Consider the following 72,089-nt stretch of genomic DNA (forward strand, 5'->3'; position numbering starts at 1 on the left):
AAATCCTCTGCACCCCAGGAGCGCCGCTTGGACCCCCGGGCTCGCTGCTGTGGTCCATATCTAGGTCGGGCCTCTCACGGAGACTTTCCCGCTAGTGTAATAAAGAGGAGAAAACGTCACAGCGGAAGGGCCTGACCCTGCTGCATCCACTAAGGAAACAGCTACGGGGATGGGACCCTGGAAGCTGCTGTGGGAGCCTCATCCACCACTTCTCTGACCCCACCCAGGCTGCTTCCCAGGCCTCAGGGTCTTAGTGTGGACCTCCCGGCCGTGATTAATGCAGGTCAGCAGGACCAGAGCGCCCCTTGGTCCCTCCCAACACATAAGGGTAGTTTGTGTGGTGAGGTCAGGGATAGTGTCTGCGCTTCTGCCCTGAATAGGGCTCCCTTGGAAAATACTTTAATATCTCTTTTTAAATACCCCCTTGGACCACTTTTAATAGTTTTCTGATAGAACTAAACAGTGATCATTCTCTTAATTCATGTTTCCATTAAGTTTTTCAGGTTAAGTACTGCACGACTACTCGCTTCTGAAACTGATAGACACTGCCTCAGCTCCGTGCAGGGCAGACGCACAAGAGCAGAATCTCCGTGGGACATCTCTCTGGAGCATCAATATTACTGCAGTATTTGGAAGAAACAAATTTAAATAAGTTCTAAGGTAAAGAATGGAACATTTAAGACAAGTCTGGAAAGTCATCTGCCTTTAATAATTGTCGTTTGTCCCTCACGTCAGACTTTCTCCAAGACAAATACTCTTAAGAACTTATTTCCATTCTTACAAATAGTAAAAATGATAAATCATATCAAGTCCATTGAAAGTCCTGCCTGCTACTTTCCTAAATCGCAATATGGCCTTGGTATGGTTTTATTTGTACTTTTGTGGGGGGTTTGTGGATCTTTAGATTAAAAAAAAAAAAACAGGTTTTTGAACAATTTTTGCAAGTTTGCAGCTGTTATTGATTTATTTTTGCAACCCATCTAATTCTTCTGTCTCTCTCCTCTCCTCAGACCCAATAATTCCATGGGTCTCTAAGGCTGTGTTTATTTTCTTTAAATTTTGTTGATTTACTTTTATACTCCATTTGATTTTTTCTATCTCTCACCTTTTCTCAGACTCAGTCATCCTACAGGTCTGTAAGGCTCTGTTCATTTTCTTTAAACTTCTTTTTTTTCTGTCCTCAGATTGGATAAATTATATTGCTATGTCTCTGTTTCTGAACTATAGAAAAGCTCAAAATTATTATTTTTATTTCCCATTTTTTATATGGCTATTTTTTCTCCGCTGATGTTTCACATCTATTCATTTATGAGAATATTTTCCTTTGCCCTCATGAGCGTGTTTATAATAGCTGCCTTCAAATTCTTGTCTGCTGTTTACATCTTGGACATCTTGGAGATGGCTACTGCCTGCTTTTTATCTTGTGTATTTATTACATTTTCACGTGTCTTCACGCATCTCTTGAATTGGAAATTGTGCCCTGGAGACTGTATACAAGACTGGATTAAAAAGACTGGATTCTGTTTTGTCCCTGTGAAGAGTGTTGTTTTTAAAAGAGGGTGTTAAATGGGCTGGATTCTATCTTCAATACTTATCTCTCCTATGGAAGGCATAGCCAAAATATGCATTCAGTTTTTATATACACATATTTCATGTATGTATTGTATATAGAAGTGTTTCTATAATGATATATAATAATTTACCCAGGATTCATCATTTTTCTGTGTGAGAGTGTTAGTTCAGTTAGCTACTTCATCATTAGTGGAAGCCAGAACCTCAGTTTTGATTTTTGAGTGTAATATAAAAAATTACACAGTATGGATACTTTTACATCAATTTTTTAATGCGATATTATATTTGTGATATTTATGCTGTTACAGATATCTACAGTTTGTTCATTTAAAAAAGTCCTTTTTTACATTGTGGTAAAATATACATAAAATTAACCATTTTAATAATTTTTAAAAGTGCAGGACAGAGGAATTAATCACACTCACATTGTTCTACAACCATGATCCACATTCATAGGGAAATTTGTTCATTTTGCAAAACTCAAACTCTGTTCCCGTTACCTTCCTTTTGGCCTCTAGGAACTACTCTTCTACTTTGAGTTTCTATGAATGGAACTACTGTAAGTACCTCATAAGAGTGGAATCATACAATGTAGTAAAGAAATCACGAGGAAGAATAATACACACTGTATAACATGCTTGTTAATTTAAATAAACACAGAGATCAGTAGTACATGGTGATTATAGAGAAAGACAGATAAAAAAGAAAAAGCAGTTAGAAGGGTGTGTAAAATTTATCACTATGGTGTCTCAAGTTTTAGAGCACTGAGGCCCCGGCCCCAGACACATTACTGGTCATGGTGAAGCTGGGAGCCCAGTGCAGTTGTCTGACTCCCAAAGCCAACACTCAGGCCAAATGTCACTGAGCCCTGAGGCACTCTGCCCCTGCCAGCCCAGGCACTCAATGGCCCTGAGATTCACCATGGCCTGTTCTTGGTCTTGAGGGTGTTGCTGGCCTGCTGGAATAGGGGCCCATCTGACAAAACAAGTAGGAGCTTCAGAAAATAGTGGCAGCTGTGAGGCTACCAGGAGCCACACCTCAGGCTTCCCACTGCCTGCCCAGGGGTCCCCATGCAGCAAGGCCTAATGTTGACCAGGGAGCTATGGCCCCAGGTTCTCTGAAGCTGGCCACAGGACAGAGTCTTCTCCTAGTCTTTGCTAATCTGCTAGGCCCTCATCTTTTATTCTGACTGTGCAGCTTCATGCACTGGAACCAAACCCCAAATTCCTCCTCAGTCAGAAGATGACAATTACCTCTTGTCACTGAAGCAGCTGCATTTCCTGGAGGACTTTGATCTGGAGACAGAAGGAAGGGCAGGATTCTGACAGGTCCTGGGTGGAAGATGACAAAGGGAACTTGTGGGGGTGTGAGAGGGTAGGGACAATTTCTAGGGCCTTTCTTTTAAGGGGTCCTACCCTCCCCTCCAATCCCATGTAGCCCCAACCTGTTCTCAGAGTTGGATATAAACAGTCCCTCCTCTAGGAGTTTATCATTGATTCTATTCCCCTAATCAAACCCTCCATTGGGATGGGTCTCCTGCTTCTCTGTGTATCAAACCTTCCCAATAAATCTAAGATGCAGAGGATGGAGCCAAGGAGTGTCTTCCTCAGGGTGGTGTCTGACTTTCACATCCCCACCCTCCCTTAAAGCGACAGTGCCAGCTGCTCACCTTCTTCCTTTATTAGTGTTGATTATATGTTCTTAGGAGGTAGACAGCCAAGATTCATGAGAAAGGCTTCCTGCCACAGGACTAGACCTCATCCCTTATACTTCCTATGCTGCACCACCACCAGGGCCACCAGGGTCAGAGCATGTGCATAAAACAGGACTTGGACCTGCATCAGGTTCTGGGCTCCACAGAAGGGACACTGAGGCTCAGTGACCTTTCTCCCTGATTCTCTGTGATGATAGACAGGGAGACAAAGGCCTTGGAAACAAAGAAGTTACTCAACAATTTAGGACCTGCCTGTCTTAGGAGGGGCCCAATTTCTCTCTTCAGCAATGGGTACCAGCTAAGGCAGAGACTGAGACTTAGCTCTGCAGCTTTACTACTCAAGGAACAGGAACTGGTGTCTTTGCTGGAGGCTCCGTCACTCATAGATAAGACGGAACTGACACTGCCATTTACAGGGGCATCTGGTAGGCTCTCAGGAAAGGGGTTTGCTGAGTGCTGCAGTCTCAGGATTCAGTCCAGGACTCTGTCCTGGCAAGCTTCAGGATCCTGGTCCCCACCCTGCCTGCCTGCCCCAGTCTCTCTCACATCTATATAATCCTCTATGGCAATTTCCAGCATCTGCAGGTTGTTGAGAAGTGTGCCCGGGGCGGGGGGTGGGGGGGAGGGGAGTGGGGGCACAGCAGCCTGTGTTATCAAGGTGGTAGCAGTGATGAGCATCAATTCTCAGCTAACTGCACAAGACCTCTCCTTTGAACTCTCACCAACCTATTTCTCCTTGACCCCCGTACCCAAGTCTCTCACTCAGAGCATCCAAGGACCTTTCACCTCCTTGCCCAAAATCTTTCCCTCCTCTTTCCACAGCTGACCTCCAAAGACGCTAAGCACTTCTTAGTTACCTCTATGGTGTGATTTTAATAAGTCACAAAGTCAGATCGTCCCCACCCTTACTCTTCGTCTAATCTACTCTGAGCCTAGCTCTCCCAGGCCCTTTCTCTAGTCTCTCTAATGAAGGCATTCCAAGCACTGTGGCACATGCAGGGCTGGAGGAGGAAGACACCCTGGTCTCTTGATGCGGAGAACTCCAGCTGGGAGGGAGGAGCCCTGTCCTTGACTCTCTGGAGCCCCTCCCTACCATAGGCCAATTCACCTGCTGCTGCAGCCCCATCTGGACTCTTTAAAAAGGTTCCTACCTAGTAGAGTCAGAAACAGGGTCAGTGAGACTGTGCCTGTCTCACAGTTACACTCCAGCCCCAGCGACCTCAGATCTTGGATAACTGCCTGAGTCAGCTGGTGTAATGCTCCCACCAGCTCCAGTGAGCCCTGATTCTAGATTTACTCCCAGCTTTAACACTCACTGTGTGTGTAACCTTGGGCATGCAGCCAGGCCTTCCTGAAACTGTTTTTTCATCTAGGAAGTGTGATGAGAACAACACCTTCCTCACAGTACCTCCTGAGGACTCAGTTGCATGTGGCTATCACCATTGTTCTCACCATCATCCCTCTCAGGAAGAGGTGGGCACAAGAATTCTGAAGTTTCCTTCATCCTTTGCCCCTTATCATGACCCTGTGAGGCCTGCACAACAGGCTTTCTGCATTTTCCAGTTGAGGAGACAGGCCCAAAGAGGGTGTTGACTTGCCCAGGAGCCCACAGGAGAGGCTGGCTTCTCCTCCCACCTGAAGAGTCTGCCCTACCTGGCTTCACACCACACACCAGCACCATCACTGACCAGGGTCCCATCCTCTGGACTCTGGGATAGATGTTCACATCCCAATCCAGGCCCAGCTGTGGTGGAAAGAAACCTGGTATCTTGGGAGGCCTGGTTGAGCAGTGCCAGCTTGTCCCAGCTTCACTGGAATTGCTATCCCACAAATTGGGTTTGAGGCTATGAAGAAGACTTCACCTCTCCGATGATCCACCGAGAGAGATTCCCACACAGAGCTCTCTCTTTATCCACTCCCTGCAGTTGGCCTGCCAGTGAAATCACACCTGTGCAGTAGTCAGGCCTCCTGGCCCACCCACCAGCTGCCAGCCTCCAGTGTCTCTGATACTCATGGGTAATCACGCCTTCCTTGGCAAGGCTGCTGAGATTCAGAAGGACCTAAACAGATCTTTGGCTCAGATGGGTTGCTTCAGCCTTGTGTCCTTGGCCATCTTCCCTTGCCTTCCGAAGGTCCCTGCCAGCCTCACTGTACCAAGCCCTGACCCTAGCGGTCTCTCCGTGGGGACCACATCTCACCCACCCTCCATTGCCAGGGCTCCTGCTCAGCTCTTCTCACTTTCCCAGGACAAGCCTGGCTTCACAGACACATCTAGATCCAGTGCTTTTCTCTTTGTGGTGTTCAAAGAAAGAGTATTATTTTTTCTCTAACTTGACCTATAACCTACTTATTTTGAAGATATCCAGGCTGCAGGAGATCTCTACCCATCTACCCAGAAGGCATCAGCCCTTGCTTCAGTACCTTCTCATTCCACTCTGTCACTAAATGTTTATGACCTCAAGAAAATTTGAAGAAGCATAAGCAAGTGCAATTCCATTGGTACCAGGGCTGTAAGGGTGGGGCCAGATGGGTGAACCTCGCTGGGAATAAATAGAAATTGTGTACAAATGGACATTTCAAGGTTGGTTTCAAGAAACACAGGGAAAACTAACTTTCATAGGTGACAGTATGCACAAGTTAAGCTTCCTAACAGCCACAAGTTCACAGGTTCTTCTATCTAAATGTGGCAATGTGTGACAATGTCTGAATGGCCATAATACACATACATAGAGTAATATATAGCATTCATTTTTGTATTAGAAATTGTGCATTTCAGCCACAAGTTTTTTATATATGATGGATAGTCCCACATTGCTTGAAGATTGGAAGAGAGAGCACTTTATGAAATGTCCTTTTGGACACATTTTCATTGATGTTTCTATGTCCCAAGAGGCAATGAGACAAGTCATGATAAACTGGCCTTGTCTTCTGGGGTTACACCTGAACTTCTTGGTGTCAGGACCGAGGAAATCAAGGACACAGATATGCCAAAGGTGAGGTTAGAGCAAAAGTTTAATGGGTGAGAAAAAGAGAACAGCTCTCTGCTGCAGAGAGGGATCCAGAAAAAAAGAGTTGCCATTCTGCAGTGAAATACAAGTGTTTTTATAGATGAGCTAGTGGGAGGGGGTATGTTATCCACATAGGGCATGAAAAACTGGTTAGGACCAGGTGTGTCATCTGCTTAGAGCATGAATCTCTGGCAGCTCACACCCCAACCTTTTATTATGCAGGCAGATTCTCAGCCGGAGCTACTCCAAGTTGCTTATCTCTTTTCTACTGTGCATATGCTACAAAGAGGGGTGGGGCCCCCCATGTTGGATATGTCTGGCCCAAGGTGGTCATTTCTACCCATGCAGCTGCAGGCATCCCTGCCCACACAAGCTTCCAGCTTCCTTTTGTATGATTGCAGCCCAATTTTCCAGGCTGCTCTTTGTTAAAGAGAAGTGAATTCCTGGGTTGCTTTCTGTTAGAAGGGACGTTCTGTTGAGAACTCTTTGCTCTATCTGCCTAGCTAGTTTCTTTCTACATCTGCTCTCAATGATAATTATTCAGATTTAATGGGGTTCTGGGGGTGGGAACAGATAAATTTGAGACCACAAAGTACCTTAGAATAAGAATTCACCCTTTAGTCAGCTTTAGTGTGAGTTGCACATCTATTAGAATATTGGCTTCATGCACTACTGAATATAACAAGAAGGGAAAATGTGTATCTTTTAAAAATCTAGATGACAAATGGACTTTCCACAGATTCTTTGTGTGTTCCTGATTTAGAACTTGTTCATTCCACTGTAGTTTGTTTTCATTGAAATCACCAACTGATGAGGAAGCCTAGGCTGGCAAGCAGGACACGGTGGATTATTTGCAGGAAAGGTGTTTTTGTGGGGACCCTAAAGGGGCAGGCACTGCAGCCCACAGGAAAGCCTCAGCCATGATTCTCTGTGGCGCTGCCCTGGTGGGGTAAGGCAGCCATGCAAAGCTCTGATTCCCTGTCCTGAAGGGTGACATTGGCCGGGCAAGCCGCAGCCTTCAGGAAAAAAGGACAGACGAGGGAGTGCTTCACGTTCCGGCCTTGTCATGAGCTCCACTGGCAGCCTGCAGTGGGGCACAGCTTCTAGGTACCTGGTCAGCTCTGGTCCTTCAGGAGGTGAAAATGACTTTTCTCCTGGAGTCTCTGCCCTGTTGGCTGGGCCTGGGAAGGACTCAAGGTCTGCATGGCAGTTTCTGAGTCTCCAGCACCCAGCTGTCTCATTGTGATGATGACAGGGAGAATGGCCAGAAGTACCGGGGTGGGGAAAATGAAGAGCCAGCAGGAGAAGGCGAGCTTCCAGAAAGCCCCACCACAAATGCTTAGTGCCTGGGTGGGCACAGGGATTGCTGGGTGTTGCCTGGGAGCAAGTCCATAGGCCCTGCTGGAGATTGCCAAGATAACCACCCCCTGCCAGAGGTCACCAGGGATTGCCTGAAAACCTTCGGAAATGATGCATGCCCCTATTGCTCAAAAACTGGAAGAAGCTGCAGCCTCAGCAGGTTATCCAGGCCACTGAGTGGGGCAGCGGGCCTACACTGAGTGGACTCCTGCATTGGCAGTAGGCAGCTCTCCTGACCCATCCACCAGCTGTCTGCCTCCAGTGAGCAAGATCTTCAAGGCTGATCAGACCTCCAGTTGGCAGGGCTGATGAGATTCAGTGCGACCTGGTCAGATCTTTGGCCCAGATGAGCCACTTGAGTTTCAGTGTCCTGGGCCAACTTTCCTGGCCTTCAGAGGGCCCCTGCCAGCCTGAGTGAGCCAGGCTTGGCTGCATCTTCCTGGGAGCCCCATCTCACCTGCCCTCCATCCCCAGGGCTCCTGCTCAGCACTTCTTACTTTCCCAGGACAAGCCTGGCTCCAACAGACATCTCTAGATGCTGTGTTTCTCTTTGTGGTGAGCAAAGAAACAGAATGAGTTCCATTTTTTAATTTTTTTCTAATTTTACCTATAACTTATTTATTGTAAAAAGGTTTGGGCTGCAGGAGACCTGACCCACCCACGCAGGAGGCCTCAGTAGCCTCCCAATCCACCCTGTTACTAAATATTTCCACTCCTAACAATATAGGGGGAAGCAGGAGCAAGGGCAGTTTCACTGCACCAGTGCTGTGAGGATGGGGCCAGAAGGGTCCTGCCCAGTAGGATTCAATAGGAATTATATAGAAATAAACATCTCAATGTTTGTTTGGACGGATTGACATGGAGAAATTTAATTTTGATAGGTTCTAGTACACAGAAGTTAAGCTTCCTAACAGCCATGAGTTTACAGCTTCCTCTTTCTGAATTTGGCAGTGTTTTTTGATGTCCAAATTGCCACGATGTCCACACGTATTTACAATAGTTTATATTATTCATTTTGTATTACTAATTGTGCACTTTGGCCAACAGTGTTTCATACGTCATGGTTGGTTTCCAACCTTGCTTGAAAATTGGAAGTGACAGCCCTTTATGGAATGTTGCTTTTGACACTCTTCCATTTAAGGCTCTGTGTCCCCACAGTGCTACGAAGACAAATAGTCATCACTCTTCCATTTTGAGGGGGCCAGGGTAAGCAGATGCAATTTGAGAATACAAAGTACCTTGGAAACAGAATCATCTTTCAATCAGTTTTAGTGTGAATTTCATTTACATTAGAATAGCCTGTTCATGCACTCTTAAGATTTCAGGGAGGGACAATTGTCACCTTTGAAGAATCAAAGTGACCAACGGGCTTCCCTCAGTATTTTGTTTATTTGTTTCTGGAACTTAGTCATGCCATTGTAGATCGTTTCTTTTGGAATCACTTGGTGATGAGAAACCCCAGGCTGGAGAGCTGGACACCGTGGAGTCCCTGTGGGAGAAGTGTTATTAGGGTGGCCTAACTTGGAAGGCACTACAGCCTGTGGGAAAGCAGCATCCAAGATTCTCTCTGGTGTGGCCGGGTGCTGGGTGAGGCAGCCAGCCCAACAGCTTATTCAGTGTCTGGAATGGTGACTCCCAGCCTGGGCATGGCTCCAGTTTCCAGGAAACAGGCACGGGCCAGGGAGCGCCTTACCTGTTTACTGCTGTGATGTGTGGGGCCTGTATCCGCCACTGGGCACCCCACCTCTTCAAGTGGGGTCCTGTGCCTTCCTTTTGGACGCTTCAAAAGACTTTCCTCTCTGACTCCCGGCGTCTTCACCTGGACACTGTAGGACCCCAGATCTGTGTGTTTTCCAAGTGTCTATAGCGCCAGGTGCCCCATTGTGACAGGGAAGATGACCAGATTAAGTGATTAGGGCCATTTGAAAAAAAAGCAGGAGAGATGCTGTATGGAGGAGGCCTGACATGCCTGCCTCTAGCCTGTGGCTGCTGGTGCCATACGCAGGCAGGACTGGTCTCTGCCAGGGTGATGTGATCCGCTGTGCTGAAGATTCTCACCATTTCCTTCCTTTCCCCATCGGGGACACCTGGGTAACCAGCTGAAGCAGTAGTTCCCCCTCCAGAACAAAGACTGCAGACGCTCGCATGGGCTCCAGCCTGTAGGACACAAGCGTGAGCCTTGGAGGACCCTACATACCCAGGTGGTTGTGGGCTAGACCTGTGGCCTTCGCTGGGTTCTTGACTCATTCCTGGAGTGCGAGGGTTTTGTTCTTTTTTAACTGGAGGTGGCAGATGACTGTCCTTCTGGACTTCCTATATGCTCACCTGACCCCTGCGGGACCTGAGATCACTGGGGTTCCCAGGTCTTTATGGTATCACGCCCCCATTGTGACAACAAGGAGGATGACCAAAAGTATGCCGGTGGTTGAGGAAGAGAAAAAAGAGGAGTGGAGTTGCAGGGAGGAGGCTCGACAGGATCGCCTCCAGCCTGGGGCAGCTGGATTGGCGAGTCAGGGGCTGGCTCCTGCCTGGGCAAGACAATAAGCCATGATGAACAATGCCATTATCCTCCTTTTCAGTTGGGGGTACCTGGGCATATCTGAAAACCTTGAAAAAGTGTTTGCATTTTCAGAGCTTAAGAAAAGGAAGAAGCAGCAGCTACAGTGGGTTTTTCATGCCTTCCAGTGGCATTGAAGAACCTGCACTGAATGCCACCTGGACCTGCACCTTTGGGCCGGGGCACCCATGGGAGCTCAGCCCTTGCCTCCTCAACCCTTTTTGGATTCTTTTCTCCCCAGACTGTCCCAGAGTTCAGGTCTTCTCGTCTTTTGTCTGCCCAGTGAAGGTACAAGGGTGGAAAGGTGAGGCTGTGGAGTCAGGAGCCTTGTTCCAGTTCTGGGCATAGTGAGAAGTCAAAAGAGAGTTTATGATCTCGTTGTGCTTGAAGGGGAGAGGCCAAAGCCTAAGACATTCTGCCTTTTTAGGGGAATTACCTTTCAAGGCTTATTTGGTCTTCACTAGCCTTTACATCTGAGGATGAAGGAGTTGAGGCTCTGTTACGTGGATATCTAAAGAGATCATAACTCTCACATTGAACGACACAGAGACTGATAGCTCTAGCACAGTACCTAGGTAATGTGACTCCCTTTTGCTACGTGTGCCCTTCCTACATAAGGAAATGTGACATACCACTGGGCCAAGCACCCAGGAAATGTGACTCTTCTGCCTGTGCCCTGCCTGTATTGGGCAATGTTGTGACACATCTCAGAGCTGAGCACCTAGGTGATGTAACTCCTTTTTTGGGAGCTGTCAATGGAAGGGATTGTGACATATGTTTGGCCAATCACCCAGATGATGTGACTCTCTTGCCTATAACTCAAATTGGGGAGAAATTACATCTTGACAATATTGAGATTTTATATTCATGCACATTAAATGTCTTTCTATTTATTAAGACCTTTTGTGATCTTTCATGGCTCTTTCATTAGAAATTTGTCGTTTTCATTGTATATAGATCTGTGTGTCACAAAGGTCTACATGACAAAACTGAGACAAAGACAAACTGATGGATTCTTCCAGTTTTTGTGGATGGCTCTGGGCTGGGGCGTTCCTTTAACACATATGCAGACTGTTGAAAACTTTGCTTCAGTCTTCACTTTCTGCTGAGCTGAGCCTGAAGGTCAGCCAGTGCTGAAAATGGGGGTCATCTTGGGTCTTTAAGAAAATGTGTTTTTCGTGGTTATGCACAGAGTGCTTTGTCAATTTGCCAGTATACCTGGGTGCTTTTTAATAGCCTAATTTGTAAAACAAAAAAAAAATCTCATGTTAGCTTTTTATTCTTGGCTTTATGTGACCTATTGTATGTGTCATCTGTAATCTGTTCTCCAGGGGGCTGCTGGCTTTTAGTTTCCTTAGAATACTCCCAAGTAACTCGTGCCAATTTTTTAAACTGATTTTTTTCTGACTTAGAGAAAAAAGAGAGCCTTGTTTCAGACCTTTGGATAGCCCTAATACGGATTTTAATGTAACAACACAATGCTTTGCAAGTAAGACCTCCTCTTTTCCCTCTGGAACCACTGAGCAGAGGCCCATACTGGCAACTCAGGATGTTGTTTTTAAGACTGCCATCAAGTAAGGGAAGGATTTGGGCAAGGACGTGTAAAAAGTCCACGAGGCTTTTCTCCTGTTCTTCATTGTTTTTCTTGATTTTGTATTTACATGGTTGCTGTACAACTCGATGGCTTTCAACAGGTTTTACAACATTGTTTCTGACACTTCTGCTTGTTTTTCCCTGTTTCTGTGGAGGAGCAGGTGTTTGGAGCTGTACATTCTTGCCATTTTGCTGATTTTACTCTCTCTGGGCTCTCAGTTGTATTTCATTGATCTAAATGACTTTCCTTGTGTCGTTACTACACCATCTTGATTAAGGTTGCTTTGAGGCAAATTTTGAAGTTGTAATTTGTGAGTCCTCTTATTTGGCATCTTTTTAAAGATTTTTAAAGATATTCTTAGTCCCTTTTAATTTTATATGAATTTCAGCATCAGTGCTTCAGTTTTTACATGGTAGTCATTTTGAATTCTAATTGTACTGAATCTAATTGTACTGGATGTAGACTGTTTGGGGAGTTATTGTCATCATAATGTATTAAACCTACTGATTCATAAACATGGAATGGTTTCTCATTTATTTAGATCTTCAACCTCTTTCGATAAGGTTTGTAGTTTTCAGATTACAAGTTTCACATTTTTAAAAATTTATTTCTATGTATTTATTATTTAATTGCTATTGTAAATGGATTTGTTTTTGCCTCAACTGCATTATTAGATATTTCATTGCAAGTGTATAGAAGTAGAAATGATTTTTGTATAATAATTTTGTACCTCTGACCTTGGTGAATACATGATCTTGGTTGCTTCCAAGTTTTGTGAAAACTACAATTAATATTGCTGTAAACTTTTTTGTGCAGGTTTTTGTGTGGACTTACATTTTCAATTCATTTGAGTAAGCTAACCTTTAGGAATTTGTTTGGAGTTCAGAAGACACCACCCTGCCACATAGGATCGAGTTAAGAAAAACTCATTTTGTGCAAATCAAGTTTATGTGGGCCTATGATGAGGTTCATGGAAAAGCACTGTGTATAGTTGTGTGAATTTGAGCCCAGTGATTTATTATGTATTAATCTTGCCCTGTGTAGCAGATGTTCTAGGAGGTTCTGCAATGACTAAAACAAAACAAATAATTCTGCCCACTTGAAGCTGATATTCTAGGAAAGAATAAATATATAATACAAGTAAAATAAACAATGTGTAAGATAGTGGTTACTGCTAATGTGGGAGGAGAGTGTGGTAAAGAGAGCAGAGGTCTAAACTGGGTGTCTCTCTGAGCATTTATTTGTGTGTTTCAGCTGCTAACTCTGACAGTTAGCAAGCTTGTGTGTCTTTGTCTGCGTGTATCCACCTTTATGTGCAGTGAAAAGTCTGCTTTTGTATTTATGCCTGGGTGCTATGTGTGTATTTGCTTTAAAATCACTAATACTTTTATGTTCTTGCCTAATTTCCTAGCTAACAGCTTTTTATTACCATGTTGAATAGATGTCGTGAGAACAGACATCTTTGTTTTATTTCTGATCTTAGGTAGAAAGCATTTTGTCTTTTAACATCAAGTATGATGTTAGCTGTGGGGTTTTTATAGATGTCTTACAATATCTTTTCTATTTCCAGTTTATTTAATGTTTTTATCATGAAGAGTGTTGAAGATTTTCAAACCTTTTTACTTTGTATTTTCCCTATATTAATACCTTGCCAGATGTATTATTAGAGTATTGTTATGGAGTATGTTCTATTATTCAGAGTTGTCCTGTTACTCTATTCATAGTGTCCTCTGAGAGACAAATTCACTATTGATGAAGTCATGTATCTATTTTGTTGTTGACTGAGCTTGCGTCATATGCAAGAAATTATTCCCATATCTAATGGTATGAATATTTTGCCCTATCTTTTTTTTAATAGTTGTTCAGGTTTAAGTTTTTCTTTTAGGTTTTCAATGCATTTCGATTTCATTTTGTATGCAGTGTAAGGTATAAGTCCAATTTTATACTTCATTATGTGAATATCTAGTTTTCCAAGCAAATTTTTTTTTCTGAAGACTTTCTTTTCCCACTGAATAACCCTGGCAACTTGTTAAACTATTTTATCATATATGTGAGGATACCTTTCTGGGATCTATTTTATTTCATTTGTTTGTAGTCTCTATCCCAGTACCACACTGTTTTGAGTAACATGACTGTGAGTAACTTTTGATGTTAGGAAATTTCTCATTATGAAATTAGAGCTTTGAACATTTTTATCTCTTTTTTTGTGATCGTTTTGACTATTCTTGGTTCCTTGAGATTTCACTTGAATTTCAGAATGTTTGTTTCTGTTTCCACTTAAAAAAAGTTATTGGGCTTTTGATTGGGATTGCACTGCATTTATAGATAATTTTAGGAGAAATTGCCACATTAGTACTTTTAAGAGAGTTTCCAAGACGGCTTGCTGGATGCAGCCAGGAAGTGTTGCTCCCAAAGAGAAAGACCACAATTTTGACTACATCAACATAGTTTGAATAGATATTTGGAGAGAAAATGCATAGTGTGGATGGAGAAAAGGTGCATTTTCTAAGACTGAGGAGCAAGAAAGCTGGGGTGCCCTTATGGGGTGCCTGAACGCTATGACTGCTTTTTGGCCCTGAGTGGCACCTGGGGAAGAAGTGAGTAAAGGGATGGGGAGACTGCTCACTCTCGCTGCAGACCACTGGGATCCTGGCTGCAGGAAGCTCCACACCCCCATGGACATGTGAGTTGGCAAGGAGATCTCCCTGGAGAGTAGATGGAGATGGAGCTGTAGCAGGCACAGAGCCAGGACTTTTTAGCATGGGTCAGGTCTGGTGGAGCTCAACCATAAAGTCCCACCTCTGGGGCTGCCTATCTCTCTCAGAGGCTTTGGCCCCAGCTAAACTGCAGGGAGAAAGCAAGGCCTGCTTACCCGCAGGACTGGGACATGTCTATCCTGTAGGCATTCCTGTCCACCAGCCTCTTACATGGCCCCTGCCTGGCTTCCTGGGAGAAGCATGTATACATTGTAGTTTCTGCTACCCAACCTGGATGCTTTGCTCCACCTGAATGCATTCTGGCAGCCCAGAAATCCCTCAGATCCCTCACCACACTTGGAACCTGGCCCTAAGCATCAGGAAGAGGGAGTCATGAGCAAGTCGTGGCACTCCAGTGCTGTGGCCTGTGGTTCAGGAGTGCCAAGCTGGGATCTGTGCTGGGCAGTTGAATGGGGGAGGAACCCACACTCTTCAGAAACTGAGAGGCCAGATTCACACAGGTTCACAGGCTGGCGTGGGCCCTAGGCACACCTCCTTCTGCAGGGCTGTTATGGTAAAGATGCAGGGTATTTTTCTAGAAGACATCTCCCTGAGGAAGCCCCACAGCTTGAAACACCTAACAACAATGACAATAATGATAATGATAGTAATAATAATGGGCATAGTGCCAGTGATTGGAAGTGAGTCTCTCAAGACTCATGAACAGACCTGTACCACAGAACATAGTTGCAAATAAAGAAGATACACAAAGGAACTGCATGGTAAAGAACCTATCTACATCCCACTGCTCTCAAGTGCTATCTACTGGATCGCAGTAGAGATTACACCACCAAAAATCACTTTACTAATTCTTCCCCTGTGAAACCAAGAGCAAGAATTCAACAACAAAGACACTGTACAGAGTCCTAGTCCTCTGAAAACCTTCAAAAAAGAAAGCCAATAGACTATACTCAATTTATACCCCAATTAGAGGTATACCAGTTCTCTCAGATGAGAAAGAATTGGCTCAAAATCTCTGGCAATGCAAAAAGCCAGAGTGTCTCCTTCAAGAGAGCCCACTAGTGCCCCAGTGATGGTTTTTAACAGTCTGAATTGTCTAAAATGACAGACATGGAAAAAAGAGCAGGGAAACTCATTTAGATTGAGAAGAAAGTTGAAACTTAACCCAAGGAGGCCAAGCAATCCGGTTAAATGATTCAAAACCTGAAAGATAAAATACCAATCTTAAGAAATATCTAAACTAAAAAATTCTTGAGCTGAAAGATTTACTGTGATGATTTTATAATAAAATCAGAAGTATTTCCAGCAGAAAAGACTAAACTGAGAAAAGAATCTCAGAGCTCACTTTTTTATTGAATCAACATAGTCAGACAAAAATAAAGATAAAAGAATTAAGAAAAATCAACATCCCCATTGAGAAATATGAGATTACTTAGAGAACAAATCTACAATTTATCAACATTTCTGAGAGAGAAGAAAAGAGAACAGGCAAGTTGGAAAATATGTATGAAGATATAGTTCATGAAAGTACCTCTAATCTCACTAGCGAGGTTGCCATTCAAATCCAAGAGAACCCCAGTCAGCCCCTAGTCAGATACAATAATATATGACAGTCTGTATTAGTCAGTTCTCGCATTGCTATAAAGAAATACTTGACACTGGGTAATTTATAATGAAGAGAAGTTTGGTTGGCTCACAATTCTGCAGGCTGCAGCGGAAGCATGGCAGCATCAGCTTGGCTTATGGGGAGCCCTCAGGAAACTAACAACCATGGCAGAAGGAAGAGGGGGAGCAAGGCATCTTACATGGAAGAACAGGAGCAACACAGACAGCGGGGAGGTGCTACCCATTCTTAAATAGCCAGATCTCATGAGAACGTTATCGCGAGACAGCACAAGGGGCTGGTGTTAAACCATTCACAAGGATCTATCCCCATTATCCAATCACCTCTCAGCAGACCCCACCTCCAACATTGAAGATTACAGTTCCACATGTGATTGGGGCAGAATCACAGCTCCAAACCATATTGCTATTTCCATGTCACATAGTCATCAGCTTCACCAAAGTCAGTGCAAAAAAAAATTTAAGATCAGTTAGAGAGAAAGGGCAGGTTACTCACAGAGTGAATTCCATCAGACTAGCAGCAGACCTCTCAGCAGACACCTTGCAACCAGAAGAGGTTAGGGGCCTACCTGCAGAGTTTTTAAAGGAAAAAAAAATTAACCAATAATTTTATATCCCTCTAAACTAAGCTTCATAGGTGAAAGAGGAAAAAAAAATTTCCTTTGACAAGCAAATGCTGATGTGATACATTTAAACTAGACCAGCCTTACAAGAGGTCTTTAAGGTAGTGCTGAACATGGATTCAAGTGAATGATATCTGCTACCAAAAAAGCTCACTTAAGCACATAGCCCACAGGCACTATAAAGCAATAATGCAATCAACTCTACATAACAACCAGCTAACAACATGATGGTGAATTCAAAATCACACATATCAATACTCACCTAACATGTAAGTAAGCTAAACACCACAGTTAAAAGACACAAAGTGGCATCCTGGATAAAAAGACAGTACCCATCCATCTGTTGCTTTCAAGACACACCCTTTGCCTCAGAGTAAAAGGGTGGAGCATATTCTACCATGCAAACGAAACAAAAACAAGTAGCAGTCACTATTCTTATATTAGATAAAACAAATTTAAACAACAACAACAACAACAAAAACTAAGAGGGACAAGAAGAGCATTTTGATAAAGGGTGCAATCTAACAAGAAGCCTTAACTATCTTAAATATATATGTGATTACCACTGGAGCATCCAAATTCATAAAATGACTTCTTCTTTGCCTACCAATGAAAAGAAGAATGACAAGGGCATATTGATAAAGGGCAAAATCCTGTGAGAAGCCTTAAATATCTTAAATATATATACACTTAATATTGGAGCACCCAGATTTACAAAATGACTTTTTCTTTGCCCACAAAAAGGCTTAGACAACATCACAATAGTAGTAAGAGACTTCAACACCCTACTTACAGCATTAGACATATCACTGAGGCCAAAAAAAAAAAAAAAACAAAACACTAACAGGAAAACTCTGGAGTTAAACTCAACACTTGACCAATTGGACCTAATAGACATCTATTGAAAACTCCATCGAACAACCACAGAATGTACAATTTTCTCATCCGCACAAAAAAAATTCTAAGATCAACCACATGCTCAGTGATAAATAAAGCCTCAATAGATTAAGGAAAAATGAAATCTCACCAAGCACACTGTTGGAGCACAGTACAATAAAAAATACAAATGAATACGAAGATCTCTCAAAACTACAGAAATACATGAAAATTACACAACTTACTCCTGAATAAATCCTTTGTAAACATCAAAGTAAGGCAGAAATATAAAAATTACTTGAAATTGATAGAAATAGGAACACAACTTACCAAAATTTCTAAGATGCAGCCAAAGCAGTGTTAAGAGGAAACTTTATAGCCCCAAATGCCTTTATCAAGAAGTTAGAAATGTCTCAAATTAACGATGTAACTTTGCACCTAAAGGAACTTGAAAAAAAGAACAAACCAACCCCAAAGCTAGCATGAGAGAAGACATAACAGCAATTAGAGAAGAATTTAATGAAGTTGAGATGCAAAAATGTATACAACAGTCCAAGAAAACAAAAAATTGGTTCTTCAAAAAATATTGATAAGCTCCTAGCCAAATTAACAAATATAAAAAAGAAAGAGAAGATCCAAATAAGCACAATAAAAATGACAGGTTATATTAGAATGGATCAGATAGAGATACAAAAGATCCTCAGGGAGTACTATGAACAGCTCTGCACGCAAATTAGAAAATCTGGAGAAAATGAATAAATTCCAGGAAGCACACAGTCTCCCAAGATGGAATCAGAAAGAGATCAAAACTGTAAGTAGACTAATATCAACTTCTGACAATGAATCAGTACTAAAGAACCTACCACCACCACCACCAACAGCAACAAAATGGCCTGAAATAGGTAGATTGGCTGCTGAGTTTTACCAGACATACTAAGAAGAAATGATATCAATCCTACTAAAATTATTTCAAAATATCGAGGCGGTGGGGCTCCTTCCTAACTCATTCTTTGAAACCAGCAGTAGCATGATACGAAAATCTGGCAGACACTGTGAAAAAACAAAACTTCAGACCAAGATCCCTCATGAACAGAAAATGTAAAAATCCTCAACAAAATACTAGCAAACCAAATTGAGCACCACATCAGAAAGGTAATACACCATGGTCAAGTAGGCTTTATTCCTGGGATGCAAGCTGGTTCAACATATGCAAACCAATAAATGTGATTCACCAGCTAAATAGAATCAAAAGTAAAAACCATATGATTTTCTAAACAGATACACAAAGGTCTTCTTAATAAAATCCAACACTACTTCATGGTAAAAATCCTCAATAGACTAGGCATCCAAGGAACATACCTTAAAATAATAAGAGTCATCTATGGGAAACCCACAGTCAACATCATACTCAATAGGTTAAAAACTTAAAACTATTTCTATGAGAACTGAAACAAGACAAGGATGCTCACTCACAGCACTCCTATTCAGCTTAGTACTGGAAGTCCTATGCAGAGCAATCAGGCAAGAGAAAGAAAAAGTAACCAAACAGGAAAAGAAGTCAAACTATCTCTCTTCGCTGAAAATATGATCCTATGCCTAGAAAATCCTAGAGATTCTGCCAGAAGGCTCCTAGAATTAATAACTTTAGTATAGTCTCAGGATACAAAATCAGTGTAAACAGTACTGATTATGGTGAAATAAGTAGCATTTCCATACACCAACAATGTCCAGGCCAAGAGTGAAATCAAGAACACAATTCCACTTAAAATAGCCACAAAAAAGAGAAATACCTAGGAATACAGATAACCAAGGAAATGAAAGATCTCTTCAAGGAGAACTACAAAACACTGCTGAAAGTCACACACCTACAACCATATGATATTTGACAAGGCTGGCAAGAACAAGCAATGGGGAAAGGACTCCCTAGTCAATACATTCTGGGATAACTAGCTTGCCATATGCAGAAGATTGAACCTAGACCTTTACCTTGCAACATGCCCAAAAATTAAATTTAAATGGATTAAAAATTTAAGTGTAAGACCTCAAACTATAAAAATTCTGGAAGGTAACCTAGGAAATAGTTTTTTGACATCAGCCTTGGCAAGTCGTTTTTGGCTAAGTCCCCAAAAGCAATTACAACCAAAACAAAAATAGACAAGTAGGACTTAATTTGACTAAATAGCTTCTGCACAGCAAAATAAACTATCAACAGGGGAAAGAGGCATCCTCCAGAATGGGAGGAGATATTCACAAACTATGAATCTAACAAAAGCCTAATATCCAGACTCTATAGGGAACTCAAATCAACAAGCCAAAAAAAAAAAACCATTAAAAAATAAAAAAGGGGCAAATGAGATGAACAGATATGCCTGAACAGAAGATATACAAGTGGCCAACAAACATGAAAAATTGCTCAGCATCAGTAATTATCAGATAAATGCAAATCAGAACCACAATGAGATACCATCTCATGTTAGTCAGAATGGCTATTACTAAAAAGTCAATAAATAACATGTTGGCAAGGCTGTGCAGAAAAGGAAACACTTTACATCATTGGCAGGATTGTAAATTAGTTCAGCAATCATGGAGAGCAGTCTCAAGATTTCTGAAAGAACTTAAAACAGAACCACCAATTTACCCAGCAATCCTACAACTGGGTATATACCCAAAAGAAAATAAGTCATTCAACCAAAAAGACATATGCACTTGAATGCATCACTGTGCTATTCACAATAGCAAAGATGTGGGATCAATCCAGATGCCCATCAATGGTATATTGGATAAAGAAAACCTGGTATGTATACACCATGGAATACTACACAGCTGTGAAATATAATGAAATCATGTCCTTGGTATCAACATAGGTGGAACCAGAGGCCATAATTTCAAGCAAATTAATGCAGAAACAGAAAGCCAAATACTGCATGTTCTTACTTATAAGAGCTAAACATTGAGCATATATGGACATAAATATGGGAACAGTAAACACGGTGGACTACTAAAGTGTGCAGAGGGGAGGGCAAGTTAATATACTACATATTGGTTGCTGTGCTCACTACCTATGTGCTCCAAACCTTAGCATTATACAATATTCCCACATAACAAATCTGTGCCTGTAACCCCTGAATCTAAAATAAAAGTTGAAATTTTAAAAAAAGTCTCTTCACCTATGAACACAAGACACTGTTCCATTTATTTGTATCTTTAATTTCTTACAGCAGCATTTTGTAAGTTTTTATTGTACAAATAGTTTGTCATCCTGGTTAAATTGATTCCAGAGCATTTTGTTCTTTTTAATACTGTTGTTCATGGTATTGTTTTCTTAATTTCCTTTTCAGATTAATCATTATTGGTGTGCATCAATGCAACTGAGTTTTGTAAGTTCATTTTGTATCTTGCAACATTACTTAATTTGTTTATTCTAAACTGTTTTGAGGTGTTTTTCTGTTTGTACAATCTTCAGAATTGTGTGCATATATGATTACTGTGAACAGAGATATTTCTATTTTATTCTTTTTAACATATGCATTTTTGTCTTTATTTTATTTTTGTTATTGCTTAAGCTAAAATTTTATATACTCTGTTGAGTGGAAGTGGTAAAAAAGAGGAACTATTTTTAGTTCCTGATATTAAGGGAAAACATTTTTTGTATTTCACTGTTGATTATGTTGTGTGTTTGTACCATGAATGAGTAATATCTTGTAGAATGCTTTTTCTGTGTAAATTGAGATATTGTGGTGTTTAACAGTACTAATGAGGTATATTATGATTATTTGTTTATTTATTATTTATTTATTTATTTTTAGAGACAGGATATTATGGTGTTGTTTAGACTGCTCTTGAACTCCTGGACTGAAGTGAACCTATCACCTTAGCATCCTGGGTAACTGGGATTACAGGCACAAGCCACTGTGCCTGGCTACACTTATTGATATTTATATGTTAAAACATCTTTGCACTTCAGTAATAACTCTCAATTAGTCTTGGTAGATAACCCTCTTATTATTCTGCCAAATATATTTTGCTAATATTTATTTTATAGTTTTTATATTATTTATAAAGAACATTTTTCTTCAACTTTCTTTTCTTGTAGTGCTTTTGTTCATTTTTTATGTCACTGTAATTTTGGCCTACCTCATAGAATAAATTTGGAAGTGTTTCTGCATCTTCAGGTTTTTGCAAGAGTTTGAGGATAATTGATAATTAATTCTTAAAATGTTTGATAGATTCAGCAGCATAACAGTTTTGTACTTTTCTTTTCTGGAGGGGTGATTTTTGCATCAATCTGCAACTATAGGTCTGTTCAGATTTTCTATTTGTTCATGACTCAGTGTCAGTACATTGTGTATTTCTACATATACATGTGTCCACTTTATCAACATTATTCAATTTCCTTGTGGTCTCTTAGAGACTTATTTAACAAGATCTGAGGCATACAGTTCTTTTAGTTGTATTCTGCTACCATGTATTTATTCTGCTGTTGATGTAGTGGTAATGTGAGAGCTTAGGCAAAGCACTCTATTGACTTATGCATTAGCCTCATTAAAACAAAACAAAACAAAACGGTGTATCCCTAGGCTGTGAATTTCATGAGGACTTCTCACTCTTTACCTCTCTTAACTGGATCAAGAAGGTTAGAGGGGGATGGAATTGGGCATTTCTCTTACTCCAGGAAGTCTGGCTCTGGTAAAATCTCAGTTGGTTAGGCTTTTGATACATAGTTTATATTGAAGATAGGAATGTTAAAAAGAAAATTTTCTGGGAATAGTTAAAAATGGCTACATTTCCCTTCCTCCTACTGGAATCAAGAAGCATTTTTTCTATCATCTTCCCTGTAAAAGCCATGTCATGTTTCTGAAAGTAAAGTTCATAAATTTGTATACCCTGAAAATGTTAATTCTCAAACTTTTAGCCATTCATCAATAATGGTTTGTTTTCTTACACCTGTATTTGTTCCCATAGGGGTTTCTTGTGGTTTACTAATCAAGTAAGTTATAATTCTCTGGATGTGTGTGTCCTTCTGTCCAATTTGGGATGGTGATTTGCCCTGTGAACTTATTTTTCTGATAGATGTTAGGAGAATTGCTGGCCTATGTTTCCCTTTTTACTTTCGCTGATGCGAATGTCACCTTCTACGTCCTTACTTGCCAGGCTGACCAAAAGGAACTATCTTCATTTTTTGATGGTCGTCTTTGACTATTTTTAATCCTAAACCGTGTGTGTGTGTGTGTGTGTGTGTGTGTGTGTGTGTGTATAAAATAATACAGTAAGAGGAAACCTGGGTGGTCCCTTTTCTGGTACCAGCAGCAGATTGAAACCATTCAAACCCCTGTCCATGGGAATAAATTCTCACCCTAGCATGCCACCTACCCTCAATAAAAATCCAGGCCTGGCTCCTTTTCTTGCACATTCAAGCCATGTCAGATCACCTTGAAAGGCCTTCCTACTTACCTCACAAATGTAATTTATGTGAGTAGTAATTTCTTACCCTCTTAAAGCCACATCTTTGCAAGTGACTAACAATTGGTGCCATGAGCAGACTGTTCAGACATTGCCCACCAACCTGAGGATCTGTCTTCTCTTGCTAAGTTGCTCTGCTGCTTAATGTCTGGCATGTACTTTGACCTGCTGCTTCCGGAGGAGTTAGTGCTTTGAGCTGTGCCGCTCTGTTTATTGTTCTGCCAAATTTGTGAACTAAAAACAGACTTCCACATTCCAGGGGGAAATGACACAAATCGTGGGGTTTGATTCAAACATAATAAATCTTTAAATTTTTATCATGCAATATAGTCACAAACGAACGAATAAAACATTTATCAAAGTTTTAGTGATAATGAAAACATTCTTAGAATCATCAAGATTTATATATAATTATAATATATAATTTATATATAATATATAAATATATTTCATTATATATAATATATTTATATATTATATATTCATAATATATAATATATTTATATATTATATATTCATAATATATAATATATATATTTATAATATTTTATATATATATATTTTTTGCCCCCGCCGCCGCGGCTTTTTGCCCCCGACGCCGCGGCTTTTTGCCCCCGACGCCGAGGCTTTTTGCGGCTTTTTGCCCCCGCCGCCGCCCCTTTTTGCCGCCGCAGTTTTTTGCTCCCGCCACCGCGGCTTCTTGCCCCCGCCGCCGCGGCTTTTTGCCCCTGCGGCATTTTGCCCCCGCCGCCGCCGGTTTTTGCCGCCGTGGCTTTTTGCCCCTGCCACCGAGGCTTTTTGTCCCCGCCGCCCCAGCTTTTTGCCCCTGCCGCCGCCGCTTTTTGTTACCACCGCCGCGGCTCTGAGGGCGGGAGCGGCACACTCGGCTGCCGGCTCTACGGGCGTCCTTGTTCTGGCGGCGCCGAGGGGCGCTCCTGGTCCAGGTCTCCCGGCTCGGGGGTTCCTTGCCTAGGCGCCCGCGCCCCGGGCTCCCCGCCTTGGCCGCTGCGGCCTGCATAGAGCGGCGCTGCGCGTAGCGGCCAGGGGAGACACGAAGGAGGGCGGTGGAGGGGGTGATGCGGCGGCCTCTGTGGGAGGCGCAGGGGCCGCAGCCAGCCAGACGCTGCAGCAGTGTGGGCAGCTCCAGAAGCGTGTGGGCAGCTCCAGAAGCTTGTGGGCAGCTCCAGAAGCTTATCGGCATCTCCATCGGCAGCCTGTGACGGTTGCGCAACAAGTGCGCTGTGTCCAAGGACCTCACCCAGCAGGAGATACGGACCCTGGAGGTAAGGGGGTCGTGGAGCCCGGCTGGGCTCGAGGAGCGGCCCAGACACCTCCCTCCGTGCCCGAGTTCACTCCTGGCCCAGTTGCATCCTTGAGCCTGAGTCGCCCCATTGGAGGCTTCCCTTCCCTCCTGCACTCGCTGATGCGGCAGCGGGAGGAGCCGGGACCAGCCCTCACCTTGGGCAGGATGTGTGGGGCGGGTGCGTGGTGGGAACTGGCATGGAGGCTTGAGGGGCCCGTGGGCGAGGTGGGCTGCGAGCGGACATCCCCTTACCCCCCGAATTTCCATCTGGTCCAGCCCTCTCATCTTGTGGGTGAGGAAACCGAAGGCCTGAGGGAGAACTGACTTGCCTGGAACCCCTGTTAAGGAGAATTAACAAAGTGTGCTTATTAAAGGAGCACTGAGTTGGGAGTGAGACCTGGAGGCCCACACCCTTGGTTAAGACATAATACCACCTTGAGTCTGGCCTGTTGACTGAGGGTGAGCCACTCCATCCTCATCTGATTGTGGGGTCTTGACCTCAAGGGGTTGCCTGAAGGAAGAAGCACATGGGTTTGCTTTCCTAGCTCTGTCCAGTACCTTAGGGACCCTGAGGACTGGAGAGATTCTTGGAGACTCATCTGGTGTATATCATGGGTGGGCCTTTTTTGAAGGTCAGTCTGTCCAGTGGGCTGGCTCAGCCCCAATGAACTGTCTTGAATCTTTGGAGTTGTCTGGGTACTTTTAAGGGCTTCTCATCCTTGCACCAAAAGATCCCCTGGAAATTAGGTGGGAAAACCTTAACTTTTGTGGGGCCTTGTGTTTGTCTTAAAAGTTCATGCACATGGCCAGATGTGGTGGCTCACACCTGTTATCCTGTCCTGGATCCCTTGAGTCAAGGAGTTTGAGACTAACCTGGACAATATAGTGAGACCCTGTCTCTACAAAAAATAAAATATTAGCCAGGGGTGGTTGTGCACATCTGTAGTCCCAGCTACTACTGTGGCTGAGGTGGGAGGAGCACTTGAGCTTGCACTGAGCTGAGATCTCACCAGTGTACTCCAGCCTGGGCCACAGAGCAAGACCCTGACTCAAAAAAAAAAAAACCAACAAGAGAAATACTTGAAGATTTTTGCATTCTGTCCCACTATCCATTGGTTTTCATGTGAAGATAATGTCAGAAATTCTTTACAATTGCTTCCAGAAGGAGTAGCCTTTTGATCTAGTGCACAGGTGTCTTTTGGCTTCTCAGGGTCACATTGGAAGAAGAATGCTCCTGGGCCACACATAAAATACACTAATGCTAACGATAGCTGATGAGCTTTAAAAAAAAAGTTAGTGCATAATTTTCATGATACCCACCACCACAGATAGGCGGAAAAGTCCTTGTAGTCAAAGGGTTGGACGCGGCTGACCTAGTGTCTTGTCATCCGTTTTGGCTTTCTCCCTGATTCCAGAATGCAGGTAGAGATGTAGAGACGTGCTCTCAGGACAGCTGTTGAGATAAAAAAATTCTTTGTCATTTATTCCCAAGCACAGCTGTTTGTCATTTGCATTGAAAAAGTCTCCATTCAAACTTCTGTCACATATAAAATCTATTTATATAAGTCTGTATTTTTCTGTTGTCTTGGCCTTTTGGGCAGTAGTGTGTTTTAACCGAGCAAACTGTCCTTCCAAATAATGAAGCCGTAGTCAGCCTACCTGCTTGCCATTTTTCTTCCCCTTCCATGTTTCTAACTTCAGGATAATTGTAAGAATGAATTAAACTTTGTGTTTAAGGCTGGGCACAGTGTCTCAGGCCTGTAATCCCAGCACTTTGGGAGGCGGAGAGGGATGTATGACTTGAGCTCAGGAGTTGAAGACCAGCCTGGGCAACATACTGAGACTCTGTCTTGTATAATTAAATTAAAATTTTTAAAAAGAAGAGAAAAAGACCTGTGTTTAAATTTTAAAAAAGGGGAAATTGTAATGCAAAATGTGGACTATGCCAGCTATGATTGGGAAAAATAATTTTTCTACAGCATTATCTGTAGACTTGTATTAGCAGCATACTGGTCATAAGCGTTTTGCTTTCCTCAAACATGATAAGGTAAGCTACTTTAAAGTGTGGTAGGGCTTTCTTCCGCGTGGCTCCTGGTGGTGTTGAGTCCCAATTTAGCCAATTAATTTGGGTTTAGTTTTGATGTGGATAAGGAAGACCAGCTTCATTCATGGTGCACACACAGTTTTGCCAATAAGGAAAAAAAAAGCAACCTGAATGTTCCTACTCATTAGATGCTATCTGGAGAGCTCCTACCCCACCCCCACCAAGGCCCGGACCCTTAAAAAGACTCAATGCAGCCTTTCTGTATCTCATACTGTATTCTGCAAGATGCTCCTGTGAAAGAAAGTTGTGCTGCATCAGCCGCCTCCCTCCTGAAGATCCCTGCGGATGAGGATTTGTGTTTTAAAGGTTCTGAGAAGTCCTGCAATGACAGTCCTCAAACTTATTTGTCCAGGGGATCTTTTCTTCCACTGAACGTAGTTGGGGAGACACAGCCTTAAGCCTTGAGCAGAGAAAGAGACAAGAAGCTGTTGGCTCACTTACAACCAAGTGTTGTGTTTATGTGTTAGGTTTTCATGAAACTGAGGTGCTGTTTGAGGTTCTAAATCAAATTGGGTGGTTGAGGAGAGCCTGGTATCCCTGTAGACTTAGCCATGAGTGGTTGCCTTTTGTTGAGGAGGTATTTTACAAAGGGAAGTAGGATGTCTCCTGGGCATAACATTAGCACTTAAATATATGTATCACTGAAATGAAATGAAATGATGAAATGAAATGACGAAATGGTGAAATGAAATAATGAAATGAAAGAAAATGATGAAATGATGAAAGGAAATGATGAAATGAAGAATTGAAATGATGAAATGATGAAATGAAATGAAATGAAATAATAAAATGATGAAATGATGAGATGAAGTGAAATGGTGAAATGATGAAATGAAATGATAAGATGACATGAAATGATGAAATGATGAAATGAAATGATGAAATGATGAAATGAAATGATGAAATGATGAAATGGAATGATGAAATGAAATGATGAAATGAAATGATGAAATGAAATGGTGAAATGAGATGAGGAAATGAGATGAAATGAAATGTTGAAATGAGATGAGGAAATGAAGTCAAATGATGAAATGAAATGATAAAATGATGAAATGAGATGAAATGATGAAATGAAGAAATGATATGAAATGATGAAATGAAATGAAATGAGGAAATGAAGTGAAATGATGAAATAATAAAATGAAATGATGAAATGATGAATTGATGAAATGACGAGATGAAAAGATGAAATGAAATGATTAAATGAAATGATGAGATGAAAAGTTGAAATGAAATGATGAGATGAAATGATGAGGTGAAATGAAATGATGAGATGAAATGATGAAGTGAGGAGATGAAGTGAAATGATGAAATGAAATTATAAAATGATGCAGTGAAATGATGACATGAAATGATGAAATGAAATAATGAAAGGATGAAATGATGAAATGATGAAAGGAAATGATATGAAATGATGAAACGAGGAAATGAAATGAAATGAAATGATGAAGTGAAATGATGAAATAATGAAACTAAATGAAAAGATGAAATGATGATATGAAATGATGAAATGAAATGATGTAATAAAGTGAAATGATGAAATGATGAAATGAAATTAAAAGAAATGATAAAATGAAATTATGAAATTATATGAAATGATGAAATGAAATGATGAAGTAAAGTGAAATAATGAAATGATGAAATGATGAAATAATGAAATGAAATGATGAATTGATAAAATGAAATGATGAAATGAAATGAAATGACGAGATGAAAAGATGAAATGATGAAATGAAATGACGAGATGAAAAGATGAAATGATGAGATGAAATGACTAGATGAAATGAAATGAGATGAAATGGTGTAATGATGAGATGAAGTGAAATGAGATGAAATGAAATCATGTGATGAAATTATGAAATGAATGAAATGAAATGATGAAATGAGATGAAATGATGAGATAAAATGATGAAATGATGAGATTAAATGATGAGATGAAATGAGATGAAATGATGAAATGAAAGGAAATGATGAAATGATGAAACAAAATGAAATGAAGAAATGAAATGATGGAATGAAATGAAATGATAAAATGATGAAATGAGATGAAATGTAATGGTGAAATGAGGAAATGAAATGAAATGATGAAATGAAATGATGAGATGAAATGAAATGATGAAATGATGAAATGGAATGATGAAATGAAATGATGAAATGATGAAGTGATGAAATGGTGCAATGAAATGAGGAAATGAAATGAAATGAAAAGATGAAATGCTGAAATGAAGAAATGATATGAAATGATGAAATGAAGTGAAATGATGAAATGATGAAATAATGAAATGAAATGATGAAATGATGAATTGATGAAATGAAATGATGAAATGTAATGAGATGAAAAGATAAAATGAAATAAAATGATTAAATGAAATGACGAGATGAAAAGATGAAATGAAATGATATGAAATGAAATCATGAGATAAAATGATGAAATGATGAGATGAAGTGAAATGATGAAATGAAATGATGAAATGAAATGATGAGATGAAATGATGTAATGAAAGAATGAAATGAAAGGATGAAATGATGAGATGAAATGAAAGGATGAAATGAAATGATGAAATGAGGAAATGAAATGAAATGATGAAATGAAATGATGAAGTGGAATGATGAAATTATGAAATGAAATTAAAAGATGAAATGAAATGATGAAATGATATGAAATGATGAAATGAAATGATGAAATGAAGTGAAATGATGAAATTAAATGATGAAATAAATGAACTGAAATGATGAATTGATGAAATGAAATGATGAAATGAAATGACGAGATGAAAAGATGAAATAAAATGAAATGATGAAATGACGAGATGAAAACATGAAATGATGAGATATAATGAAATGATGAGATGAAATGAAATCATGAGATGAAATGATGAGATGAAGTGAAATGAGATGAAATCACGAGATGAAACGATGAAATGATGAAATGAAATGATGACATGAAATGAAAGAATGAAATGAAATGATGAAATGACATGAAAAGATGAAATGAAATGAAATGATGAAATGATATGAAATGATGAAATGAAATTATGAAATAAAGTGAAATGATGAAATGAAATTAAAAGAAATGATGAAATTATATGAAATGATGAAATGAAGTGAAATGAAATGATGAAATAATGAAATGAAATGATGAAATGATGAATTGATAAAATGAAATGATGAAATGAAATGATGAGATGAAAAGATGAAATGATGAAATGACGATATGAAAAGATGAAATGATGAGATGAAATGAAATGACTAGATGAAATGAAATCATGAGATGAAATGGTGTAATGATGAGATGAAGTGAAATGATGAGATGAAATCATGAGATGAAATGATGAAATGAATGAAATGAAATGATGAAATGAAATGAGATGAAATGATGAGATGAAATGATGAAATGAAATGATGAGATGAAATGATGAGATGAAATGATGAAATGAAATGATGAAATGAAAGGAAATGATGAAATGAAATGAAATGAAGAAATGAAATGATGAAATGATGAAATGAAATGATAAAATGATGAAATGATGAGATGAAATGTAATGGTGAAATGAGGAAATGAAATGAAATGATGAAATGATGAGATGAAATGAAATGAAATGATGAGATGAAATGAAATGATGAAATGATGAGATGAAATGAAATGATGAAATGATGAGATGAAATGAAATGATGAAATGATGAGATGAAATGAAATGATGAAATGATGAAATGGAATGATGAAATGAAATGATGAAATGATGAAATGAAATGAAAAGATGAAATGAAATGATATGAAATGAAATGAAATGATGAAATGAAGTGAAATGATGAAATGATGAAATAATGAAATGATGAATTGATGAAATGAAATGATGAAATGACGAGGTGAAAAGATAAAATGAAATAAAATGATTAAATGAAATGACGAGATGAAAAGTGAAATGAAATGATGAGATGAAATGAAATGATGAGATGAAATGAAATCATGAGATAAAATGATGAAATGATGAGATGAAGTGAAATGATGAGATGAAATGATGAGATGAAATGATGAAATGAAAGAATGATATGAAAGGATGAAATGATGAGATGAAATGAAAGGATGAAATGAAATGATGAAATGAGGAAATGAAATGAAATGATGAAGTGGAATGATGAAGTGGAATGATGAAATGAAATGAAATGAAAAGATGAAATGATGAAATAAAATGATGAAATGATATGAAATGATGAAATGATGAAATGAAGTGAAATGATGAAATTAAATGATGAGATGAAATGATGAAATAAATGAACTGAAATGATGAATTGATGGAACGAAATGACGAGATGAAAAGATGAAATGAAATGACGAGATGAAAAGATGAAATGAGATGTAATGAAATGATAAGATGAAATGAAATGAGATGAAATGATGAAATGAAGTGAAATGATGAGATGAAATGACATCATGAGATGAAATGATGAAATGAAAGAATGAAATGAAATGATGAGATGAAATGATGAAATGAAATAATAAGATGAAATGATGAAATGATGAAATTAAAGGATGAAATGAAATGACATGATGAAATGATGAAATGATGATAAAATGAAATGAAATGATGAAATAGATGAACCAAAAATACTTATTGATTTTTTTCTAGGCATCCTTCTAAGAGTATTTTAGTGAGTTTAATTTCTAAAAATAAATTGCTATTCAATGGCTATACAGATGGCCTTTGCACCACAAGGGTTTGAACTGTGCAGGTCCACTTAGTAAAACCAAGAATTCTACATCCTTCTCCACACCCTGCCCATGAAAACGATGAGGATGAAGACCTGTTTGATCATCTACTTCCATTTAATAACTAGTAAATCTATTTTCCTTCTGATTCTCTTTTTCTTTTCTCTGGCATGTTTGTTAAGAATACAGTGTATAAGACATATAACATTAAATATGTGTTAATTTACTGCTTGTGTTATTTGCAAGGCTTAGTGTAGGTTATTAGTAGTTAAGTTTCGGGGGAGTCAAAGTTATAGTGGGTTTTCTACTGTGCAGGGGGGCCAGCACCCCAACCTCCATGTTGCTTAAGGGTCAACTGTACATGTTATTTCCTTTCCTGTAAGAGAAAAATGATGAGAAGGTATTTTCTCCAATAAGTGTATTCAAAATGTAGCAGACTTGAAATGTGTTGGCGCCACCATTTTTCATCTCACTTTGAAAACTTATTATTAAAAATTGTACTAAAGCCTACCTTACTTTTCCAACCTTAGAAAAAATGTTACAAAGAAAAGGGGTGAAACCATACTAGTTTGCACTGAAATTTGAAATTATCTTTTAAAAATATATTTTTACTTTAATTACTTCCAAAATAGAGATCAGTTGCATATAAATGGCAGGTCACCTTCATCCACCCTATGACTGCACTTAGATTCATGAGGAATTGTGCCATCTAGAAAGGGCAGAGAAGAGGAATAGAGTGCTCTGCGTCTTGAAATAGAAATATGCACATAGCCACATGCTTTGATTCTGTTGTCACTGTGTACTTACTGCTAGGAAGAGGGCATGTTTGTGTATTTTTATGCCAATTATTATCCAAGTTGTTAATGATTTAGGCTTTCAGAACCATATAAAGATTTTTTTCCTTTCAGATATAAGCTATCTTGCATTGTTCTTCTGATCATATGAGGGATAAATTTGCCTAAATATTCTTCAGACCATAATATTATGTCCACATAAATGCCAGTAGCAAAAGTAGAATCAACCACAACTGCCTTTGTAATTATTTAAAGCATATGTGCCTATAAGTAATTGGCATTTTATATAATCAAGAATCTTTGATATAATAATCTCTCAAGTATTTGAAGCACGGCTGACATATATTAATTTTATATGCAAATATATATATAATAGCATTGTATATTAAACAAAATTTTGGACTTTACAACAGTTTCCTAGAATCTTGACTTAAATGTCTACAGTAATATTTCACTGAAAAAATTTAGAACACCGTCACTATGATAAAAAAATTACTATAAAATTATTTTAAATTTTTTTCCACCCTAACATTTAGAATATTCTCACAATTGTGGTTAAAACCTATTGTGATTGCTCTTAGAATTTAGATAAAACATGTTCCAGAAAGTTTGAAGAGAAGCACTTTAGTCCATTTTTATTTGTTCAAGCATGAAGAAACGGCATTTCATTGACATTTTAAAAACTATTCAGATTCCCTCTTTGAATTCAAGTGTTTCAAAGATATCTTATTTTAAAATACCAAAATAGGAATCGAATATGAAGGGCTGGTTATGAGTAATAGGATACACTTTTATGAGAGGATGAGATTACAATAACAATACCTCCTCTCATAGAATAGCCAGCAAGTCTCCACTAAATAACAATGCCTTGATTTTATAGATGTTTAATCATGGATATTGAGTTAATGTGAACCATTCGTAGACACAGGAGTTTATTAAAGAATTATATGATATCTTTCAAGTATTTAGAAGAGTGTTGAAATTAAGCCTGCATCCCCACGATATTCAGAGGTGCTGATGCCTAATAAACTCAAACCCTTGCAAGCCAAAATTGGCTTAAAGCCCACCCATTACCCAAGCTACCCTTCAAGCATCAAGGCTCAAAAATGTAATTTTAAATATGCAAGAGTTTGAGGAATTCACTACTCACACTTTATTGAACAGTCTATCCAAGTGCATCAAGCACAATGTGAGTAAAGAAATTTTGACCAAAGGATTGATAGTAATGTTGAATACATTTAAAAGTAGATCTAAGATTAAAAGGTGAGTGAGGGTGAGAAGAGTGTATGAATGTTTCGTGTTCTGACAAAGAGAATGTAGCACCCAGGTCCTACCTGCTTGGTTGCATTGCCAGTGCCCACGGTAGGCTATTTTATCCAGGAGTTTAGGGGTTTTTTGGTTCTGTTTTGTTTTTTTTTTTTCTTTCCAGGAGAGTTAGTCGAAGACCAATAACTCCATAACTGGTAGAATTGGAAGACTTTAATAGTGCTTAACATTTTGTACGTAGCTTTATAACAATTTTCTTTTTCTTTTTTTCTGAGAGATTCTTTTCAATATACCGCATCATGTTTGAACTCAAAGTCATTGAATATTTAAAATCTTCAACTGCTAACGTTTTGTATCCTTCGCATTCCAGGTAATTCATTTTTTTGTGCATTTTCTGTATTTTTCTTCATCAGTCTACCTAGATATTAGTTAGATTTAATATTTTAATATTTTTCTGAAAAAGTGAGCTTTTGCATTTTTAAATACATACTCAGTTGCTTTAATTCTGCTTTTTCATGTCCTATTTCCTCCTTTTTTTTTTTTTTTTTTGGAGACGGAGTCTTGCTCTGTCACCCAAGCTGGAGTGCAGTGGCGTGATCTCTACTCACTGCAACCTCCACCCCCCACGTTCAAGCAATTCTCCCACCTCAGCCTCCCGAGTAGCTGGGATTACAAATTCATGCCACCATGCCAGGCTAATTTTTGTATATTTAGTAGAGAGTGGGTTTCACCATGTTGGACCAGGTTGGTCTCAAACTCCTGACCTCAGGTGATCCACCTGCCTCAGCCTCCCAAAGTGCTGGGATTACAGGCATGAACCATGGCGCCTGGCTATCTTCATCCTTTATGTATATTTTGCTGGTTTTATTTCTCTCTCTCTCACTGTTTCTCTCCTTCTCACATTCACTTTGAAGTTGTCAAAATGCCCAGGTGATGTTACAGATTTACTCCTTATAAAAGGAGGAATTATACATTACATATGCATCTTAGTGGCCTTGCAAAAGTGTTTGGTTCATTTGTATTGACTATTCACCTTTAAAATATTTCAATATTCATTAAAATAGCTTCCAACCAATATTATTAGAATTACGTTTCTAGCTTTCCTTTTTGTATTGATATCTACCTTCATCGCTGTTTGTTTAGAAAATATATTCTGATCATGGTGGATAAGCTTTTTGATGTGCTGCTGGATTCGATTTGCCAGTATTTTCTTGAGGATTTTTGCATCAGTGTTCATCAAGGATATTGGTCTAAAATTCTCTTTTTTGGTTGTGTCTCTGCCAAGCTTTGGTATCAGGATGATGCTGGCCTCATAAAATCAGTTAGGGAGGATTCCCTTTTTTTCTATTGATTGGAATAGTTTCAGAAGGAATGGTACCAGTTCCTCCTTGTACCTCTGGTAGAATTCGGCTGTGAATCCATCTGGTCCTGGACTCTTTTTGGTTGGTAAACTATTGATTATTGCCACAATTTCAGATCCTGTTATTGGTCTATTCAGAGATTCAATTTCTTCCTGGTTTAGTCTTGGGAGAGTGTATGTGTCGAGGAATGTATCCATTTCTTCTAGATTTTCTAGTTTATTTGCGTAGAGGTGTTTGTAGTATTCTCTGATGGTAGTTTGTATTTCTGTGGGATCGGTGGTGATATCCCCTTTATCATTTTTCATTGCGTCTATTTGATTCTTCTCTCTTTTTTTCTTTATTAGTCTTGCTAGCGGTTTATCAATTTTGTTGATCCTTTCAAAAAACCAGCTCCTGGATTCATCGATTTTTTGTAGGGTTTTTTGTGTCTCTATTTCGTTCAGTTCTGCTCTGACTTTACTTATTTCTTGTGTTCTGCTAGCTTTTGAATGTGTTTGCTCTTGCTTTTCTAGTTCTTTTAATTGTGATGTTAGGGTGTCAATTTTGGATCTTTTCTGCTTTCTCTTGTGGGCATTTAGTGCTATAAATTTCCCTCTGCACACTGCTTTGAATGTGTCCCAGAGATTCTGGTATTTTGTGTCTTTGTTCTCGTTGGTTTCAAAGAACGTCTTTATTTCTGCCTTCATTTTGTTATGTACCCAGTAGTCATTCAGGAGCAGGTTGTTCAGTTTCCATGTAGTTGAGTGGTTGTGAGTGAGTTTCTTAATCCTGAGTTCTAGTTTGATTGCACTGTGGTCTGAGAGACAGTTTGTAATAATTTATGTTCTTTTACATTTGCTGAGGAGAGCTTTACTTCCAAGTATGTGGTCAATTTTGGAATAGGTGTGGTGTGGTGCTGAAAAAAATTTATATTCTGTTGATTTGGGGTGGACAGTTCTGTAGATGTCTATTAGGTCTGCTTGGTGCAGAGCTGAGTTCAATTCCTGGGTATCCTTGTTGAATTTTTGTCTCGTTGATCTCTCTAATGTTGACAGTGGGGTGTTAAAGTCTCCCATTATTAATGTGTGGGAGTCTAAGTCTCTTTGTAGGTCACTCAGGACTTGCTTTATGAATCTGGGTGCTCCTGTACTGGGTGCATATATATTTAGGATAGCTCTTCTTGTTGAATTGATCCCTTTACCATTATGTAATGGCCTTCTTTGTCTCTTTTGATCTTTGTTTGTGTAAAATCTGCTTTATCAGAGACTAGGATTGCAACCCCTGCCTTTTTTTGTTTCCCATTTGCTTGGTAGAACTTCCTCCATCCTTTTATTTTGAGCCTATGTGTGTCTCTGCATGTGAGATGGGTTTCCTGAATACAGCACACTGATGGGTCTTGACTCTTTATCCAATTTGCCAGTTTGTGTCTCTTAATTGGAGCATTTAGTCCATTTACATTTAAAGTTAATATTGTTATGTGTGAATTTGATCCTGTCATTATGATGTTAGCTGGTTATTTTGCTTGTTAGTTGATGCCGTTTCTTCCTAGTCTCCATGGTCTTTACATTTTGGCATGATTTTGCAGTGGCTGGTACTGGTTGTTCCTTTCCATGTTTAGCGCTTCCTTCAGGAGCTCTTTTAGGGCAGGCCTGGTGGTGACAAAATCGGTCAGCATTTGCTTGTCTGTAAAGTATTTTATTTCTCCTTCACTTATGAAGCTTAGTTTGGCTGGATATGAAATTCTGGGTTGAAAATCTTTTCTGGGAGGGAGGAGCCAAGATGGCCGAATAGGAACAGCTCCGGTCTACAGCTCCCAGCGTGAGCGACGCAGAAGATGGTTGATTTCTGCATTTCCATCTGAGGTACTGTGTTCATCTCACTAGGGAGTGCCAGACAGTGGGCGCAGGCCAGTGGGTGCGCACACCATGCGCGAGCCGAAGCAGGGCGAGGCATTGCCTCAACTGGGAAGCGCAAGGGGTCAGGGAGTTCCCTTTCCGAGTCAAAGAAAGGGGTGACGGACGCAACTGGAAAATCGGGTCACTCCCACCCGAATATTGCGCTTTTCAGACCGGCTTAAAAAACGGCGAACCACGAGACTATATCCCACACCTGGCTTGGAGGGTCCTACGCCCACGGAATCTCGCTGATTGCTAGCACAGCAGTCTGAGATCAAACTGCAAGGCAGCAGCGAGGCTGGGGGAGGGGCGCCCGCCATTGCCCAGGCTTGCTTAGGTAACCAAAGCAGCCAGGAAGCTCCAACTGGGTGGAGCCCAGCACAGCTCAAGGAGGCCTGCCTGCCTCTGTAGGCTCCACCTCTGGGGGCAGGGCACAGACAAACAAAAAGACAGCAGTAACCTCTGCAGACTTAAATATCCCTGTCTGACAGCTTTGAAGAGAGCAGTGGTTCTCCCAGCATGCAGCTGGAGATCTGAGAACGGGCAGACTGCCTCCTCAAGTGGGTCCCTGCCCCCTGAACCCTGAGCAGCCTAACTGGGAGGCACCCCCAGCAGGGGCACACTGACACCTCACATGGCAGGGTATTCCAACAGACCTGCAGCTGAGGGTCCTGTCTGTTAGAAGGAAAACTAACAAACAGAAAGGACATCCACACCGAAAACCCATCTGTACATCACCATCATCAAAGACCAAAAGTAGATAAAACCACAAAGATGGGAAAAAACAGAACAGAAAAACTGGAAACTCTAAAAAGCAGAGCGCCTCTCCTCCTCCAAAGGAACGCAGTTCCTCACCAGCAACGGAACAAAGCTGGATGGAGAATGATTTTGACGAGCTAAGAGAAGAAGGCTTCAGACGATCAAATTACTCTGAGCTACGGGAGGACATTCAAACCAAAGGCAAAGAAGTTGAAAACTTTGAAAAAAATTTAGAACAATGTATAACTAGAATAACCAATACACAGAAGTGCTTAAAGGAGCTGATGGAGCTGAAAACCAAGGCTCGAGAACTACATGAAGAATGCAGAAGCCTCAGGAGCCGATGCGATCAACTGGAAGAAAGGGTATCAGCAATGGAAGATGAAATGAATGAAATGAAGCGAGAAGGGAAGTTTAGAGAAAAAAGAATAAAAAGAAATGAGCAAAGCCTCCAAGAAATATGGGACCATGTGAAAAGACCAAATCTATGTCTGATTGGTGTACCTGAAAGTGAGGCGGAGAATGGAACCAAGTTGGAAAACACTCTGCAGGATATTATCCAGGAGAACTTCCCCAATCTAGCAAGGCAGGCCAACGTTCAGATTCAGGAAATAAAGAGAACGCCACAAAAATACTCCTCGAGAAGAGCAACTCCAAGACACATAATTGTCAGGTTCACCTAAGTTGAAATGAAGGAAAAAATGTTAAGGGCAGCCAGAGAGAAAGGTCAGGTTACCCTCAAAGGGAAGCCCATCAGACTAACAGCGGATCTCTCGGCAGAAACCCTACAAGCCAGAAGAGAGTGGGGTCCAATATTCAACATTCTTAAAGAAAAGAATTTTCAACCCAGAATTTCATATCCAGCCAAACTAAGCTTCATAAGTGAAGGAGAAATAAAATACTTTACAGACAAGCAAATGCTGAGAGATTTTGTCACCACCAGGCCTGCCCTAAAAGAGCTCCTGAAGGAAGCACTAAACATGGAAAGGAACAACCGGTACCAGCCACTGCAAAATCATGCCAAAATGTAAAGACCATCGAGACTAGGAGGAAACTGCATCAACTAACGAGCAAAATCACCATCTAACATCATAATGACAGGATCAAATTCACACATAACAATATTAACTTTAAATGTAAATGGACTAAATTCTCCAATTAAAAGACACAGACTGGCAAGTTGGATAAAGAGTCAAGACCCATCAGTGTGCTGTATTCAGGAAACCCATCTCACATGCAGAGACACACATAGGCTCAAAATAAAAGGATGGAGGAAGATATACCAAGCAAATGGAAAACAAAAAAAGGCAGGGGTTGCAATCCTAGTCTCTGATAAAACAGACTTTAAACCAACAAAGATCGAAAGAGACAAAGAAGGCCATTACATAATGGTAAAGGGATCAATTCAACAAGAGAAGCTAACTATCCTAAATATACATGCACCCAATACAGGAGCACCCAGATTCATAAAGCAAGTCCTGAGTGACCTACAAAGAGACTTAGACTCCCACACATTAATAATGGGAGACTTTAACACCCCACTGTCAACATTAGAGAGATCAACGAGACAGAAAGTCAACAAGGATACCCAGGAATTGAACTCAGCTCTGCACCAAGCGGACCTAATAGACATCTACAGAACTGTCCACCCCAAATCAACAGAATATAAATTTTTTTCAGCACCACACCACACCTATTCCAAAATTGACCACATAGTTGGAAGTAAAGCTCTCCTCAGCAAATGCAAAAGAACAGAGATTACAACAAACTATCTCTCAGACCACAGTGCAATCAAACTAGAATTCAGCATTAAGAATCTCACTCAAAACCACTCAACTACATGGAAACTGAACAACCTGCTCCTGAATGACTACTGGGTACATAATGAAATGAAGGCAGAAATAAAGATGTTCTTTGAAACCAACGAGAACAAAGACACAACATACCAGAATCTCTGGGACACATTCAAAGCAGTGTGTAGAGGGAAATTTATAGCACTAAATGCCCACAAGAGAAAGCAGAAAAGATCCAAAATTGACACCCTAACATCACAATTAAAAGAACTAGAAAAGCAAGAGCAAACACATTAAAAAGCTAGCAGAAGGCAAGAAATAACTAAAATCAGAGCAGAACTGAAGGAAATAGAGACACAAAAAAACATTTAAAAAATCAATGAATCTAGGAGCTGGTTTTTTGAAAGGATCAACAAAATTGATAAACCGCTAGCAAGACTAATAAGGAAAAAAAGAGAGAAGAATCAAATAGACACAATAAAAAATGATAAAGGGGATATCACCACCGATCCCACAGAAATACAAACTACCATCAGAGAATACTACAAAAACCTCACGCAAATAAACTAGAAAATCTAGAAGAAATGGATACATTCCTCGACACATACACTCTCCCAAGACTAAACCAGGAAGAAGTTGAATCTCTGAATAGACCAATAACAGGATCTGAAATTGTGGCAATAATCAATAGTTTACCAACCAAAAAGAGTCCAGGACCAGATGGATTCACAGCTGAATTCTACCAGAGGTACAAGGAGGAACTGGTACCATTCCTTCTGAAACTATTCGAATCAACAGAAAAAGAGGGAATCCTCCCTAACTCATTTTATGAGGCCAGCATCATGCTGATACCAAAGCTTGGCAGAGACACAACCAAAAAAGAGAATTTTAGACCAATATCCTTGATGAACATTGATGCAAAAATCATCAATAAAATACTGGCAAACCGAATCCAGCAGCACAACAAAAAGCTTATCCACCATGATCAAGTGGGATTCATCCCTGGGATGCAAGGCTGGTTCAATATACACAAATCAATAAATGTAATCCAGCATATGAACAGAGCCAAAGACAAAAACCACATGATTATCTCAATAGATGCAGAAAAAGCCTTTGACAAAATTCAACAACGCTTCATGCTAAAAACTCTCAATAAATTAGGTATTGATGGGACATATTTCAAAATAATAAGAGCTATCTATGACAAACCCACAGCCAATAACATACTGAATGGGCAAAAACTGGAAGCATTCCCTTTGAAAACTGGCACAAGACAGGGATGCCCTCTCTCACCGCTCCTATTCAACATAGTGTTGGAAGTTCTGGCCAGGGCAATCAGGCAGGAGAAGGAAATAAAGGGTATTCAATTAGGAAAAGAGGAAGTCAAATTGTCCCTGTTTGCAGACGACATGATTGTTTATCTAGAAAACCCCATCGTCTCAGACCAAAATCTCCTTAAGCTGATAAGCAACTTCAGCAAAGTCTCAGGATACAAAATCAATGTACAAAAATCACAAGCATTCCTATACACCAACAACAGACAAACAGAGAGCCACATCATGAGTGAACTCCCATTCAAAATTGCTTCAAAGAGAATAAAATATCTAGGAATCTAACTTACAAGGGATGTGAAGGACCTCTTCAAGGAGAACTACAAACCACTGATCAAGGAAATAAAAGAGGATACAGACAAATGGAAGTACATTCCATGCTCATGGGAAGGAAGAATCAATATCGTGAAAATGGCCATACTGCCCAAGGTAATTTACACATTCAATGCCATCCCCATCAAGCTACCAATCACTTTCTTCACAGAATTGGAAAAAACTACTTTAAAGTTCATATGGAACCAAAAAAGAGCCCACATCACCAAGTCAATCCTAAGCCAAAAGAACAAAGCTGGAGGCATCACACTACCTGACTTCAAACTATACTACAAGGCTACAGTAACCAAAACAGCATGTTACTGGTACCAAAACAGAGATATAGATCAATGGAACAGAACAGAGCCCTCAGAAATAACGCCACTTACCTACAACTATCTGATCTTTGACAAACCTGAGAAAAACAAGCAATGGGGAAAGGATTCCCTATGTAATAAATGGTGCTGGGAAAACTGGCTAGCCATATGTAGAAAGCTGAAACTGGATCCCTTCCTTACATCTTATACAAAAATCAATTCAAGATGGATTAAAGATTTAAATGTTAGACCTAAAACCATAAAAACCCTAGAAGAAAACCTAGGCATTACCATTCAGGACATAGGCATGGGCAAGGACTTCATGTCCAAAACACCAAAAGCAATGGCAACAAAAGCCAAAATGGCCAAATGGGATCTAATTAAACTAAAGAGCTTCTGCACAGCAAAAGAAACTACCATCAGAGTCAACAGGCAACCTACAACATGGGAGAAAATTTTCACAACCTACTCATCTGACAATGGGCTAATATCCAGAATCTACAATGAACTCAAACAAATTTACAAGCAAAAAACAAACAACCCCATCAAAAAGTGGGTGAAGGACATGAACAGACACTTCTCAAAAGAAGACATTTATGCAGCCAAAAAACACATGAAAAAATGCTGACCATCACTGGCCATCAGAGAAGTGCAAATCAAAACCACAGCGAGATACCATCTCACACCAGTTAGAATGGCAATCATTAAAAAGTCAGGAAACAACAGGTGCTGGAGAGGATGTGGAGAAATAGGAACACTTTTACACTGTTGATGAGACCGTAAACTAGTTCAACCATTGTGGAAGTCAGTGTGGCGATTCCTCAGGGATCTAGAACTAGAAATACCATTTGACCCAGCCATCCCATTACTGGGTATATACCCAAATGACTATAAATCATGCTGCTATAAAGACACATGCACACGTATGTTTATTGTGGCATTATTCACAATAGCAAAGACTTGGAACCAACCCAAATGTCCAACAATGGTAGACTGGATTAAGAAAATGTGGCACATAAACCCCATGGAATACTATGCAGCCATCAAAAATGATGAGTTCATGTCCTTTGTAGGGACATGGATGAAACTGGAAACCATCATTCTCAGTAAACTATCGCAAGAACAAAAAACCAAACACCGCATATTCTCACTCATAGGTGGGAATTGAACAGTGAGATCACATGGACACAGGAAGGGGAATATCGCACTCTGGGGACTGTGGTGGGGGGGAAGGGGGGAGGGATAGCATTGGGAGATATACCTAATGCTAGATGACGATTTAGTGGGTGCAGCGCACCAGCATGGCACATGTATACATATGTGACTAACCTGCACAATGTGCACATGTACCCTAAAACTTAAAGTATAATTTAAAAAATAAATAAATAAGAAAGTCACTTCCATTAAAACAAATAATAAAATAAAATAAAATTAAAAAAAAAAAGAAAAGAAAATTCTTTTCTTTAAGAATGTTGAATATTGGCCCCCTCTCTCTTCTGGCTTGTAGAGTTTCTGCCAAGAGATCCGCTGTTAGTCTCATGGGCTTCCCTTTGAGGGTAACCTGACCTTTCTCTCTGGCTGCCCTTAACATTTTTTTCTTCATTTCAACTTTGGTGAAATTGACAATTATGTGTCTTGGAGTTGCTCTTCTCGAGGAGTATCTTTTTGGCATTCTCTGTATTTCCGGAATCTGAATGTTGGCCTGCCTTGCTAGATTGGGGAAGTTCTCCTGGATAATATCCTGCAGAGTGTTTTCCAACTGCTTCTATTCTCCCCATCACTTTCATGTACACTAATCAGACGTAGATTTGGTCTTTTCACACAGTCCCATATTTCTTGGAGGCTTTGCTCATTTTTTTTTATTCTTTTTTCTCTAGACTTCCCTTCTCGCTTCATTTCATTCATTTCATCTTCCATTGCTGATACCCTTTCTTCCAGTTGATCGCATCGGCTCCTGAGGCTTCTGCATTCTTCATGTAGTTCTCGAGCCTTGATTTTCAGCTCCATCAGCTCCTCCCTGGGATGCAAGGCTGGTTCAATATATTCAAATCAATAAATGTAATCCAGCATATAAACAGAACCAAAGACAAAAACCACATGACTATCTCAATACATGCAGAAAAGGCCTTTGACAAAATTCAACAACCCTTCATGCTAAAAACTCTCAATAAATTGGGTATTGATGGGATGTATCTCAAAATAATAAGAGCTAACTATGACAAACCCACAGCCAATATCATACTGAATGGACAAAAACTGGAAGCATTCCCTTTGAAAACTGGCACAAGACAGGGATGCCCTCTCTCACCACTCCTATTCAACATAGTATTGGAAGTTCTGGCCAGGGCAATTAGGGAGGAGAAGGAAATAAATGGTAGTCAATTAGGAAAAGAGGAAGTCAAATTGTCCCTGTTTGCAGATGACATGATTGTATATCTAGAAAAACCCATTGTCTCAGCCCAAAATCTCCTTATGGTGATAAGCAACTTCGGCAAAGTCTCAGGATACAAAATCAATGTACGAATATCACAAGCATTCTTATACACCAACAACCGACCAACAGAGAGCCAAATCATGAGTGAACTCCCATTCACAATGGCTTCCAAGAGAATAAAATATCTAGGAATCCAACTTACAAGGGATGTGAAGGACCTCTTCAAGGAGAACTACAAACCACTGCTCAATGAAATAACGGAGGATACAAACAAATGGAAGAACATTCCATGCTCATGAGTAGGAAGAATCAATATCATGAAAATGGCCATACTGCCCAAGGTAATTTATAGATTCAAGGCCATCCCCATCAAGCTACCAATGCCTTTCTTCACAGAATTGGAAAAAGTACTTTAAAGTTCATATGGAACCAAAAAAGAGCCCGCATCACCAAGTCAATCCTAAGCCAAAAGAACAAAGCTGGAGGCATCACAGTACCTCACTTCCAACTATACTACAAGGCTACAGTAACCAAAACAGCATGGTACTGGTACCAAAACAGAGATATAGATCAATGGAACAGAACAGAGCCTTCAGAAATAACACTGCATATCTACAACTATCTGATCTTTCACAAACCTGAGAAAAACAAGCAACGGGGAAAGGATTCCCTATGTAATAAATGGTGCTGGGAAAACTGGCTAGCCATATGTAGAAAGCTGAAACTGGATCCCTTCCTTACACCTTATACAAAAATCAATTCAAGATGGATTGAAGACTTAAACGTTAGACCTGAAACCATAAAAACCCTAGAAGAAAACCTAGGCATTACCATACAGGACATAGGCATGTGCAGGGACTTCATGTCTAAAACACCAAAAGCAATGGCAACAGAAGCCAAAATTGACAAATGGGATCTAATTAAACTAAAGAGCTTCTGCACAGCAAAAGAAACTACCATCAGAGTGAACAGGCAACCTACAAAATGGGAGAAAATTTTCACAATCTACTCATCTGACAAAGGGCTAATATCCAGAATCTACAATGAACTCAAACAAATTTACAAGAAAAAAAGAAACAACCCCATCAAAAAGTGGGCGAAGGACATGGACAGACACTTCTCAGAAGAAGACATTTATGCAGCCAAAAAACACATGAAAAAATGCTGACCATCACGGGCCATCAGAGAAGTGCAAATCAAAACCACAGCGAGATACCATCTCACACCAGTTAGAATGGCAATCATTAAAAAGTCAGGAAACAACAGGTGCTGGAGAGGATGTGGAGAAATAGGAACACTTTTACACTGTTGGTGGGACCATAAACTAGTTCAACCATTGTGAAAGTCAGTGTGGCGATTCCTCAGGGATCTAGAACTAGAAATACCATTTGACCCAGCCGTCCCATTACTGAGTATATACCCAAAGGACTATACATCATGCTGCTATAAAGACACATGCACACGTATGTTTATTGCGGCAGTATTCATATTAGCAAAGACTTGGAACCAACTCAAATGTCCAACAATGATAGAATGGATTAAGAAAATGTGGCACATATACACCATGGAATACTACGCAGCCATAAAAAATGATGAGTTCACGTCCTTTGTAGGGACGTGGGTGAAATTGGAAATCATCATTCTCAGTAAACTGTCGCAAGAACAAAAAACCAAACACCGCATATTCTCACTCATAGGTGGGAATTGAACAATGAGAACACATGGACACCGGAAGGGGAACGTCACACTCTGGGGACTGTTGTGGGGTAGGGAGAGGGGGGAGGGATAGCATTGGGAGATATACGTAATGCTTGATGATGAGTTAGTGGGTGCAGCGCACCAGCATGGCACATGTATACATATGTAACTAACCTGCACATTGTGCACATGTACCCTAAAACTTAAAGTATAATAAAAAAATATGAAAAAAAGAAAATATATTCTGTGTCATGTTATTTCCGTGAAAATTGTTTGAATTTGTGGTATGGTCTAGAAAATGTTAAGTTTTGTAAGTATTCTGTATGAACATGAAAATAACATGAATGATAATATTCATGTTCCTTATATAACATTTGCCCTTTTTAAAATCCACTAGCTTCTTTTAAAACTTAATCTTTTAATTTTTTCCTTTATCTATTACTGAAAGATGTGTGTTTGAAATGTCTACAATGATTTGGGAGCTTATCCATTTCTATTTACTTGCTGATATTTTTGCTTTATATAATTTGACTCTCTCTCTAAGTACGTGTGTGTGTATGTGTGTATGTGAGAGAGTGTGTGGTGCATGTGTATATATGTATATATGTATCAGGCTAATGCACATTTAAGTCATCACATCTTCTTAATAACTTAAAACTTTTACCACAGTTGTTAGACTAACTTAATGTTTCTAACTTACATTCTATTTTGTCTACATAGTAACTTTTTAAAAAATTATGTTCATGTAGTATGTTTGTATGTATATAATATATATACACACTATCTGTATTGTTTGAACTTCAAAGTTTCTGTAAATTTATATATTAGTTGCCTCTCTTGTAACTATGATAGAGACGGATTTTTTAAATTTTGCCAATCTTTGTATTTTAACAAAAACACTGTCTACTTAGGTTTAAGTTAATCTTTGATCATTTATACTTAATTTGTTTTGTTAATTTGTTCTCTCTCTCTATATATATATAATGCCTCATTTTTTCCTATCAGTTTCTGTCTTCTTGTTTTTAAATTATGACTTTTATTTTTATGGTTTTCATACATACAACAGAGAAATGCATAATGTCCAGTGAATTTATTACAGTTCCAAAGTCGGTCACCCGCAGTGGCTCACCCCTGTAATCTCAACACTTCGGGAGGCCGAGGCGTGTGGATCACGAGGTCAGGAGTTGGAGACTAGCCTGACCAACATGGTGAAACCCCGTCTCTACTAAAAATACAAAAATTAGCCAGGCATGGTGGCACGTGGCTGTAATCCCCGCTACTCAGGAGGCTGAGGCAGGAGAATTGCTTCAACCTGGGAGGCAGAGGTTGCAGTGAGCCAAGATGGCGCCACTGCACTCCAGCCTGGGCAAAAGAGTGAGTGAGACTCCTTCTCCAAAAAAAAAAAAAAAAAACAGAGTTGCAAAGTCATACTCACCTTTCTGCTCTTGTCAGACAGTTAAGCGGTCTTTGAATACTTCAGCCCTAATAAGTTGCCTCCTAACATACATATTGCATTACTTATCTAATTTTAAATATCTTTTTGTTTCAACACCTAATTTTTTATTTAGATCTATGTGTATGTTTACAATATATTTTGCTCTGTGTTCATTCTTTGATTTCAGAACTTCAACCTTTCTGAAGCATGTTTTCAGACTTTCTCTTTAGTTGCTTTAGTGGAATTCTGCTGGTGGCATCTTGTTTTTTGTCTCTAAATATGTTATTTAGCCATAGGTTGATGAATATTTTTCTTGGTTGAGAATTTCAGAATGGCATTATTATTCTTAACAAATAATATTGTTTATTTTACCTTTCATTCTTTCAGATTTGAATATGATTAAAAGTAATTTGATTTTTCTAGTGCTAATTGAAATATTTTTCCCTTCCTGATTGTTTACTGTTTCTCTAGGAGATACGTAGGTGTAGGTTTATCTCCATTGTAGCTTGCTTAGCACGCATGGAATTTTTGAACGTGCAGATTAGTGTCCTACAAAAGTCTAGAGAACTTTCAGCCAAAATACCATCACATATTTTCCCTTCCCAGTTCACTTCTTCTATGAGAACACTCACTAAACACATGCTACACTTTCTCACTGTATCTTCCATGTCTCTTCATGATTCTGTCCACATTTTGCATTATTTTAAAATTTTCTGTAATGCATTCTGAAATATTTATGAACTCACACCATGTCAATCTCTAATCTGATTAGTTCATTTTTGAGTTTTTATTTTAAAATACTATATTTTTATACGAACTGGTTTTCAAATTTGCTACATCAGTTTTTTAGTCTCCTAAAAATATATTCGTTTTATTTTTAATTTTTTTACAGCAAATATGCTTTATAATCTAACAGTGATATTTCTACTAATGAACCTTTGTGGATCTGTTTGTACTCTTTTTCTGCTTTCCTTTCAAATGGTGGAATATCATTTCCTTGCATACTTAGATGCCTTTGAATGACAAATATTTATTTTTCTCTGAAAATTATTTTTGTGCACTTTTGAGGATTAGTAAGAAGAAAATTTGCCAAAGAGAATTTGAATTTTTTTGTGAGTCTACTAAAGGCACCACCATTCTGGGACCACATTATGTTAATTCTTGGCCTAAAGGTGTTTGGACGTATGTTTGGACTGCACATTTAAACAGTTTTTAAATTAATTGCTGTAAATCATTAATGATTGAGTTTCTTTAAATCTGTCCAATCTCAAGTCATTTTTATTTGCCCTTTCCAGGGAATGTGAAACGGGACTAATTTACCTCTGATTCTTCTGTATACTGAGGATAGAAATTTTGGTGCTAGCTTTAGGGAGGAGCTCCTGTGTGATGCCCTATCTTGGGAAAAACTATGTATTTCTTTACTGTCCTATGTGATGTATGACAGTAGGAATCTGCGCTCATTCATTTTAGTACATGTCCGTAGGGCAAAATCAGTTTCGATGTTTAGGTATATTTTGTCTGCTCCCTGCATTCCCATGGTTTTGACCTTATATTTTCCTGTTTTTTTTTTTTTTTTGTGAACACACCAATGCTTCAATTTTTTTCCAGTAATGTAATCAACTATATTATGAGAAAGAGAAAAATTTTGATAAAACACAAATTTCATGTTTTCCTACTCTAATTGGCTTTTACGTAAAAATACAGGTAAAATTTATTTGTGCTTTTTTGCTATTTCTGTTTGGCTATTCTCTGTTTGTCTATGTCTTCTCCACATAGACACAATTAGGGAATTTTGTACACTCTTGTGCCAACTGCTTTGATAGTAACAAAATGTATTTCTCGAACTCCTAGGTACAAAACTCAAGTATCCACAATTTAAATTCTCTTCCCCTCACTTCTACTATGTTTCCAGTCTCAATAGAAATCGATGCCAATCCAGAAATACAAGCATTATTCTAATACTTCTCACACATTACAGATATAGATTAAATTTTCTAGATCTCCTTAAATAGTATCATTTTTCACTACTTGTATCTTAACTGTTAAGTTCAACATTTTCTATAATATTAATATATTGTGAAAATTTCCTTACTTTTTTATTTGTCCCAGGTTCAATGTTTTGCAGTCTCTACCTCACCTTGTGAAGCATAAACACTGTACATGCTGTACAAATAATACATAGTTCATGTGCTTAGAGATTGCACAATTTTTATTTGGTTGACAATAGCTAATGTTTTCTTCTTCATTTTCTATTTCCTGATTTTTCTTTATTTAGTATATGCTACATTATCATAAAAATAACGTTTTACAAACTAAAGCAAAAGCAACCCTAGGAATAAAATGCACAAATAAAATATATAAACATACAATTAGATGTGCCGTGTACCCTTCTATTTAAACATTTAATTTTAGTATAATTTTAATTAAAGTCTGTGTATTATCTGCCATCATCTTAGTATTTTTTATATAACAAATTTTGTAAATCAAAAAGTCTCAATGTCATTATAAACTATCTTGGCAGAGGTTGATGTCCAAGGAATAATTTCTCTCCCAAATTATGCCAATCAGAATTTCACTCTACCATAATTCTTTCAATCAGTTTCAGAGGAATAATAAATTCCAAAATTGTTCAAGGTAATTGTTGTAGTTCAAGTACATTTTGACAGGTGTAAAACTGTAGACACACTGATACACACATATTCTAATTGACTCAAAAGTATATGGGACCTACTTTAAATTCTAGATTTTAAAATGTCGTGTCAACATACACATGTTCTCCTTGTGAAATAATTGCTTTTAATTCTCTGGATAGAATAATTTAATCTTTAAACCTTCAATTCACTGTTAAAAACAAAATATTACATGCTGATAAAAATAATTCGCAACTAGCTTTTCAATTCAGAAATATATGTGAAAAATCATCAAGCATCTAATGGATTTCAAGGAGAAATGGGTTAGTAATTTATTCCATATGTCTCAATTTTTCCTAGACATAAGGCTTCCTTTAAAATAATTGTAGGCGTTTAAGAAACCTTGTAAACTAAAAAAAGAAATTGTGACACTGCCGCTTAGGTTTTTTAAATCTTTGGACATGAATCAATATATTTTTAAATTTTATCTTAATTAGACATTGTGAGTTCACCATCTTCCTGTCAGTATAGCATCCAAGTTGATTATCATAGATTACAAGTTCAACTATCAACTGTGTTCTGAGAGTCTAAAAAAATAAATGAACGTATTTGTTTGGGTATTCTTAAAGCAGAAGTGAGGACACAGCGAAAGTGAGACAAGAAAGAACAAAATAAAACAGGAAAGATAGAAAAGCCAATACCACACGTGTTAAGAGGCAAGTTCCTGTGTTAGATATCTGGGCTTAATTCTCTGGGAAGCTATGTGGAACATGCCTCAGAATTACATCACTGAATCCAGGGAGATTCTTCTTAGTTACCCTCACCTTTTCTTCCCACTTCATGCCCAGTAACAAGCTCCCGTGCTGCTAGAGAAAGTCCTCAGCTAGAAACAGGTGCAAATTCTGGAGATGAGACCTTGTAGAGTGTTAAGAATGGTTTTCTTCCCAGCAGCTACAGGTAAGGAATAGGGGCTGGGCTATTAATACATCTGCTACAAATCAATAAAGCTCTTCTGCTCCTTTTGGTGATCGACAATGTATTTAAAAATATTAGAAGATCAAGAAGGCCTGCAGAAAGGAAGAAAGAGAAACAAATAGCACACCTCTTGGTTTATTTTTATTCATTTCATCAGTTTCAAGGAAAATGTGTTGGGAGTTCCTGGCATAGAGAATGTCACAAAGATATGTTTTCAATAGTGGTGCTATCCCTAGGGCAGAGAAGACCCAGAGAAAGCCCAAGTGGCTGCTGGAACAAAGTCAGACACCGTGCCACCTGTCCACACTCCTTGGCTCTGCCATCATGCTGAAGATCGATTTAAATGACTGGCTTCCCTCCCTCCAAAATTAAAAGAGCACAAACTGAGAAACTGAATGTGGGAGACAGCAGTGGATTATGCTGTTCTCAGGGGTCACCTCAGGTTTGGAAGCATTCTTTCAAATTAACCCATTTCAGGCCATCTGCAGAGAAGAAAGGTGGTACCTAACTTTTTTTCTTGTCAGCATTTGGTAGGGGTGTTCTATTGACCAAAAATGTTCCCACAACCAAGTTTTTTTGTAACTAAATATAGTAGATTTTTAAATTTTATCATCAAAATCTATAGACAATTTTTGATTAAAATAGACTCCACATCTATGTCCTGCTTTTCTTCTTATTATTAATTACATTGCTGTATCAAAGAACAAGACTTCAGAATCAAGAATATCTTGTCTCTTGGCATTGAATTTATACAAGGTGCTCTTTCTTTAATGCTGTCTCAAAGGACATATTTTTACTCATTAAAAAGGAAGATCAGAATCTAGTTGTATGCACTGCTCCAACGTATTAATAATTAAAATTAGGAGGTAAATGCGGTCGAAGCTATAGAAAGACTTGAGATGTCATTTACATTGATTACTGTATAGCACTCTACAAACAGAAATTGTTAAATAATAGTTTATGTAAATGTTTTGTAGCATTTCAAATATTTGAGTGCCTGAAGTTTCTATTCTTATATAGTTCCGATTATCAATTTGAAGACTTACTCCGCTAGTTAAAATGTTTTTAGTCTCGTTTGAGTATTATATAAAAGCAGTTTTCAGTTAAATGTGTTCCGCTTACATAAAACATTACAAATTAGTGAGTATTTAATTACATTTTCATGTTTCTGTAATGCCTTTAGAAGATTTTCATATTATTACCTATCAATACATGTATGCTTTCTCAAAGAAAAATCAAACATACATATCATTGAAACTGAAAGTTTTTAAAAGTACTTATTAATTCTATTGAAAAACCACATCCATAGGAACAATAACAACATAATATTGTGAACATGTAAATATATATCCTGTGTCTATCCTATATATCCTATGTCTATATATAAGCATATATGATTAAAAATATAGTTAAGAATTTTTAAACCTAGTATTATAAAGTAAAAATTAGTTAAGCTTCTGATGATTATTTGTTAATTAAGATAAAATTATTTTGATTTGGGTGATTTTAAATAAACAAAAATATTAAATGATATGACAAAAATTTTTTATAAAATGTTTATGATTTTCACATTGGTTTTATCACTTTATTCCACTATTTTATTTTAAGATGACCTGCCTTGTTTAAAACACTGTATTCATCTTAATTAAATTAAATTCCATTTGTCAAAAAAATAACAAATGATTTGCTCTATTATATAGTGCGGTTATAAACTGAGTCAGTATCTCAAGATTTGGTCCCCATTATCGTCATCTGTGGCCCTATTTGTTTGATAAATGTAGTGTCTTTTTCCATGCCTGTCACATCTCTATTGCTCATTCATTTTTCTCTTTGTCCCTTATAGGGAGCATTGCCTATCTCTAGATTAAGGAAAAGTTGCATCTTAAAAAAGCACAATAACCTGCTCAATCTTTCTCACACAGAGAAATGTTTGTTAAGTAATTAAAGTGTAGATGATGATACAAAGAGCTTGATTAAATTAGATGCCAAAGTACCCTTGTGATTCAGAATATGAATGGTATTTAATTTCTTTGAAATCAATAATTGTTGAGTGACATTAATTAACGCCAATATTTCAGAAGTTGTTCTGGTTAGTGAAATGTGTACAACATGTAAAAGTTTCTGAACTCTGAAGGGCTACATTATTCTATAATTAAGAATTAAGAATTAATTCACATTAATTATTTGGGAGAAATAATTATTAAGAATTAATGACTGAGAAAATATTTTTATTTTTATTTAGAAAATTATTTTGTGCATGAGCATTACTGCAAGTTTTGCAAGAAACATAAATTTATAGAAACAATTATGTGCACAAGATGAATTTAATATCATCTTGATGTTTTCCACGATTAGAGTTTTATTTGGTAAATCGTTAAATGCACATCATCTAAAGATAATAAATGAATCTTGGAAATCTTGTAGGTAAGGCTAAATATTAGGATGCATCCAATTACATTTACACACACATACAATTACATTTACACACACATACATGCACACACACTCACTGATACACACGTGTGCATATATATACATGAATTTACCAATTGATTTTAACTAATATTTATAAGAGCCAGTAGGATTGATATATATTGTTGAACCTGAAAAATATTACATATATGTTTAAAATACACAAAGAAATAAATAGTAATTGCACTAGGCATTTGAAACTGTACTTAAATATAAACTGTGAATATTTTGTGATCATTACAAATTCTTACACTGAATAAAAATTTTTATTTTTATAATATCTTTGGTACATGTGTACATTTTTTACAATGTGTTATTTTTGTCATAGAGTCATATCATGCATAATAACATTTCAGTCAAAGACGGATTAGATATACAAAAGTGGTCCCATGAAATTATAATACATATTTTTACATACTTTTCTATGTTTAAGTATGTTTAGATACATAAACTGTTATCACTGTGTTCTTATTGCCTGCAGTATTCAGTACAGTAATGTAGTTCACAGGTTTGTAGCCTAGGAGAGAGAGGCTATACCATATAACCTAGACGTGGTAGGCTGTACAAACTAGGTGTTTGTAATATTCTCTCTGACGTTTGCAAAATGATGAAATTGCCTATGGATGCATCTGTTAGAACGTATCCTTATCATTCAGTGATGTGTGACTGTACTAAAATGCTCAATCTAAATTTCAATGCCCTCCATAAAATTGTACTGTGAAATACAAATCTCTCACCTGTGGCCTGAACATGTTTGCAAACCTAGCAGATCATGGCAAGAAGAATGTGCTGGCATCGCTGGGATGATTTTTCTCACACTACATGAATAATATCTCCAGACTTTGCGAATATGAGCCACTTGCATAGAGTTAAAGTAGGCATCTCTTTGCTGGGAAATTTATCAAATGGGAGTATGAAGTGTTTTTAAAAGATACTTGTTTGTTTGTAGACGGTAGGCCTACAGTGGCTCATGGCAATGGTTGAGGTTGCTAAGATTTGGTGGAAAGAGGCAAAATGAAATGGTCACTTATATGGTATGTGGATCACTTGTTTCTGTTGAGTTACAGATTCAGCTGGCTATTTCTCCCAATGTTAGTTATTTGGAGAAAAAAACATGATGGTAATCTTGGGGTAACAAATACAATATTTGATGAAAGGAAATTTATTAAGGGTTAGACAAAATACAAGATAATGTAGGCTGCAAAGTCAACACGAGACTTCTGGCCCAAATTGTGCAGAGTTTGGGTCCAGCTGCAAAGTCCAAAGGAAGAGGCCATATAAGACGATTCTCACTTTTGACACCAACGGCCAGTTCAGGGGTTTCCCCAGAACCCCCTCAGTTTCAAGAATTTACTAGAAAGATTCACAGAACTCACTGAATGCTATTGTACTCATGATTTATAATAGAGAAAGGGTAGAAATTAGGACCAATCAAAGGAAGAGACATATCACACAAGGTGGAATCTAGGAGGATTTTGAATGTTAAGTTTCCACTGTCTTCAGGACATATTACCTGTCATTGTTGTACAGCAATAAACATGGAGTACTACCAACCTGGGGAGCTCACCTGATGCTAAAAAGACACTATTTAGAAAATGAAAAGACAAAGGAACGGATGAGATAAGATGACCTACCACATTAAGGCACTGAAAAAAATAGCAAACTAAACCTAAAGCAAGCAGAAGGAAGCAAATAAAAATTAGAGAAATTAATAATTTATAATATTAATCATATATGTTAGTATTGACTAACTGATATTAATTCTTGACTTTTTTTAAAAAGAGAAATATTCACCTCCCAATTTATTCTGTGGGGCCAGTGTTACCTTGATACAAAAGTTAGTCCAAATAGCATAGAAAAATAAAACTACTATAAGTATAAATGCAAAATTCCTTAAAAAATACTAACAAATAGATCTAGCACATATAAAAGAATTATACACTATGACAAAGTGAAATTTATACTACTAATCCCAGGTTGGTTTAAAAGCCCAAAATCCATTAAGGTAATACATCTTATACATAGAATAAGAAACAAGAATTGCATGATCATCTCGATAGATTCAGAAAAGACATTTAACAAAATCCAAATGCTTTAATGGTTACAAATAAAAATAAAAACTCAATGAACCAGGAATAGAGAACTTTCTACACCAGATACATGGCACCTGTGAAAAGCCAACAGCAAACATTCAACTTAGTGGTGAAAGAAAGGATACTTTCCCGCTATGGTCAGAGATAAGAATAAGATACATACTTTGACCTCTTCTAGTCAACGCTGTACTAAAGATTTTATGCAGGGCAAATCGGCAAGTAAAGAAATAAGAGTCACCCATATTGAACAGGAAGAAATAAAACTTTATTTGCAAATAGCATTCTTGTATATAGAAAATTTTAAGGAATCCACTGAACGATAGAACTAGTAAATTATTTCAGCAATGTTACAGCATACAAGATAAATATACAAAAATCAATTGCACACATCTACAATGAAAACCTCAAAATGAAATTAAGAAAACATTTCAATTTACAATAGCATCAAAAAAGAAATAATAATTAATTTGGAAAATGTGATAGAAGATTTTACTCTGAAAATTAAAAATTTTTGTTTAAAGAAGATCTAAATAATTAGCAAACATCTTACACCCATGAATTGGAAGATTTAATATTGTAGTACTTTACAATTTGAACTACAGATTTGACGAAATCACTGCAAGTATCCCAACAGACTTCTGTCTAGAAACTGATAAGCTGATTCTAAAATACACATGGAATTGTCAGGGACTCAAAATAGCAAAAATAGTTTTGAAAAAAGAAAACATATTAGGAAAATTCACACAACCGTGCTCCAAACCTTACGGCAAAGCATCAGTAATCAAGACAACACAATACTGATGAAGGAAAAATATATAGTTTGATGGAAGAGAATTGAGAGTCCATATATAAAACTATGTATCTATAGTCAATGGATTCTTACAGTGGTGCCATGTGCAATTCAATGAGGAAGAGACAGTCTTTGAACAAACTGTGTCAACAACGTACATGTGGATTACCACTTGCAAAATAATGAATTGGAACCCTTACCCCAAAGCATACAAAAATATTAACTCAAATGAATTAAAGACATACATACAAGAGCTAGAATAAAGCTTATGGGAAAATCTTCAGGATTTTGGATCTAGCAAAGAAATAGCTGTAACACCAAAAACATGAGCAACAAAATAAAAATTAGATATTTAAAATTTCTTAAAAATTAAAGACATTGGTGTTTCAAAGGACAACCAAGCAAGTCAAAAGGCAGCTCAAAAATTGTGAGAAGATATTTGAAAAACACATATCTATATGTCTGTATATATACGTATCTTGAATATAGAAAAATTGTTTTAACTCAGTAACAAATATCCCAACTCAAAACTGATAAATGACAGGAATAGATGTGTTTCCCAAGAAGATACACGAACGGTCAATAATCCCATAAAAAGATACTCAATAGCATCACTCATCAGGCAACTACAAATCAAAACCACAATTAGCTACTCTATGGCTAGAAATGGCCACTTTGGAAAATAGTATGGTGGCTTCTAAATATATTAAACATAGAATTGTCATATGACCCAGAAATTTATTCCTAGGTATACACCCAGATTATTGGAAAGAGGTGTTCAAACACAAATTGTACACAAGCATATTTAGCAGCAGTGTTTAAAATAGCCAAAGGCTGAACACAACTCAAATGTCAATAGAAATATTATTGGATAAACAAAATGTTATATCCATGAAATTGAATATTATAGTTATAAAAACAAATAAAGTAGCAATACCTATATGAACTTTGATAGCATTATGCCAACTGAAAGAAGCCAGGCACAAAATGCCTCCTATTGTATGATTCTATTTAGATGAAAATAGAATAGGAAAATCTATAGAGACAGAAAACAGATTTGTGGTTGCTTAGGATTGTGTAGGGGTTGGGTGAATAGGAGGTTAACAGCTAGAGAAGGTGGGGTTTCTTTTGGAAATGATGAAAATGCTCTAAAATTCATTGTGATGATGGCTCCACTTATCTGTGCATATACTAAAAGCCATTGATTTGTAGACATTAGTGTGTGCACTCTACACTATGTAAATTATATCTCAATAAATCCTTTCAAAAATACACAGAAGAGTAAGGGGTTTTGGAATGTTGCAGCTGGGAGGCAGTTTGAAATACTGAATAGGTCTCATCGAGAATGTGAGGTTTCAGTAAAGACTTGAGGAAGTGGAATGAGCTGATCAATGGATATATGGAGGGCTATCTTTCCAAGCCAAGAAATTAACTAGAGTCTTGGTCATAAGACAGCAGCATGTTGGCATGTCCAGAAGACAGTGAGGTGGCCAGGACCACTGGTAAGACCAAGGGTGAATATATAAAAGAATTTTGGCAGTTAACATGCGGCAGATCATGATGGGCTTGCAGACCATTGTAAGAATTGTGGCTTTTAGTGTAAATGAAATGGAGAGACAAATCACTACCCCATTATCAATATTTTAATAAATTGGATCCATGAACCAAATCAATGAGATTAAATCAATTAGTAATAATATGCAAATTTGTATTAAAACTACAAGGATTACTTGCACATTTGAGAACAGGAGAGTCATGATTGTTTATCGCAATAATAAACATTATCAATTTTAATTGTGATCAGCTAATTGAGATTGATTGCAATACATCATGCTTTATAATGTGACTGTCAAAAGGAAAATATGATTGTAATCTTATACTACATCTATCAATGTCTTTGATTCATAGGACTATAGAGTAAGCCCCTAGTTTTCAAAGCCAACTTATGAGGCAGTGACATCTTATGCAAGTTTGCTGCTTTCTGCCACAGTGGTCCTTGGTCAGCTGGCACAAATTGTTTTACAAACACCACTAGGTCTAAAAAAACGTTTGCATCACAATGAACACAGAAACATCTTCATCCCTTCAGAAATACCTATCAATTACTTCCAATACAGAATGAAAAATTGACAAAGGAAATACGTTGATTGTAAAAATGCCAGTTAGCTTGCATCTACATGAAAGAAAAATGCCATTTTTATTACATTAGATCATTGCTTTACATGAGTTTTGATATAGCACAATGTTGAACCAAGGGCAAAGAGAGATGAATTAATGAAGTCTTAAGATATCAAAAATTTGAAAGAAAAGGGAAGTCATCTTTGAAGGTTAGTGACATAGCATTCATCTTCTGTTGTCACCTTTTCCGTCATTCCCTGTATGCCTGATGGAGAGCTTTCACTCAAGTTCAGAGAACAGCATGCAAAGATTAGCTACCAATTCATCTTTATGAAGTGCGCTTAATTTCTAGCCAGACTGAGCTTACGTTTTAGCAGGAAGCATTTTTGGGAAATGTTTATGTTAGAGTTTGCCCTTCTTGACAAGGTGAGACATAAATGTCTACTTTATAGACATGAATTAAGATGGGAAGATATTTGGGGGAAACATATTCTCAAATGCTGAATAACAAAGGTACACAAAGGGGAAATTATACTAGATTTCATTCCCACTTGTTTTCTATGTCTCATGCAATTCACCTCAATTCCCTTCTGTTTCTGTTTAATGTAGAAAGTGGCATTTTCATTATTTTCAGCTTCTAGCACAATGAAAGAATTTCTCGTTTTCATGAACTGGATCATAAATGAAAGGAGGAAAAGTGTCCTATATCATATTAATTTTCAACAAAACACTGCTCCACGGCTTAAATACAGTTTAAAAAAGAGAATTTATTGAACATCTAACACATACATAAAAGGCAGTAAAGACAAATGAGAAGAGGGCAGGATATTGAAGTATACAGACTTTAATGCTGAGTTTTGTATCTTAGTAAGTTACTCCACCTTACAGAGACTCAATTTCCCCTGATTTAGGAAGGCGATGCTAATGGGTATTGCCTAGGTGTAAGTATAAAAATGTTGTATTTAAGAGAATCCCACAAGCTTGGTATAAGGCAGAAAATAAATAGATGTGACATTACTAAGTAGTTTATTACATTTGTATGCTACCTGCAGACTAGAGGAAGCAAGAAACACAGCCACTCTGCTTGATTAGCATTATATTCTAATTTGGAATATAAATAGAAAAGAGAAAAATAGAAAGTTATGCATAAACACATGCATTAAAATAAATTTTATGTGGACTCTTTCATGAAAGTGTTCCTAAGGTATTTTATTTTTTTATTGTGGTAAAATACACATAACATAAAATGTACTCTGTTAACCATTTTAAGTGTACAGTTCAGTGGTACTAAATAGAGTCATAACATTGTGCAGCCGTCCCTACCATCCATCTCCATAACTCGTTTCATCTTGTGAAACTGAAACTCTATACCCATTAAACAGTACTTCCCGATTTCCTCCTCCCCCCAGCTTCTGGCAACAATCATTGTACTATCTCTATGATTCTGTCCACTTTAAGTCCCTTATACAAATGGAATTATACTGTATTTGTCCTTCACTGACTAACTTATTTCACTTGGCATAATATCCTCAAGTTTCATCCAAGTTGCAACATATGTGAGAATATTTCCCTCATGTTTAAGGCTGAATTATATTCCATTGCATGTATATATCATATTGTGCTTATCCATTCATCTGTTTTTGGACACTTCAATTGCTTCTACGTTTTAGCTATTGTCAATAATGCTGCTCCAAACATAAATGTGCAAATATTTTTTCAAGACTCTGCTTTCAATTCTTTTGCTATCCTGAGATGTGGCGCTGCTGAATCATATGGCAATACCATTTTGACGTTTTGAGCAACTACCATACTCTTTTCCACAGCAAACATAGCGTTTGGCATTCCCTCCAATACTGCAAAAGGAATCGCCACATCCTTGCCTGTGGATTTTATTCGCAAGTCCTGTGGCTCTCTCTACATCCCGGCCACCATGTGTTATTTCCTGTTTATATATATGACATCAAAGGTGCAGGAAGTAGTGAACTAAATTGCAAGGATAAACATGTAGAAAAATATAAGTAAATACTGACTACATAAAACCATAAGAATAAGAATTTTGGATGATCTATCTATTATATACCTATTTATCTAACATCTATCTGTTCCTCCATCTGTAATTAAAATATATTAAAGTTAGAGAAGAGAGAAAAAAGTAGGAATACATGAATTTAAATTTTAATTCTTCTTAGATTGTCTCACAGCATCATTATGTGATAGAAAATTTATAGGTCAATATCTGTTAACTATAAATATAACATTCTTAAAGTATTCAAATACATTGAATTACAGCATGAATAATATATTACAATCCATCCAAGTTTATTTTATTCCAGGAACACAAAAATACAAATTTCATTTGCAATTCAAAGAAAACAGAAATCGATACATATGATTGATGTATATACACATTTAATGTATTTTTAAATATACATTTTTTAAAAATAGAAATTTTTCTAGGACAAATACTTAAAATATCACTGAAAATAGTGTTATTAGATAATACCTTCCTAATAACTCTGGTATTACATAAGAAAACAAAATTAAAATTTCAAATAAGCTTAGAAACTAAAAATTTTAAAAATATTATTCTGTTCTCCATATGTTCATATTTAGTCATATTATTTCTTGTTTTCATTCTTCTTCAGTGTTGCTCTACTAAAATATAACATACAATTCTAACTTTTGATTTCTGTTCTTATTACTCAAAATTGTATACTTTTTCTCATGCTCTTAATTTAGTTATGCTACTTTTCTGTACTCTTGGAATTTTCACATTTGTCTTCACTCTCTTTTGAGTTCCCATAGTATCAAATAAGCTTTTTTCCCTCTTTCTGATTTGAAGGTTCATCTTCTCATAATTATTTTGTCCACTCAGTTTCTTTTCATTCTCAGTTAAGTGCCTCTCATCTGGCTTCTTTTCATTTATAAGGTTTCCTTTCATCTTAAGCCAGTCTTTTATTTGTATTTTGATTCTGTTTTGTGGAGGACATGCTTCCCTGAATTTTAAGGAAGAGGCCAAAAGGTTTGTTCAAGTTTTTACCTGATACATTGGATTAAATTATCTAATGTACACACTCTTAATTTAAGTCTAGGGGCAACTGTCTACTCTTGATTTTGTATAGTATTATTTTTCTTAACATCCAAGTCCATCTTCATCTATTTGTATATGATCAATAAAAATATATTTGTCCAGAACCCTGCTTTGGTGGAGTTCCTTCTTTCTAAGTAGTAGAGGTAGCAGTTGAGACATGAGCTGGGTTCTGGGTCAGTTTAGAGGGCTGAGCGACATTCCTCCTTTTGGTCTGTATGACTGAATGAATGCAGTTCTTGCTGTCTCGCTCCTCTCCTTAACACAATGAGCCATTGCAGCAGATGAGAAGGAATAATCTTGATCTGCCATTCCGGTGGAACACATGTTCTCTCCAACCACACCCATAGGTTGTACTCACACTCGGCCAGAAGGTATCCTGTCAATGATATGGAGATGTATCTAGCTATCTAGATAAATATCTACTTTGGTTTATGCTCTCTGGTTGCCCGTAAATTATCTCCTTAAAGTGAATCTCAAAAGAGAGCTTGGTGATGGCAGTGTTATAAAATCTTCAAAATGCAGCAGCCACACCCAGAGGAATTTGTAGATTCTGGGATTCTAATTCAGATACCAAACTATATAAAAGGGGAATTGGTCATTGGGGGTTACTAGGCTCTTTGTTGAGCATATTTACTCTTTTCATGACTTTGAAATTATTTTAAAAATCTAACCTTTTTCTCAGTGTGCTGCAAGATGATTTGACTTTAATGCATAAGCACTAATTCTCCCCTAAGATTTGTACAATATATTTGCTTGACAAGCCATAGCCAGCAACTCACTTCACACAATTTATAGCATTTCCACAACAAGTTGAATTATTTTTAACTAGACTCTCTTTGCCTTAATAAAAATATGAAGAAGCAATATACTTGTTCTAATTAGGTTCAAAAGTTGGCAGTCTCTCTCCTGGAAAGAATAATAAAACTTTTCAGTGGCCTAATATGCATCTATAGGCGCGCACACACACACACAGACACACGCAAGCACTATTCATAATATTTAAAGCACATTCTGTTCTATGACTTCATTTGTCTAGCACAAAATAAAACGATCTCAGTATATGTCAAGTACAAATTTTTTCGTATGGCCAATTACAGATATTTTATTTTTTAAAGATTAGAGTGTTCTCGAAGCTCTTTCTATTTATTTGTCAATGAACTAAACATTGGTAAATATGTAGGGTTTCCCACATAGGAACGTTATTACCATCAAAATAGAAAGCTGGTGGTAGAAATAATGATTGGGAACACAGAGTCTCTACTCAACGTTCTAGTTCTGCCATACTATAACTTTGTGATCTCACGAAATATCTCTCCATGTTGTCATCTCTATGTATAGTTCTGTCATTTTTCAATAAGAGCTTTTTGCTTAATTATGAAGTACTAGTTACTATAACCATTATTTTGAGCTTCATGTAAATCAAGAACACATGTACTCTACTTGCAAAACATTGAAAATGTAGTTAGGGATTGGGGGCATAAAGCAACATTTTAAAATGTGTAAAGACAATGAGTAAGCAACAAAGTGTCCAATTTTTTAGGGGAAAGTTGCATATGTCAGGAAAAGGCAGGATTAAGTAACAGAGGATTTGAATGATAACTGGCCAATTGGTGTCATTTACAATTGCAAGTAATACAAATGAAGTTTGCTTTTTTAAAGAGAAAAGAAGTTATTTAGAATGGGTCAACCTATTGGGGAAGCAATGTAGTTAGAGACAATGCCCAAAACCATGTGAGCAAATGCTCTGTAGAGCGCACCCCTGCAATGCTGCCATTGTGAGGCCAAGTCTCTCCTTGTCTTGGTACTGAGCCCTCCATTCTGCCTCCATCATTGCCACTGTAGCTGCCACAAAATCATCCCTCAACCACCGCTGCCCAGGAACAAAGAATTCTGTCCTTCCGCGCTCTCAGATCAATTTCCAACATCAGGTGAGCCTTTGATGGGCACTATTCAGTTCCCATATCCATGAAATAGATGCAGTAAAAAACATAGAAATTGCCTATGTGTTTCCCAATAAGACACATATGGAAGCCTGTTTTCCCACAACGGGGAGGGGTTAGCATGATGGGTGTTCAAAGGAACAATAGTCCCTGTAAACCATACTTTGCCCATATGAAGAAAAGCAGTAAGGATTATTTAGTATATAGACATGGATACTCATCCAGGGTTGGCTGATGAGAAGCTGGTTAGCAAGGGGTCTGCCTTCAGTTAGGACAAGGTCTGTGCTTCCCAGGGGTTCTCTCCACAGCAGGTATGCAAACTTCCCTTTCCTCCCCTGCACCTACCCTCCAATGGCCCAGAGGTCTTCAGGTGCTAGAATTTCTCAATGAATGCTGCACAACATAACAGACAGCCTTAACTGTCACAGTCTGTTCTCATGAAGCTAGTCTTTGCTCACTACATAAAACAGGAGAGTAAGAACAAGGGTGTTTAACGCTACCCTAGCTCAAACATGTTTCTCTCTGTAGGATGCCAAGAACCTGGGAACTAGTGCATCTGCTGCTTTCCCTTCTCGGATTCTAGCCCAGACAAAAGAGGCAAGGGGCATTTCTTCAGAGGCCTTGAGCTTCACTACACAATGACCCAGGCTCTACATGCACCTTCTTTATGTATTTCTACCTTGAATAAAAATTTTTATATATTATCAATAATATATATTTTTATATAATAAACATGTTTATTTTATAGATAGATACAGATATACATAGATAAAGATCTCTAGTCAGCCTTTTTTAAGGCTGGGCTGATCGCGGTGCCTCAAAACTATAATCCCAGCACTTTGGGAGGCCAAAGTGGCCAGATCTCTCGAGTCCAGGAGATGGAGATCAGCCAGGGCAACACGGTGAAACCCCATCTTTACAAAAATTAGCTAGTATGGTGTCATGCACCTGCAGTCCCTGCTACTCAGGAGGCTGAGGTGGGAGAATCGCTTGAGCACAGTATGTGAAGGCTTCAGTGAGCTCTGATCACATGACTGCACTCCATCTTGGGTGATGAAGTGAGACCCTCTCTCAAAATAAAATAAAATAAAAAGAAAGGCTACCACCATACTCACAGATAAGTGTGTCAGGTATATTTGCAGTTATCTTTCCTATATTCTATTTGGTAAAAAAAAAAAATTGCAAAGAACTCTTCTCATTCTAGATTTTTGTATTAATTAGACACTTGAAGTTTATAGCAGAAGAGCTATAATCATGTTTGGTGTGTGTACTCTATAGACCAGATAGTGCAAACAGATATCAATGCTTTTTAAAAGTATATAAGGTTATTAGAAATATTTTTAACTACCTATAGTTATATATGTATCTAATTGAACTATCAAATGCAAGTAAGATCATTTCCTTAGCGTGTGAAATCCAATTTATTAAAATATTTTCTAATATCCATTACAATAGTATTTCTTAATTAGCTAACATAAGAGGAGTTTTAAGACATTTATTTATATGTACTTACTAGATTCAAACTCGATTCCACTATTTTCAGAAATCATACTCTGAGACAAGTCTTTTTTTTTATCTATGTTTCTGCCTATATTAAAAGACAGATATGTCAATTTTGCTAATCATGCTGTTCCAAACCTCTCCAACCTGATTATTTTTCGGTTTGTTCTACCAGTCATTCAGAGACTTACTTATATTCAGATTTCTCTCTAGGTTTAACATTTGTGTATGTCTTCTTGTGGTTTTGTCAATTTTTGGTGTATATAATTTAAGACATTTTATTGACATATATCATACATGCAGAAAAGTACAATGATTAAATATGGATAGCTTGATTAATGAAACACATGTATTTGCTTATAACCATGTATGAAAATAGAACATTACTAAAAATAGTGATACTTCTCCTGCCCCTTTCCAAACACTAACCCTCATCCTCAATAGTAACAGATTTTTTTAAATCATACAGTAATTTGGTGTTTTCAAATTTTTATTAAATAAATCAGAGTATCTAAGTCTATGTTTCTTTCATTGTTGTTATTTTGCTTATAGTATTTATCTTCTAATGGACATGGTAGATTAAAGATGGCTACATACACATTTTTTAATTAATAGATTTTTTTGAGCACTTTGTGGCTCATGCCTCTAATCCCATCATTTTTGGAGGCTGAGGTGCATGGATCATGAGGTCAGCAGAGCGAGACCATCCTGGCCAACGTGGTAAAACCCCTTCTCTACTAAAATACAAAAAATTAGCTGATAACATCAAGATAACATCTGGGTTCTCAGCTGCACTGAGTCAAGCCTACTTACATCTTTGTCTTCCCCTGCACTTTTCCTTCCTTATCACACTCCAGGAACGCCAAGCTGTGCTAGCCTTCTACCCCATTTCCACTATTTTGCCCCCGCCAATGCGGCTTTTTGCCGCCGCCGCCGCGGGTTTTTGCCCCGGGTACCGCGGAATTTTGCGCCCGCCGCCGCGGCTTTCTGCCCCCGCCCCCGTTGCTTTTTGACCCCGCCGCCAGGGCTTTTTGCCCCTGCCACCGCGGGTTTTTGCCGCTTTTTGCCCCCGTGACTTTTTCCGCCGGGGCTTTTTGCAGCTTTTTTCCCCCGCCGCCGCAGGTTTTTTCCGTCGCGGCTTTTTGCCGCCCCTAATTTTTGCCCCCGCGGCTTTCTGCCCCCAACGCCGCATCCTTTTATCGCTGCGGCTTTTCGCCGCCCCGGCTTTCCGGCTTTTTAACCCCGCCGCCGCGGCTTTTTGCACCCCCCCCCCCACCCCCGCCGCCCGACGCCGCGGCTTTTTGCGGCTTTTTTCCCCCATCACCTTCCCCGCCGCCGCAGCTTTCTGCCGCCGCCGCCGGTTTTTCCCGCCGCGGCTTTTTGTCCCCGCGGCTTTTTGCTCTCTCCGCCACGGCTTTTTGTCCTCGCCGCCACGGCTTTTTGTCCTCGCCGCCGCGGCCTTTTGCCCCCGCAGCCGCTGCTTTCTGCCCCCGCCGCCGCGAATTTTTGTCGCTGCGACTTTGTGCCCCCGCCGCGGCGGCTTTTTGTGGCTTTTAGCCCCCGCCACCACGGCTTTTCGCTGCCCCTGCTTTTTGCCCCCGACGCCGCGGCCTTTTGTCCCCGTCGCCGCAGCTTTTTGCCGCTGTGGCTTTTTGACCCCCCGCCCGTCTTTTTGCCGCCGGGGCTTTTGGCCCCCGCCCCCGCGGCTTTTTGCTCCTCCTGCTTTGTGCCCTCGCCTCAATGGCTTTTTGACCCCGCCGCCGCAGCTTTCTCCTGCCGCGACTTTTTGCCACCGCGGCTTTCTTCCCCGGCCGCCACGGCTTCTTGCTATTTGCCTCCGCCGCAGCATTTTACCCCCGCCGCTGTTGCTTTTTGCCCCCGAAGCCACGCTTTTTGCGGCTTTTTGCCCATGCCGCCGCAGGTTTTTGCCTCCTCCAGCGCGGCTTTTTGCCCCCGCCGCCCCGGCTTTTTGTGACTTTTGGCCCCTGCTGCCGCGGCTTTTTTCCCTCGCCGCCGCAGGTTTTTCCCGCCGCGGCTTTTTGCCCCCGCCGCCGCTGCTTTTTGTCCCCGCCGCCGCGGCTTTTTGCTTTCTCTGCCGCGGCTTTTTGCCCCTGCAGCCGCGGATTTCTGCCCCCGCCCCCGTTGCTTTTTGCCCCCGCCGCCGCGGCTTCTTGCCCCCGCCGCCCCGGCTTTTTGCCGCCCCTACTCTCTGCCCCCACCGCCGCGGCTTTCTGGCCTCGCCCCCGCGGATTTTTGCTGCCCCTGTTTTTTGCCCCTGCTGCAATGGATTTCTGACCCCCCCGCCGCACCTTTTTGCCGCTAGGGCTTTTTGACCCCGCCGCCCCGGCTTTTTCCCGCCGCGGCTTTTTAACCCCGCCACCGCGGCTGTTTGACCCCGCCACCGTGGCTTTCTTCCCGGGCCGCCGCGGCTTCTTGCTTCCTCCGCCGCGGCTTTTTGCCCCCGCCACCGCGGCTTTTTGCTACTATTTGACCCGCCGCCGTGGCATTTTGCAGCCGCGGCGTTTTGCCCCCGCCGCCGTTGCTTTTTGCCCCCGAAGCCATGGCTTTTTGCGGCTTTTTGCCCAGGCCGCCACAGGTTTTTGCCTCCTCCACCGCGGCTTTTTGCCCCGGAAGCCACGGCTTTTTGCCCTCGCCACCGCGGTTTTTTGCAGCGTTTTGCCGCTGCTGCCGCGCTTTTTTGCGGCTTTTTGCCCCCACCGCCGCGGCTTTTTATGGCTTTTGGCCCCCGCTGCCACGGCTTTTTTCCCCCGCCGCCTCAGGTTTTTCGCGCTGCGGGTTTTTGCCCCCGCCGCCCCGGCTTTTTGCGGCTTTTTGACCCCGCAGCAAAAAGCCTTTTTCTTGGCCTTTGTGGGCAGTAGTGTGTTTTAACTGAGCAAACTGTCGTTCCAAATAAGCCGAAGTGAGCCTACCTGCTTGCCATTTTTCTTCCCCTTCCATTTTTCTAATCTCAGGATAATTGTAAGAATGAGTTAAACTTTGTGTTTAAGGCCGGGCACAGTGCCTCAGGCCTGTAATCTCAGCGCTTTGGGAGGCGGAGACGGATGTGTCCCTTGAGCTCAGGAGTTGAAGACCAGCCTGGGCAACATACTGAGATTCCGTCTTGTATAACTAAATTAAAATTTAAAGAAAGAAGAGAAAAGGACCTGTGTTTAAAATTTTAAAAAAGGGGGGAAGTGTAATGCAAAATGTGGACTATGCCAGCTATGATTCAGAAAAATAATTTTTCCTACGGCATTATCTGTAGACTTGTATTAGCAGCATACTCGTCATAGGCGTTTTCCTTTCCTCAAATATGATGAGGTAAGCTACTTTAAAGTGTGGTGGGGCATTCTTCTGCGTGGCCCCTGGAGGTGTTGAGTCCCAATTTAGCCAATTAATTTGGGTTTAGTTTTGATATGAATAAGGGAGACCAGCTTCATTCATGGTGCACACACAGTTTTGCCAGTAAGGAAAAAAAAAAAAAAAGCCACCTGATTGTTCCTACTCATTAGATGCTATCTGGAGAGCTACCCCACCCCCCCCAAGGCCTGGGCCCTTGACTCAATGCAGCCTTTCTGTATCTCATACTGTATTCTGCAAGATGCTCCTGTGAAAGAAAGTTGTGTTGCATCAGTCATCTCCCTCCTGAAGATCCCTGCGGATGAGGATTTGTGTTTTAAAGGTTCTGAGCAGTTCTGCAACAACAGTTCTCAAACTTATTTGTCCAGGGGATCTTTTTTTCCACTGAAAGTAGTTGGGGAGACACGGCCTTAATCCTTGAGCAGAGAAAGAGACAAGAAACTGTTGGCTCACTTACAACCAAGTGTTGTGTTTATGTGTTAGGTTTTTATGAAACTGAGGTGCTGTTTGAGGTTCTAAATCAAATTGGGTGGTTGAAGAGAGGCTGGTGTCCCTGTAGACTTAGCCAGCCATGCGAGGTTGCCTTTTGTTGAAGGAGGTGTTTTACAAAGGGAAATAGGGTGTCTCCTGGGTATCACATTAGCACTTAAATACTTGTATCACTGAAATGAAATGAAATGATGAAATGATGAAACGAAATGATGAAATGAAGAAACGAAATGATATGATGAAAAAATGATGAAATGATGAGATGAAATTAAATGGTGAAATGATGAAGTGAAATGATAAAATGATGAAATGGAATGAAATGATGAGATGAAATGGTGAAATGATGAAATGATGAAACGAAATGAAATGAAATGATGGAATGATGAAATGATGAAATGGTGAAATGAAATGAGGAAACGAGATGAAATGATGAAGTGAAATGGTGAAATGAAATGATGCAATGAAATGAAAAAATGAAATGATGAAATGAAGAAATGGTATGAAATGATGAAATTAAGTGAAATGATGAAATAATGAAACGAGGGGTGGAGCCAAGATGGTCGAATAGGAACAGCTCCGGTCTACAGCTTGCCGCATGAGCGATGCAGAAGACGGGTGATTTCTTCATTTTCATCTGAGGTACCGGGTTCATCTCACTAAGGGAGTGCCAAACAGTGGGTGCAGGACAGTGGGTGCAGCGCACCATGCATGAGCCAAAGCACAAGGGGTCAGGGAGTTCCCTTTCCTAGTCAAAGAAAGGGGCGACAGATGGAACCTGGAAAATCAGGTCACTGTCACCCTAATACTGCGCTTTTCCAATGGGCTTGGAAAACCGCACACCAGGAGATTGTGTCCCGCACCTGGATCGTAGGGTCCTACGCCCACGGAATCTCACTGATTGATAGCACAGCAGTCTGAGATCAAACTGCAAAGTGGCAGCAAGAATGGGGGAGGGGTGTCCGCCATTGCCCAGGCTTGCTTAGGTAAACAAAGCAGCCAGGAAGCTTGAACTGGGTGGAGCCCACCACAATTCAAGGAGGCCTGCCTGCCTCTGTAGCTACCACATCTGGGGGCAGGGCACAGACAAGCAAAAAGTCAGCATTAACCTCTGCAGACTTAAATGTCCCTGTCTGACAGCTTTGAAGAGAGTAGTGGTTCTCCCAGCATGCAGCTGGAGATCTGAGAAAGGGCAGACTGCCTCCTAAAGTGGGAAACTGACCCCCTAGCAGCCTAACTGGGAGGTGCCCCCCAGTAGGGACAGACTGACACCTCACTCGGCCGGGTAGTCCTCTGAGACCAAACTTCCAGAGGAACGATCAGACAGCTGAATTTGTGGTTCACGAAAATCTGCTGTTCTGCAACCACCACTGCTGATACCCAGGCAAACAGCGTCTGGAGTGGACCTCTAGCAAACTCCAACAGATCTGCAGCTGAGGGTCCTCTCTGTTAGAAGGAAAACTAACATACAGAAAGGACACCCACACCAAAAACCCATCTGTACATCACCATCATCAAAGACCAAAAGTTGTTAAAACCACAAAGATGGAGAGAAAACAGAGCAGAAAAACTGGAAACTCTAAAAAGCAGAGCGTCTCTCCTTCTCCAAAGGAACGCAGTTCCTCACCAGCAACGGAACAAAGCTGGATGGAGAATGACTTTGATGAGTTGAGAGAAGAAGGCTTCAGATGATCAAACTACTGCGAGCTACAGGAGGAAATTCAAACCAATAGCAAAGAAGTTAAAAACTTTGAAGAACAATTAGACGAATGTATAACTGGAATAACCAATGCAGAGAAGTGCTTAAAGCAGCTGATGGAGCTGACAGCCAAGTTTTGAGAACTACATGAAGAATGCAGAATCCTCAGGAGCCGATGCAATCACCTGGAAGAAAGGGTATCAGTGATGGAAGATGAAATGAATGAAATGAAGCAAGAAGGGAAGTTTAGAGAAAAAAGAATAAAAAAGAAATGAACAAAGCCTCCAAGAAATATGGGACAACGTGAGAAGACCAAACCTACGTCAGGTTGGTGTACCTGAAACTGACGGGGAGAATGGAACTAAGTTGGAAAACACTCTTCAGGATATTATCCAGGAGAACTTCCCCAATCTAGCAAGGCAGGCCAACATTCAGATTCAGGAAATACAGAGAACGCCACAAAGATACTCCTCGAGAAGAGTAACTCCAAGACACATAATAGTCAGATTCACCAAAGTTGAAATGAAGGAAAAAATGGTAAGGGCAGTCAGAGAGAAACGTCAGGTTACCCACAAAAGGTAGTCCATGAGACTAACAGAAGATCTCTCAGCAGAAACTCTACAAGCCAGAAGAGAGTGGGGGCCAATATTCAACATTCTTAAAGAAAAGAATTTTCAACCCAGAATTTCATGTCCAGCCAAACTAAGCTTCATAAGTGAAGGAGAAATAAAATACTTTACAGACAAGAAAATGCTAAGAGATTCTGTCACCACCAGGCCTGCCCTAAAAGAGCTCCTGAAGGAAGCACTAAACATGGAAAGGAACAACCAGTACCAGCCACTGCAAAAACATGCCAAATTGTAAAGACCATCGAGGCTAGGAAGAAACTGCATCAACTAATGAGCAAAATAACCAGCTAACATCATAATGACAGGATCAAATTCACACATAACATATTAACTTTAAATGTAAATGGGCTAAATGCTCCAATTAAAAGACACAGACTGGCAAATTGGATAAGGAGTCAAGACCCATCAGTGTGCTGTATTCAGGAAACCCATCTGACGTGCAGAGACACACATAGACTCAAAATAAAGGGATGGAGGAAGATCTACCAAGCAAATGGAAAACAAAAAAAGGCAGGACTTGCAATCCTAGTCTCTGATAAAATAGACTTTAAACAAACAAAGATCAAAACAGACATGAAGGCCGTTACATAATGGTAAAGGGATCAGTTCAACAAGAAGAGCTAACTATCCAAAATATATATGTACCCAATACAGGAGCACCTAGATTCATAAAGGAAGTCCTGAGTGACCTACAAAGAGACTTAGACTCCCACACAGTAATAATGGGAGATTTTAACACCCCACTGTCAACATTAGACAGATCAACGAGACAGAAAGTTAACAAGGACACCTGGGAATTGAACTCAGCTCTGCACCAAGCGGACCTAATAGACATCTACAGAACTCTCCACCCCAAATCAACAGAATATACATTTTTTTCAGCACCACACCACACCCATTCCAAACTTGATCACATAGTTGGAAGTAAAGCTCTCCTCAGCAAATGTAAAAGAACAGAAATTATAACAAACTGTCTCTCAGACCACAGTGCAATCAAACTAGAACTCAGGATTAAGAAACTCACTCAAAATCGCTCAACTACATGGAAACTGAACAACCTGCTCCTGAATGACTACTGGGTACTTAACGAAATGAAGGCAGAAATAAAGATGTTCTTTGAAACCAAGGAGAACAAAGACACAACATATCAGAATTTCTGGGACGCATTCAAAGCAGTGTGTAGAGGGAAATTTATAGCACTAAATGCCCACAAGAGAAAGCAGGAAAAATCCAAAATTGACACCCTAACATCACAATTAAAAGAACTAGAAAAGCAAGAGAAAACACATTCAAAAGCTAGCAGAAGGCAAGAAATAACTAAAATCAGAGTAGAACTGAAGGAAACAGAGTCACAACAAACGTTTCAAAAAATTAATGAATCCAGGAGCTGGTTTTTTGAAAGGATCAACAAAATTGATAGACCGCTAGCAAGACTAATAAAGAAGAAAAGAGAGAAGAATCAAATAGATGCAATAAAAAATGATAAAGGGGATATCACCACTGATCCCACAGAAATACAATCTACCATCAGAGAATACTACAAACACCTCTACGCAAATAAACTAGAAAATCTAGAAGAAATGGAGAAATTCCTCGACACATACACTCTCCCAAGACTAAACCAGGAAGAAGTTGAATCTCTGAATAGACCAATAACAGACTCTGAAATTGTGGTAATAATCAATAGCGCACCAACCAGAAAGGGTCCAGGACG

General features: G+C 39.0%; 1 protein-coding gene across 2 annotated transcripts in view; it reads left to right on the forward strand.

Moving 5' to 3' along the window:
• The window catches only part of LOC100981552 (TP53-target gene 3 protein), a 4,363-nt gene extending 2,544 nt beyond the window's left edge, over positions 1-1,819 (forward strand). Inside the window, exons 2-3 of one of the 2 annotated variants that reach the window (XM_008966558.5) lie at positions 1-283; positions 496-1,819. The exon at positions 1-283 is cut by the window's left edge and continues 8 nt beyond it. In XM_008966558.5, coding sequence (XP_008964806.4) covers positions 1-95 — 95 coding nt within the window. In that variant the 3' untranslated portion in view covers positions 96-283; positions 496-1,819. The remainder of the gene's footprint in view (positions 284-495) is intronic. The other variant, XM_008966603.5, reaches the window with a different exon arrangement.
• The last annotated feature ends 70,270 nt before the right edge of the window (positions 1,820-72,089 follow it).

This window comes from Pan paniscus, chromosome 18 (genome assembly GCF_029289425.2).
Source record: "Pan paniscus chromosome 18, NHGRI_mPanPan1-v2.0_pri, whole genome shotgun sequence".
In the NCBI taxonomy this organism is placed as follows: domain Eukaryota; kingdom Metazoa; phylum Chordata; class Mammalia; order Primates; family Hominidae; genus Pan; species Pan paniscus.